Here is a 72,089-nt window from a genome sequence, read left to right on the forward strand (position 1 = left end):
CAGATAGGCCTACACAGAAAAAATAGTGAAATAGTGCAATAAGAGTCTACAAGTGATTGGAATATGATATATTAGATAAATAATTTCTAAGTAGCAGCCAGATGAATGTTATTTCTAAGTTCAGGTGTTTAATAGTCTTCTGGCCTGTGGGATGAAGCTGTCCCTGGGTCTGGTGGTTTTAGTCTGGATGCTGCGGTTCCGCCTGCCAGACGGCAGCAGACAGAACAGTTTGTGGCTGGGGTGATGGGGGTCTTTTATAATCCTGAGGTCTTTCTTTAAGGTTAACCTGGTATTTTTACTCCACTACATTTATTTTAGTTGCTTTACAGATTTGGATTAATGATGTGAAATATAAATAACCCTTAAAGCAGACTTTAGTTACACCTGAGTGAAATTCAGTGAAGGTGATTGTCAAGTGCCAACAATCAGGAGAGATATTTGATAGTTGGTGCTTGAGAAGACTAAATATTTATCTGCAGATCCGTTTAAAGCATATTCATTACTCGTTATTCTCTAATAGTTAATTAAAGACTGTATATAATTGCTATTTTGCACATCCCTTTAAAGATTTCAAGATTTTCTAAGGTTTATTGACATATCATATACACAATAGTGTAGTTATGCAATGAATGAAAAACTTGGGCCACAGGTTCCTCAACAGTGACAAGACATCTATCAATATGTGTGTGTATACTTCCACCATTACACTGTCGTATTCTGCACATTTCTTATACCATCTACATACATAAGATTATAATTAATGTGTATAATATCAGTTAAAATAAGTGCTTCAACATAGTTAACATTGCAGGAAAGTTGATTGTCAAGTTCCAAAACAAACCATGCAATTTAGACTTTGTCAGGCTTAATATTTATCTGTAGATAGATACCCCCAAAGCTTTTTTGCTATTTAAAAGAAGACCTTAACCTAAAGTATTCTTTAATGTTTAAATAAAGCCTTATTAGTTAGCACATCCTCCTATCAGACACTAAACTGTTTTATTCTAGATTATCTTCTTGATATATTCTAGAGTATCTTCTTGATATTTTCTATTCTATATTTATATCATTGACCTTCTACTTTCCCACTATTTTGTATGTAATCTTAATATTTAAATGTTTTCATAAAATATAACACATTCAAAAGTGCTTTACAAAAATGAAAGACATTAAGAAAAAGGCATTTTAAACAGTCGTTAAAAAGCAACACAATCTTCCTGCATTGCAATTACTCTAAACGTGCAATAACGTGCTTTAACCAGTAGGTGGTTTGGGTTAAAAAGCTGTAAAGTTTACAGTGTTAACAAAATAAAATATACTGCTGTTTCTGGTTTAGTTTACGACGAATATTATTTTGTTATTGTTTTGATATTTGTAACACAAAAGCGATGGAAAAACCCCACAGCAACACAGAAAAGATGGTCTTAACATGACCCAGTGGTCTAGTAGTTAATAAAAAACAATAATATCAAAACAAAATATGACTACTAACTTTATTGTGAAATTAAAACAGAACGGTAAAATAATAGTATCCGGTCTATTCTGAGCCCGATCTCTGTAGATAAATAAAGAACTACGACAGATGTGTAATAATTAATGCAGCCACACCATTTATTACAATGCATTCATGTGATGACTTTGAAAGAGTAAAGCAAGCACTGCTGAATAAAGTATGATTTTCTCTTTTACGAAACCTTTTTTTCATATGGAATGCAGTTGGAGGTCAACCAATCAAAGAGCTTGAGGACTGATCACGGGGTTTGTCAAGCTAAGCACATGGTGTAGTCCCAAACGATAGCTGAGGATTCTGGGTATTGTAGTGTCTTCTGCCATCCAAAAACTCCGAAAAAATATTTGTTTCTCCGAATTGAAGGGGGGAAATGCAAAAGCATTGTACACAATTCCAACCAATCAATGTTGTGTAATTAACAAGGATAATCTGGTGTTTTTTAGTCGATGAGTAGTGCAGATATCACTGTAAAATCAATCGAGAGTAAGGGGAATACTTACTTCCGGGTGTAACATTCTCCGTTATCCAATGGGAATGGACGCTCGTAATACAATACAGGGGACATGATCATTATCTTTTAAATAACGTTAACTGAAGGGAACAATCTATTTGACACAGCTGAAGCTCTGGCCTTCCTTAAAAACTAACTAATTTAATAAAAATCACAGTTGTATTACACACAATGCACTGTTTTTTGAGAACACAAATTCGTAACTAATGTAATGTTTACATTCTGACGAAAAATAAAAATTATTATGAATACAAATAAAATAAAAGAAGCCTCCCATGAGTTACTACAAGCTATAAAGTAGATTTAAAAAAACGTTTTATAGAATAAAAGCTCACTGCGGGACGTTGTAGAAATGCGTGTGTGCACCACGACAAAGGAGCCTCATTCACTTTACATTGGGGTTGTTTGCGTGGTGCCGACACGTAAATGTAACAAAGTGCGTGACTCCACCACGCATTGTGGTGTTAAGGAGTCGTGGTGGAGTCACGCATTCTGGTGAGATCAGGTTGCAGTATATGCTGTGATGTGGTTTGCGGCCTGCCAGTAAACCCAAAGCAGAAGAAGAAGTGACGTCAGCGACTTCATTTGCCTAATCCACCCCCAGGGACTTTTTCCGGTGTGAACGCGATCTGTACTTAGTTCATGCAAACTAAAGAGTTTGCATGAACTAAGTTCGCATGAACCTTTGTGGGAAAAGTACCGCAGTGTGAATGCGCCTATTGTTTTCACACTGGCACAGACCCTTAAATTATCTTCTCACTCACTCTCCTGTTTCCAGCAAACAAATGGCTCTTGGATTGCTGTGACAGCTGATCTGACAGTTAATAAATTCAGCGTATATTCAGCATCTCAGAAAATGTTCTCCTTGGTTTGTCTGAACTCTTTGCCAGACTGCCTTCGACGCAGATGATGGAAATCAATATGAAGCTATTCTCTTTTGTGAGCAACTGACTCTGCAGGGCTACCTGAGGCTGCGGCTCACTCGCTGCTGTGGACCTTATCTGAACCATTTCCCCTAGAACTAATCACTGCTGGTATCATAATACTCTCTCACACACACAAGTTAAAGTGGACTGGTAAGAGCACATAGTCTGCCAGTATGTAATATTGTTGCAATCAGAGCATGATGTAGCAAACCCTTGTTTGTGCTAACCCCTTTGGAAATGGAGGTCATTAAGGGGAATGAAATACAATTAAAGTGAGTCAGTGAAAGTAGAGAAACTTGAAGTCAAGCCTTTTCGAAGCACATGTGCATGCAATCTGTAGTGAACAGTAGTTTGTGCAATCCATTCAGGTCTCTAAGATAACCCCCCAAAAAGTCTAATAAGGATCATTATTAATCTAGAACTGCAGCATTTAGTTTGTACAACAATAAGTGATTAAGCATTAACCATTTTGAAATCAGGAAAAGTTTTAAGTGCTTTACAAGGTGAAAGAAGGAGGAAGAGATCAATAAAGGACTGGAAATGATTATTATTAAGGCTATAAATAAAAAAACAAGACAAAAGAACAACAAACCAAAGGTCTTTTGAAGGTGTACCACTGTGTCGAACTAAGATCTGAGTTGTGCTTGTCTAAACAGTGCACATCAGCCAGCAGAATTTTCTCACCTCTTCTCTGTAATACTGCTGAACTGTCAAAGAAATTTGAGCAGATTTAGCAGGTTTGAGTCAATGATATCGTGTATGGTTTTGTTTCCGGTGCGGGTGCTCACTTTAGCAAAAGAGGACACACTGAAGGACACACTTTCAAATTAATAACTGCAAAGTCACATCAAACAAACAAAAAACACCATGAAAACATATTTCAAGGGCTGAGTGTAACGAAGGTAACTTCGTTACTATGGACTGACGGCTTTGGGGCCTGGGGTTTGCACTTTATGAAACAACTTCCCTTTGAACAGAAATAATGTCACTCGGCAATTTAGTAGTGAACAGTTTGCACTTTATTAGCGTGATTTGCACAGTACATTTTTATATAATTTATACTATTTATTGATGTAGTATTTATTAAATGATTAAACCGTATTAATTGGAATGTCGTCTGGCAAGATGCTGGTCGGGTACTCCTGAAAAGAGAGGGGTGTTAGCGGGAGCTCCGAAAGTGTTTATGCTTGTAAGGATGACAGCGGTTGAGAATAATCATTGTGTGCAATAATATTTTTGAGCGTGTATACATCATGACGTTAAAGTTGCGTCTGTGTAAAAGTGAACACTGTGTAAAGTGTACATTCATCACTTACCCATGCTGTCTCTTCGGCCCATTAATTTACATTTTTTGTCTGATATAAAATACAAAAAAATACAGTGGTCTTTTGCTAAATTGGAAAAAAAAATTAAAAGTGATAACACAAGATTGCAGACGTTTCTCAACCGGAAGCCATGATAGGTTTACTTTCTATCATGGTTTCTATGCATAACTCCAATATGAGTGCGCTTCGAACAGTGGAGAGCTAGTCTGGCAGCCTTGTTTTGAGCTATTTGTAATTTCTGTATATATTTTTTTGCTGCTGATGACCATATGACCGGACAGTACTCAAGATGTGACAAAACCAGAGACTGAATGACTTGTTTCAAAATGGTTGGTGTTACATACTTCGTACATTTTCTCGTCACAGCTATGCTCCTTCCCATTTTAGTTACGATACTGTTAATTTGCTTTGTCCACTGTAAACCAGAATCAAGAACAATGCCAAGTAACTTAGTCTCGTTTACCTGTTCCACTGGCTGACCAGCCAGTGTCAGGCTTAATTGAGGATTGCTGCTTAACATATGTCTGGATCCGAACACCATTGCTTTTGTTTTTGCAATGTTGAGTACCAGTTTGTTATTGTTGACCCAGTCTGCTATGGCTTTAATCTCTATTTTAAGTAGATTGTTTAACTCACTGCATGTTGATGCTGTACTGTACATTGTGGAATCATTAGCATTAGGGATGCACGATAATTATCGGTCCGATATTAGGAATTATGACGTCATCCCGATAAACCCGAAACAAGTATTAATAGCCCTGATAATATACAATATATCTTTTGGGTAAAAAAAAAGAAAAAAATACTGCGGTGTGGGTGGATTGGGATGAGGGGCGCTTGTTTTTCACTCGGCTCCTCCCGTTTAGGAAGAGGGGAATTCTTCACAAATCCAGCGCTCCCTAACTCATGCCTGGCTGTGACGTAAATGGTGTGCGGCCGTGAAGCCAGGACAGTAAACAAACATGTTGTCGGTGGTATGGGACTATTTCAAAGTTTCAGAGTTGGAAAGTTCGCTTGCTATTTGTAACAAATGTAATGCAGAAGTTTCACGAGGAGGGAAAAAGGCAACGAGCTACAATACTTCGAACCTGATCAGTCACCTGAAACATCGCCATCGCTACGATGGTGTGTTAAAAGCGTACGAAGACGCCTGCGCTGCTAAACTAGCGGCAAATCCAAAGCGAGCTGCAAAGGCACCGGGGCTTTTATCTATCGACGAGGCTTTTGAAAAAGGCAAGAAGTTTGCCAGTTTTGCAACTCAAGGCATATGCTCGAACTGGAGCTGCCTGGTCGCTGCAATCATGTTGCGCACTATCCGTGCTGAGTGTGCTGACTTTTTGTACAATGTCCCGCTGTCTGCTTCCTGCATAAAGTCAAGTGCTCGGCACAGTTGTGGCGAAATGTCGCTCCTCTGTTTTCATTGAAATAGCTCCTTATATCCGTTAGCGCAGCTAGCTAGCACCAGATGCTAACAACAACAATGCACGTAAGGTCTCTCCCTCGCTCGCTCGGGCCACACATACACACACCCTCCCGGTCCTCCAGATGGCCAGTCGGTGCCTGCCGGTGAGCGTGGAAGTGTGGTCTGCCACAAGCGGGCGGCAGCATCAGCTTGTAGATGGTATTTTAAACTCGATGCGCTCTGAAACTACGGGGCGGCCAAGGAAAAAAAATACACATGCGTTAATCGCGTTAAAATAATTAGTGGCGTACAACTTTTTTTTATTATCGGTTATCGGTATCGGTCTTGAGAAGCAGGAAGTTATCGGTATCGGTATCGGTTTCAAAAAACCAATATCGTGCATCCCTAATCAGCATACATTATTACACTGGACTTATTTAATACGTAAGGAAGGTCATTTGTGAATATAGAATACAACAAAGGCTCAAGCGAACTCCCCTGTGGGACCCCACACTGCAACACCTTACTTTCAGAAAAGCTCCTATTGAAAAAGACTCGCTGCCTTCTCCTAGTCAGGTAGCTCTCCATCCAACACATAGCAACAGAACCAAAGCCATAGCATTTCAGTTTGTTCAGCAGCAGACTATGATCGATTACATCGAAAGCTGCGCTAAAGTCTAACATGACAGCTCCTACAAGCCTCCTATCAACCATGCTCTTGAACCAGTCGTCTTATAGTACAAAGCACGAATAAAAAGGCAGTATTAGTAGTGTTCTCTACTCCTCATTGACATGGATGTGATGTTTGAATTATATTGAAGTGCCTCTGAAGCGCACAGGTTCACTGAATATCATTCGATATTTTCACATCATTTATTTAAACTTCACCTGCAGCAGCAGACATAGTTGACATCCACTGAATGACCAATGAGCATATAAAGTGTGTGGTGCCTCAGTAACATTATCAGAGGGCTTCAAAGTAAAAAATTAGCACAATAGGAGGTTAAACGGTCAATAAAAGGAAGAATGCTACTCCAATGGCAAACATATGTAGATGTATGCAAAAGGTGCAGAGTTTAGACAAGCATTGAATTAGGAACCAACAACGAAGAACACACTCACTGTCAATGTCATTAACAAGGTCAAAGTGAGAACATCCAGTTCTACTTAAATCCCCTCAGCTTTTAAAAAAAACAACTACATTTTGTTGCCACTATAGAATGACCTGAAACAGAAAGTCAGAGTCTAAAGCTAAGGAAGCCATCATAGTTCATTAGCTGGGTAAGGTTGCACTATCCACCTATTGTACACTGCCCGTCCAAAATAAAGAGTCACCAACTGGATTTAACTAAGCCAATCTGTAAGAGCCTCCCACTGGATGATTACTGCAGTGATTAATATGTTTGTCATTTCTTAAACAACCTTCTTTCCGGACGGCATATCCTGTGGTCGTGGAAAGGATGTTAATCAGTTTCAGAAGCAACGTTCGGAGTAAGAATGAGTCCAGCTGACTACCTGAGTGTATTTAATGACCAGGTATTTTCATCAATGAAGTTTTTTGTTCCCCTGATGTCACGGGCATATTCCAAGATGACAATGCCAGAATTCCTCGGGATCACATTGTGAATGATTGGTTCAGGGAGCATGAGACATCCTTTACAGCAAACGATGCCATGGTGACCGCATGCCTTTTAGCTAAAAGATCCATTAAACCGAAATATTAGAGTGTGCAACTTTTTTTTGTTGGAAGGGCAATGTATAACCCCACTCTGTCTTAGCAACTGTTGGCAGACAGTATAGGAGTCAAAAGCACAATGCATCTCTTGAATACACTTGTGTTAAGTTATCTTCCAGTTAGAAACATCTAGATAAATGACGAGCACTTGCATTCCTGGCTGTTAGATATTAGTTACATTAATTATCAAACTTGTAAAGAAAAATCCTGGGGGTGCTTTTCTGAATGCTCCAATAGAGCAGTACGGTGATAATTAAATAAACATACATACTTTAACTGTCAATAGTTGTGTTTCTCATCATTCATGCCCATCATATATAACGTGAACACATTATTTGCCTGTGCTCATCACTGAGGGAAGACAATGTACATTTTCAAACAAAAAATGTAAAACATCATTACATCAACTCAGCTGTGTTAAGCCTTGCGTATTTCAAGCTCCATGAAGGAAATAAGTAAAAAGAAGAAAAGTAAAATAGTAAGAACAGACAAATATGTCAATTCCAAACAATGACACGTCTATTTTTCTTTCTATCAGTCTATCTGCACTCTCACCTAAAATGTATTTTCCACCTCTCCAGATTGGCCATGTTCCTTCATCTTGTCACAGAGAGATTGAGTCTTAACTGGCTCCTGTGTTTTCGAATGCTTTCATAGAGTTGTGTGTTTTTATTACCTCCACAAACCACCACTTTGTGCAAACTCTGTCAGTTCCAGCTCATATAGATCAACGTAGCCTTGTCTCTCTCTTTCAATCACAGTTCAGACGCAATCACAACAATCTCAAGTCTGCCGAATGTTGTTTTTTATACAAGCATCTCATTTCAAATGAATACTGAGGAAATCGAAAGTTTATTGTTTTCAGTTTGGCTTTAATGGCCATATCTCTCTGCTTCACTGATGGAGAATACTTCATTATATAAAATGCTGTTTCATACAGAAATAAAATGTCTTGGTAGATATCGGTTTTTTCTCTTCCACATGTCCATTGAAGTTGGAGTTGTGCCATGTGGAATTACAATGAATGACCATTGCTATTTGTAGGTACACTTCCAGTGATTTGTCTATACCATTTAAGTATAACCCTAAAGAATTATAAAAGCATGCACACACACAGGCACACAGAACTGCCTGCATATAAGTCACAATTTATCAGGCAGCTATGCGGCATATGTAATCTTATTCTCCTGTGGACTACAGGTCTGCATTCAAGTGAACTCAATTTAAATCAAGACCAGTGACTTAAACCAAGGTGACAGATGTTCCTTTCACCCTCTGTGTAATTCTCTTCAGCAGGAGATGTATAGATATTAACTAGGCACCAGCTGATAGTTAATCGACCTGCCAGTCCTTGAAAAAAAAAAGAAAAACACTATCTACTTTACTGAGATATCCAAACTCAATCTCATGAACAAATGCTTAATGGATGCACACAGCGATAACTGCTTAGAGCAGCAGCAGCAACACCACACACGGCCATGAAAGAAATAAAAACATTGCTGTCGAGTTGCTCTGCACAAAGCTGAGGTTATGTGAACCGACCTGTGTGAACACTCTGAGGCTAAGAGACAGCGACCACAGAGGCTTTCTTCTTCCTCTGTGCCTGAGGTTGGAGTGGATAATTAGTGTGTTTGTTATTGCAAATGTTACACAGCAGATAAAAGCAAACTGCTGTAGGGAACGAAAATAAAGGGGCAGTGATTTCCCAAACTGCAACTGGAAAGTGGGGATAGACACAGCTAACCAACAAGAATACAATATCATTTATGAGAAATACCTCCCTGTGGACCGATCCACAGCACATGCATCTGTTATTAGAACATATCAAACACGATGGTTGAATAAACTTGTCGCTGACATTTTTAAACTGTTCGGGTCAACATTGTAAACAAGATCAGCATATATGCTAGATGGAGTTTATGGTGAAAAAAAAGACACAAACAGAATCCCATCAGTTGCCCAGCATGTGTATAATGGAAGTAATAATATTTGGTGAAGGATAAAACTGATGATCATAAAACTGATGATCATAAATGAGTCACACCGTTAAAATGCCTAACCCTATTATGATGAGCATGGCAACAGTGGCAACATACACCATCTTGCTGCTATAAATATAAATACTTACGAGATAAACAAATGTGTATCAGTCATTATTATTTTATACTAAACTTTCATAAAAATGAAAACACATATTATAGGTGCTGTGTAAAAATGTACGTTTTTATAAGAAACAAACAAGACAAAAGGGGCTTAGCCAAAACAGTCTAATGAGGTTGGAAAGTGTTGGTTTAAGAGATGAGATTATTATTTTCATGAGATTTGTTGAAAAGAAAAAAAATGAAAAACACCAGCCATGTCCTGTGAAATGTAACTCGTACACAATTTTAGATCCTTCATCAAAAAAATGAACCCACAACATCCATAAAGTAATTTAAATGAAGACATAAATGTGTGTGGATTAGCATGATGACAATACCCCACATTTGTATTTTCAGTACAAGCACGAGTTTTTACAAAAAAGGTTATCCTAAATGTGGCTCCCAGTGTGTTTAACATATGTAGTCTGAGCATGCACCTCAGTTTGGGGTAACATGTGAGCTCTAACTTGACAGCAAATGGTAGATTAAGTAGTTTAGTGGACACACTTCAAATCACATAAATGCTTCTCACATCTGTCAGTCTTCCCAAGTCTGCCTTGAGAGTGAAAATTATTTCCGGTAATTGCCACAAATCACCAGAACCAAATAGGCAATCTCAGCGACTGTGGAGAAATATAATCATCTAATTAAACCTTCACCTGTCAGCCAACATGTTTAAAAAGGCACATTTGGCACTCAAATTAAGATAGTTAAATCAATCTTTCCACTCTACACAGAAGGCATATTATAGTTTATGAGTCCCCAGTCACTTTGGGGACCTAATAAATAATGACACAGGTCTGTCAGTCGTTAAGAGTTTCCAGAGGAGCAAACATTATTGAGCAACATCTGTCCACCTCCCCCCCTAAAGACTAAGTAATGACCAATTAGAAATGTTCTTCCTCTAATTACGCTGACATCTCATAATACTAATAAGAATTAATTGCATTTATTTTAGCACTTTTACGAGTGCTTTACATTACATATATTAGACATGTAATACATTAAAACTGTGGACAATACCCACAGGAGCAATTTAGGGTGAAGTGGGTTGCCTTCATCTTGACTGCAGTGGGGGTCAAGGAGGGATTGAACTGGTGATCCCCAGCTCCTCTGATGTGAGGATTCAACTACACTAAATGTTGGTTAATGACTTAATGCATATTTTGTAATGTCTGTTGTCTTTCCCCTTATTTGATCTTAGAACAGCAACCTCAATTGGAATTTGTTTAAGTAAATTAAAGACCAGATATTTTTAATTTGGCTTATAATTTGGGGTAATTGTAATTTGTTAGTAGTATCGCTGTTCATGTTTTATTGTTTTATGGTTCAGTGACATAACTTTCTGTTTGTTACCTTGTTTTTAATTATATTCCTCATTTGTTATTGTCATTTTCTGTCATGCACTTTGGGCTGCGTCAAGCATGAAAGGTGCTTTATAGATAAAGTGTATTATGATGTTAATTATTAATATCCAACATGGAATGAAAAGAAAATATCTGCTACAGACAAACTAAAAAAACGTTACATATTGATTTTGCCTTCTTTTGCCCTAAGTCCCCCCTTTAGTAACTCTCCAGTATCATTGTGACTGTCCAGTTGAGTTCGTTTTCCATCTGACCCATGATGCCATGACAAGCAACACAGTGGTGCACAAAAGGTATCCCACAGAAAAGAAAAACAGAAAACAAATGTCCTATTAACATTCAGTGAAGCAGAAGTTTTTTTAATTGTAAATATTGAATTACTGTCATGTTGACTCTTAAGCCGTCTGTTGTCCCAGACAGTGAAAATAGATTAATATTCAGTATGTTGCTATATATGCATCCTGCATCTCTGATGAATTAAAATCCCAAAACACACGGATGCTCATAAAATATTTATGAAACGTGTGAAAATCTCTCAGTCGAAGCATTATGCAACGTCATAAAATATAAACTGTAGATTATATTTGTATCTGTAAAGCATTGGACAGAAGACCAAGTTATTTGTTTGGTATTTTCAGTTTCTTATCAGACAGCTACTATAATCGGTTATTACTTTACTGCTCTCAGAGTTACAAACACCTACTTTGCTCAAATATTTGGTTTGAAAGTTTTCTCTCTACTTTGTATCACCAGAAACACCCTCCTTCCTGTGCTCTCTATTGTAAATTATGTATGATATTTATGTTTTCCTGAGGCACAATAAAGAGAGGATGGTTTTTTGGAGACCATCATAGACTGCACGTGATAAGCCTCTAAAGACATGGCTGGCTTTTGCAATATAAAAAACCAATATGCAACTTAACCCAATGGTAATATTTTTATGAAACACTTTTGTTGGCTTACAAATATGTAATCCTCCTTTCAGTGTTTAGGATATTTTTAAGCAATTATTTGGTTAAAGCTTATCCTTCATACAGCATCACTGTGAAAAAAACAACTAGATTGTTGGTTGGACCTTCAAAGATCTCAACTTTTCTTCTGATAAATTGCACTGGGGATTTTCTTGGTTCCCAATCTTTTTTGTCAGTGGTTCCCAACCTTTGGTCTCCATTCTAAAAGTACCCCCTCAGTCATCTGTGATGATTCGCCTACATTTGTTCATGTATTAAACCCTTTGAAATGGTATTTTACCCAACTGCTCATTAAATGAAAATCACTTTTATAACTCGTCCCATGTCATGCTTTTCTGGTTATTACCGTCCCCTTGTGTGTTATGTAGCTTTTTATGCATGTAAACGGTCTGCAAAGTCACAAACCCTCAAAGTACACCCTGTAGCGAGTAAAACTCTAACACAGAAAATACCTGTCTATGCTGCCCCAGAACGCCTCTTTGGAGATTTCTCTTTTTCCATTTTTTGTTCCTGGGTCGTAGTGACGTAAGGGGCTAAGTGACGTAATGGCTACGCGGATTGGTCCTATGGACCAATCTGTGGACTTCCTCACAAACACACTCACTCAGCCTTGTCTTTTCTCAGCTCCGCGGATTTCTCAGCCTGAACTCAGCCTGAAATCAGCCTGAGACAGTGAGCAGTGGCGATAAGATATTCAACAACAACAAAAATTGAAAACATAAAAAAAAAAGAAAACTTTATTTAATTGTATTTAAAATAACATTTCCAAAGAAATAAATCTTTTGCATCTGCCTGTTCAGTTTCTGTTTGAATGTGAAGGGTTAAATGAAAGAAACTCCTTTGGTCGTCTCTGCGAGTTACTGTGAAGACAGGAGCTGATTGGTGGTCCTGCTGTAGATTCACAGAGGGCCAGCTACAGTAACTCAACGAGAGAGTAATGTCAAATGACAGTACAATTGACCAATCATATCTTCCCTCTAAATCGATGGGCTTTATTTTCGCGGACTTTATGACAAGTTCCGCCCACTGTGAAGTTTATGCATGTGTATAAAGTGGTGCAGTGACGCGTCCAAAAACGCGGAAGTAAGCTGCGCATGGGTTCCCTTGACAAAAAAAGAAATGGGATTTCTCCATAGGATTTTGGAAAATAGCTTGAAATAAGGTCTGTGGAAAACTAACCTGTTAGATAAATGCACGTTTTGCTCAGCCGGATAATATCCACATGTCTACCCTACTTTAATAATTTTCTAATCATAAATCTAATCGATAGATTAAATCAATAGATTTATGATTAGCATAAGTTTGTTCATGATGGCTCACTTCAGTGATAGTGACGACATCGTTGCGAAATTATTAACCGAGTCATTTTCAAGATTGAGTTGCAATGATAAACTGGAGTGGCAAAGGATCAGCTGCATGACCCCGCCATCAAGTGCTTCATCCAAAAGGACAGGAGGATGGACTTTGTGTTTAAGTGATTTGATCATCAAAGGTAGGCCTGAGTAATTTCAATGTGGGCCGCCGTGCCGACTTAATTCATTTGTAATTGTTACTTGGCTGTGGGAGTCCTGTCATGATAGGTGTTTATATAAATGGTGTTGTTTTGTGTGGTAGAGGGTCACTGTCATTGATGCGTTTTGCACCCGGGCCGCTGTTTTGATATTCCGCTGAAGTATACGGTGTGATGTAATAACTCTTATTTTATTTATTTTTACGAGGGAAGAGGGGGGTCAGAGGGCCTAGGTATAAAAGTCATGGCTCGCCTCTCGTAGCCTGGCTGTGAGTTTGTGTGTGTCCTCAGGCTGAGTTTCGCTGTGTCTCGCTGACTCGCAGACCTCACGCAGCAACCAGGAAATGACACCAGCAATCCAGCTCACACTGTCCGCTCCTCGCACCGCAGCGAGCCCCGCAACGTCCCGCCAACACGGCACCCAGACCCCACGCAGCATTCTCATCTGTTTGTCATTACTGTGTCATTTTCTGGTTGCTAACGCCATTGTAACACATAATCACTGATGTTCCGCTGTAACTGTGGTGGACTCATCAGAACAGAGTGGGCGAGCTGACCAATCAGAGCACACTGGGCTCATAGGGAGGGGGTTGGCAGGAGCTCCAACAAGCCGTTTAGGACAGAGAGTGAATACACATACTGATACAGAGATGCTGTATAAGAAGCCAATTTGATTTTGGAGCATTGAACAATGTAAATCTATTCTAGTAGACCTCAACAATGGAATTATGATCAGTAGAAATGGCCATGACATGGGACCTTTAATGCAAATGCATTTAAACTTGAAATTAACACTTATTGTGAGTGAAAATATAATATTAAGACTCACTTCTAGATCTTTCAACATATTTTAATAAGTCAGGGCTCACCAACCATTTTGAGACTGAGAGCTACCTGAAGGATAACGAGGAATATGGAGGGCTAGTTGTTTAATATAATCTTTCTGAAAAATATACATTTGCAGTTGAATATTATGCATTCAACAGGCTACATATAAGATTTTAACTTTTTACTGTTTTTTTTTCAATATAATTGGAATATCATTTGGTCTTTTACTCTAAATAGGCTACACTGGTTGTAACATAATGAAAAGTTGAAATCAAGATTTGCCTGCCTGCTAGGGAACTGGAATAAAGGGAAAAGGATAAAAAACAATTTAAATAATTTGTTGATTCCAACGACAGCCAGTGTTGAGACAGAAATGTTGAGGTCAGTGATGTTGCAAAAATGACGTGCTCTTTAAAGTAATACATTTTGTCAAACCAATACTGCAGCCAACTATGATGCGGACACAGATGCCAGGCAAACATTTCCAAACGTTTTCTTATTGCAAAGCTCGCTGACGTCCAAATTGCTGATCATCTCAGAATTGATGACTCAAACGTTTTTCGGTGCTCATCCTGGTTCACTCAAATGGCAAAATCTGTGTGCATCATTTACCGTAGACAAAGCAAGGGTAAGCTATTTTTAATCTAGAGTAATGGAAGAATGACAACCATAGTGTCCCAGAAGAGGGGTAATGTTGGCTTAAAATGTAATGGACAATGTCAATTGATTGATGGAAAAATGTCCAAGCCAAAGGGTCTTTAAGGAATTAAATAATGCACTAAGAAGAGAGTGTAACCGCAGGCAACACTTTCATTTATAATTACTATAGGTAGGAAGCACACATTTTAATTATGGAGGAAGTGATTAAATCATCAGACAGAAGTGTAAAGGATATAAATAGGAGATGGTGTTGGAAAGAATTTGGATAATTTGACTGTTGATCTCATCTTCAACAAGCACTCTCCCTCTCTCTCTCATATACACACACACAAACAAATGCACGATGAAAAGTTGTCATTATAAATCTGTCCATGGTGAGTAATCAAGTGAGATTTATACCACACTAATACAGGCCAAGAGGATATGAGTGTGTGTGTTGTGTTGAACAGTATTCTAGAGGAGATCAGTGTGTCACACACACACACACACACACACACACACACACACACACACACACACACACACACACACACACACACACACACACACACACACACACACACACACACACACACGTGTACTGTATGTAGCGTGAGAAAGGCGCTGCAGGGTCTCAGTGTTTTGGAGGACACTCAGTGCACAGATCAGATCTCAGGAGAGTCGTCTCAGTAAACTCAGTAATTGAGGGGGATTTAGGCTATAGTGTCGGACAGAGGCCATCAGAACAACATGAGGATGAAAAGTGTTGAGGGTTTTGTTTTAAGTAACAGTAAATTCATGCCTGTGCATTTCATACCAATGGGCAGAGATGTACCATTCAAATGTGCTAGTTTCAGCCATCTTTGACATTTCTATTTAACATTCTTGAATTTGAGTCTCATACACAGCGAGTCTCTTTAGACATTGTAATGCTTGTTATTAACGATCTAAAAATGCATGAAAATATGTTTTTCTTACAGAAATTAAACGATTATTATTAACAACAATTTGTTGTTATTTTTTTTTTTTAATAACAAATGTATTTTGTATGTCAGATGTAAAAAGATAGTCTTTTATATTTGTCTTATCAAATTTGACATACATCGTATTGTAGTAATAATGATATAATAGGCGTAGGGAGGCGTGTGGTGCAGTGGGCTAGTGCGTTGGTGTTCGGATCAGGGGGTCACAGGTTCAAACCCCACTGCAGTCAGCATGTCGTTGTGTCCCTGGGCAAGACACCACACTCCAAATTGCTCCTGTGGGGATTGCCCACAGTATTGAGTATGTAAGTTGCTTTGGATAAAAGCGTCTAACAAGTGACATGTAATGTAAGAATCTATTTATCAATTTGATACTGCTTACGTTTCTACAATCATAATTCTCTTGTTTCATTTCATTATTATTATTTCTTGTATTACATGTTCGAAATAAATCAAATGAAATTTGTCTTTGAAGAGGTGCTTGATTACTCAAAAACAAAAACAACTGTTAGTGTGTTTATGCATATGGCTGCAAAAGATAAACATGCAGTTTGACCAAGAGATATTACAGTGCAGAATCAATTTTTATTTATTTAGAAGACGGGCACAATTTCCTTAACACGGAAAAGGAATTACCTCTGGAGTCCAGCATTTATTTGAGTACCTCTGACCCTTCCTCTGAAAGTGGAAAGGACATCAATTAGGCTTAATTGTTAGATTCTGACACGACAGATTCGGATAAGGCCGACATAATAACTGACTAAAACACCTCATGCAATATTACAAAACATGTCAAAATGATGAGACTGTCTGATAAACAGTACACAGGCAGTGAGCACATCAGTTAAGATTATTTACAATGAATTCAAATAGTAATACAATGAATATTAAAGAAGCATTTACACTGAAGACAGAACTTAGGCTACTGCTGATTTAATGTAGCGGACAGACAGATCATATTGACATGCTTTTGTCATCCTTTGAAGTTTACTTTTGAAATGTAGTAGGTTACAGATGACTAATTACCCTGTTAAAAATGTAAGACGTAATGCAACTGACTGTGTAACTATTTGTATTGATATTGTAATGTTAATTATGGTTATTTTATGTTATTTGGGAGTCACTTTGGATAAAAGCCTCTGCTAAATAACATAACCATAACATACGGTTTCATTAAACAAATAGGCTAACAGTTGGTTTTGCAGCGAGTCATCATAGGCTAACAGATGACTGTTTCCCTGTAAGACTCACATTTGACACGTGTTGCTGGTATTGCTGTCCAATTCAATACACCAGAATAGTTGTTAACTTTAAACAAACAACACGATTTACATTACTCACACTCTTACTGTAATTAGCGATTAAATCAACAATTAATGTAGGACATCTAGTTGGGCTTGCCAAAATCACGCTACAGTTTCATTAAACAAATAATCAAATATGCTAACAGTTTTTTTTGTCGAAAGCTATAGCTAACCGATAATTGTTTTTAGTGCCTTTAATACGGTTAGAAGCTATCATAAGCTAACAGATGATTGTTTGTATTGCCTTAAGACTATCATAGTTAACGTTAGCTAATTTTTAATGTTAAACAAATACAACTTTAAAAGCACTTCACATTACTCACACTCTGATTGTCGTTCATATTCATGTCTCCTACTCGCTAGGTGGCAGTGTCACGAAAAGCTATGGTCCTAGTGCGGTCCCAGGACTGCGGTCCTAAAACTGCAGTCTCCGGGGCTGCAGCTACATGCTACTCCTTCCATCTCGTGCACAAACTTATCTCGTGCCCTCATTGGTCATGTGCGCATTCGTGTGTGTTGGAGGAGGGGCTCTGTAATGAAGTCTGAAGGAAGCAAGCCCCCAGGAAGTGCGCCGGACTCTGAGGAAAATACGGGTTCTTCTCAAGCCCCAGGAATTGCGCCGGACTCGGAGGAAAATATTTGTTGTGGCCAAACGGCGGTACTACACTTCCGTATCAGTCGCAAGGCCCGGAAATACTTTTTCCCATTGACTTACATTGGGAAAGAGACGTCTGTAGATCGTTGGATACTTGTTTTTAAACTAAATAAACTACCCAGTATGAACATTTGTATAGCCCTTATTAAAAACATTCAGTCCTCAAGTTGTAAAATGTGCTAATAACGTTATTCTGAGAGTTATTTTCCTCGGTATTATGAACGCGGATCTCACCCACGGGACCACGCCGCCCGGCACGTTCATGTGACGTGTTCAGTACTACATGAGTTTTACCTTTACCCATGGATGCACAATAAGAACGGATTATATGATTACTTTCGTGACGTTTCGCTCTCTCAAAAGTTGGGCCATTTTGTCTTCATGCTCATGAGCAACTCTCATAGGAATGGACGAGGCCCCGCCTCCCACGCTGTATCCAGTTCTTATTATACATCCATGGTTCTTCTGCTCTGACAGCCAAGCATGACAGGTAATCTGTGACGTTTTGCTCTCTCAAAAGTTGGGCCATTTTGTCCTGATGCGCCAATGAGCAGCTCTCCTAGGAAAGAACGAGACCCCGCCTCCGACGCTGTATCCAGTTCTCATTCATAACACTCCGTTCGATGTCTCACTATGGGATGTGCCTCATCGCGGAGCAAACAGAAGCATCAATCTCATTACGCCAATCCTGATTGGCTGGTGATCTTGACGTCAACATCAGGGGAAATCACCCCCTATAAGTAGCTTTCGCCACAACGCATGCGTCATTCAAACACCTCTTCTCGCTTGAGAGCACATCTCGAACGGTAGCCGGGCTATTATTATTATTATTATTATTAACAGTCCACAGACTGAACCCAAAGCTAATTTTCGGTCGACGGGCGTTAGCCGGCTACCCTATTCTCTCACAGAGGAATATTATAGTCAACCTCGCCGTTCTTCCTCTGGAGTAAGGTAAGGTTTTGACTTCAAGTTAGCAACACACCAGTTGCTAACTTGTGTTTTTTTCCCTCACTACCGACACCACGGTAGGGAGGACACTTTTTTCTTCTCTCTTCCACGGAGGAGAAAAGGATTACAGGAATATTACCATACCAGGTAATATCCTTGAGAGAAAAAGACCCACGCTGTCCTTTTTTCCCCCGGATTAAAGACAGATCGGTAAATACTTTTTTCTCGAACGTACCTGTCATGAGCGGACCCTCTCCACGCCTCACGGCGAACGAGATGGATGCCTCTCCCCCTCACACCAGAGGAGTCAGGAACTCGGAGGCTCGGCGCTGCGGTTGCGGGTTGAAAGTGTCAGGCACAGACTCACACCAGATCTGTTCGTCCTGCCTCGGGCTGGAACACGCCCAGGAGGCCATCGACAACCCCGGCTCGTGCGGACATTGTGCCCGCTTCACCGTGAAGAGCCTCCACCGGTTAGCGCAACAAGCTAACCTGTCGGGACGGGACCCCCCTCATGTCCACTGATCTGCCGACCGGCAATCAAGACACGGGGGCGTCTGCCGCAGAGATGGAGCCCCTCACTGCGGTCTGGGGCTCACCGACAGCGGCACCCGCAGAACCGGAATCCCGCGCCATATCAGGCCGAGATCCGATGGCGGCAAGAAACGCGGGAACGGGGCCCCACGCTATACCAAGCTGGGGCTCCCGACTGGACCTCACCATGGTTTCACCCGCGGAAGATGTCCTGGAGTTAGACTACATGGAGGACGAAGAGTACACCTCTGAGTTCCTCCTGTCTGACTCGGATGAGCAAGAAGACGACGTCTTCGTGTCACCAGCTCAGGCTGCAAAGCCGGGAGCGATGGCTGCTCTCTCGGCGATAGCACACCAGCTTCGCCCTGTCTCAGTATGGACCTACAAGTCGTGTGTCAGCGCGCTGCGGCCAGACTAGACAAGTTGGCCGAGAAAATCTCCGGTTCCGGCTGCAGCTCAGGCTCAGCCAACCCAGAATTTCGGCCAGCAGTCGAGGAAGAAGAAGCGAGCGGCCTGACAGCCCCTCCTTCTCCCCTCCGTGAATGTGTTCCCACCGCCTCGAGAGATGCCTAAACGCCATCCTCAAGTCCGCACAAACACATGTCACACGTTAGTTGATTCCTCTGTCATTAAACATTTGCCGCTGACGCATCCAGGCCGAGGGCCGAGGGCGCAGCTCAAAAAAAATGAATAGAAAATCAATAAAACCAATTTTCTCCCCTTTTGAGAGCAGCAACGGCATCTCTCAAAAGGCGGATTATTGACGGGTCTGTGAAGGCACCACCGCCACGCGCAGTGCCGGCTGGAGCTGTAAGCGTGACATCTCAGCTGGCTCTAAGGAGCATGCAGCAGGAGATACTCACGACACCCAAGCTGCATCGAACTCTGCTCGGTTTAAAACACCGAAGACGCAGAGGTCGCAGCCCATCCCGAGTCCCCAGCCCAGGCTGGAGACGAGGGCAAGTTGGCCGAGAAAATCTCCGGTTCCGACTGCAGCTCAGGCTCAGCCAACCCAGGATTTCGGCCAGCAGTCGAGGAAGAAGAAGCGAGCGGCGTGACAGCCCCTCCTTCTCCCCTCCGTGAATGTGTTCCCGCCACCTCGAGAGATGCCTCAACGTCATATTCAAGTCCGCATAAAACACATGTCACATCTTTCTGTCTGAATAAACCATTTTCCGCTGACGCATCCAGGCTCCGGCCAAGGGCGCAGCTCAAAAAAATGAAAAGAAAGACAATAAACAGTCCGTTAACTATAAATCCCCTTCTGAGAGCAGCTACGGCCTCTCTCAAAAGGCGGATAATAAACGGGTCTGTGAAGGCACCATCGTCACGCACATGCGCAGTGCCGGCTAGAGCTGTAATGGACAGCCCGCCAATTCTTCCCCTTTGGAGAGCAGCTACGGCACCTCTCAAAGGACGGATTATTGACGGGTCCGTGAAGCCACCGCCACACACATGCGCAGTGCCGGCCGGGGCTTTAAGGGCACCATCGGCACGCGCAGGCGCAGTGCCGGCCGGGGCTTTAAGGGCACCACCGGCACACACATGCGCAGTACCGGCTGGAGCTGTAAAGGCACCTCCGTCACGCACATGCGCAGTGCCGGTCGGAGCCGTAAGAGTGACATCCCAGCTGGCTCTGAGGAGCATACAGCAGGAGATACTCACGATGTCTGCCTGGGCTTCTCAAAACAGTTATAATTTATCTGTTTTCACAAACCCAGAGAGAGTCAACCCATATTCTGGAGAGAGAGGTTCTCTCTCTCCTAGAAAGAAGGGTTTTATCTATAAAGCCCACCGAGCGGAGTCAGATTACGGAGGAAAATGTCCTCGTAAAGCACCCGCTCAACATGGGCCTCATAATAAACCCCGAACGCCACGGCTTACGGAGTGTTTTGGTGATTATGAAATGCTTAGTGGCACTACACCCGACTTTTCCAGTGCGGGACGCGCCTACGGGTGCAGTCCTTTCACGGAAGGTGGTCACCATGGACGCAGGTCAGACGGGCTGACAGGGGACTTACGAAGGTCGCCCGGTGAGAGGTCTCTAGAACAGAGACTTCCAGCGGGCACGCGTAAATTACCCGGAGCTTTTAGCGGTGTTCCCCACCCAAAAATGCTTCCTGCCTTCTCTCAGAGGACTTCATGTCCCCGTGAGGACAGACAACACAATATCGTGTATGAACCGCCAGGGGAGATTGCGTCGTCTCCAGTCACACTGGCACACAAACTGATCCCTTGGAGCGGCAGACGTCTCCTCTCTCTGAGAACGACACAAGTACCGGGTGTTATGCACCTAGGGACAGAATTACTGTCAAAGGTGCACCACTCTATGCAGACTGGACTCCTCATCCAAGGATCGGGAGTCCACTGTGGGTGCGTTACGGCGGAGCCGCGTTAAGTCTGTTCGCAAAGGGAGAAAATGCTCAATGACAGCTGTTCTCTTTAATGCACGATTTAAACGCACCGTTAGGCGGGGACGCACTCGTACACCATTGACCTCCGGGTCCTCTGTACACGTTCCCACCCCTGGTTCTGTTACCCTTAACTCCGGCCAGAGTGAAAGAGCAACGCCACACACTTACTCTGATGTTTCCACCCTAGCCCGCAATATACGGGCTGGCGGAGATATATCAGCTGTTGTGCGGGCAGCCGTGGCAGCCCCCACCACGCAGGGACAGATTGTCTCAGGCCGGGAGGGCGATCCTTCACCCACACCCAGAGCGCGGGGCACTATGGGCCTGACCCGTGAGTGTGGTGGTTGCATTCTCCAGCCACCTTCCTTGTGTGTGTGTTTTCCCTTTCCCTGTCTGTGTGGGCGTGGTGCCTGTCACTCCTGGCTCCCGGCTCAAATCTCCACCAGCTGCAAACAGTTGAGCACTCTCCTCTGCAACACACCTGATTCCCATCAGCCATTACAGATGGTATATCAGCGGAGGCTCCACAACCTGTCAGCGCCAGATCGTTGTTAAACCCCAGTGGTAAAACTCTTAGCCTTCTCAGCCTTCTTATAGTAGAGTGACTATTTTCGCTACACCTGAATTTATTCTTACCTGTTCTTCTTGTGCTCCAGGATTACGCTTCAGTGGATTACGTTCCAGTGGATTAAAACTCCGGAGGATACTCTTCAATGGATTACGCTCCAGTGGATACTCTCCAGCCGGATTATCTCCTCCAAATAAAACCTTTATAACACACTGCCGTGTCCTGCGTTTGGGTTCTCTCAGATAACCGTAACAGAACGATCTGGCCAGTATGGAGCCAGCGGACACCGGCTACCAGGCCAAAACTACGGACGAACTCTGCCAAGCCCTGGCCAGTCAAGGCGCTCTCGTGGGGCATCATGATACAGTTCTCCGTGAGGCATTGGAGACTCTCCGGAACCTCTCCGTTAATGTGCAAAGAATCGGCACGCAGGTAGAACTGCTCACTTCACAGGCTTTTCCTCCGCAGCACGCTGCACAGCCGACAGCCCCTCCCCCCCCTCCTGCCGCACTCCTCCATCAGCTACGAGAGGCTGTCATTCCCACACCTGAACGATACGCTGGAGATTTGGGTAATTGTAGAGCCTTTTTGTTCCAGTGTACGTTAGTTTTTGAGCAGCAGCCTAGTACTTATCACACAGATGGGGCTAGGGTAGCATATGTAATGAGCCTGTTGAGGGGGAGGGCTTTAGATTGGGCTACAGCTGTTAGGGAGAGCCAGCCACACATTTGCTGGTCATATGATACTTTCATTTCCGAAATGAAAAAAGTTTTTGATCACCCGGTACGGGGGAGGGATGCTGCTAGGCGCCTTCTTTCTCTCCGGCAGGGCTCCCGTAGTGTAGCCGAATTTGTGGAGTGGAGTTTAGAACAGTGGCTTCCGACTCACGCTGGAATAACGAGTCACTACAGGATGCTTTTCTTCAGGGGCTGAACGAAGCAATTAAAGACGAGCTAGCGGCTAGGGATGATCCAGGTATCTTGGATAATTTAATAGCCACAGCCATTAAGATTGATAATCGCCTCAGAGAGAGACGTAGGAATAGGACTAGCCGTCACTCCAATCCCAGCGACTTCTCACTTGATCCCCAAATTGGAACCGCCACTACCCCTATTCCCCGATCTTTCCCAACTCCTTACTCAGCCTCATCCCATGGAGATGAGCCCATGCAAGTGGGAAGGGCCCGCCTCTCACCATCTGAGCGTGCTAGAAGGATCCATGCTGGGGAATGTGTTTATTGCAGCCAAACCAGTCATCTCGTTTCCTCCTGTCCTAGTCTGCCAAAAGGTCAGGCTCGTCAGTAGCTGTGGGGATTCTGGCGAGCCCTTCCTCCTCTCTCAACCCCCGACCCAGAACGCAGCTAGAAGCCATGCTTTGCTGCAACCAACAGTCCCTACCCCTGCTCGCCTTAGTGGACTCGGGGGCGGATGAGAATTTTTTGGACATTGACATTGCAGCTCAGGCAGGAATTTCCTGTGAAGTGTTAGATTCACCTCTTAGTGCTAATGCTCTAAATGGAAAATTCCTGGCCCAAGTCACTCACCGCACCAAGCCAGTAAACCTCATTCTGTCTGGAAACCATCGTGAGTTTATTCAGTTTCACCTAATTTCCTCACCTCAGGCCCCCATAGTGTTGGGCCATCCCTGGTTAAGAACTCACAACCCCCAGATTGATTGGGTAACTGGCAAGATCATTAGTTGGAGTTCTTTTTGCTTATCCTCATGCCTGCAGTCTGCCCTACCGCCAGCAGAGGCCGCCTCTCCACCACTCAAGATCGAGCCGCCTGACCTGTCATCTGTCCCCACTGAATATCATAACCTAGGAGTGTTAGGATTTGTCTGTTGGTATTTTTCGTGTCCTTTTCTATCTTTGGGTTTCCTATTTTATTTTGTAAAGTATTCACCCCCGTTTCCTGCCTGTTTCCTTTCTGTCGGTTTCCCTATCTGATTACCCAATTGTGTTCACCTGGTACCTATGTGTTTTCTCCTCCCTCCTCACCTGTCTCGTGTTTATGTGATTAGTCCTGGGTGTATTTAAGTTCTGGGTTTTCTGTCTCTCTTTGTCGGGTTGTCTTGTGTATTGGCTTGTCCACGGTGAGTGTTCTGTTCTGTCATTGTCCTTATAGCCTTGAAATAAAGGAATTTCACGTACATCTGCATTTGGGTCCTACCTGCTTCACACATCGTAACATTACAACCCGACCACAAATGGACCCAGCAGATGATCCATGGGAGGTTGAATTGCAGCATTTAACCTTCTATCTGGCTTGCTGCTTCGATTGGTGGAAGGGAGCGTCCAGTGTTCGGCAGAAGAGGGCCGCTCTGGTAGAGGCGCTCCGGTTGGCAGCAGAGAAACCATGTTTCGTTGAGTTCTTACCTGACTGGATTTTGGACTTCCTTCAAGCATGTGATTCCCGGCCTGCTAGCCCTAGGCATGCTAGCTCCATGTCTCCCAATTCCCAATCTGGCACCATACGCCTTGGTGGGTTCCGCCTGAAGTCAACCCGTGCTTCTGCCCCAGTTCCTGCTCCTGTCCAGGAGTCGTATTCCGGAACTCGTCTGGCTTATGGAGGTCCACGGAGTATTCAGGCGGCTGCTAAGAGGAGTCGTCGCAAGGCCAGGCTAGCAGCCCGAGCCCCAACAGCCATGGTTCCGGCTCCAGTGCCGGCCCCTGCAGCCATGGTTCCAGCCTCAGTCCTGGCCCCAACAGCCATGGTTTCGACTCCAGCCCCTCGTCTCCGGCCGACGCCAGCTCCCCGTGTCCTGTCGGCGTACCGGCCGACTCCAGCACCTCGTCTCCTGCTGGCTCTCCAGCCGACGCCAGCTCCCCGAGTCCTGTCAGCATCCCGGCCGACTCCAGCACCTCGTCTCCTGCTGGCTCTGCAGCCGACGCCAGCTCCCCGAGTCCAGTCAGCATACCGGCCGACTCCAGCCCCCCGTGTTCTGTTGGCGAACCAACTCTCTCAAGTCACCACTCCAGTTCCCTCTCAAGTCCCCTCTCGAGTCCCCTCTCGAGTCCCCTCTCGAGTCCCCTCTCGAGTCCCCTCTCGAGTCCCCTCTCAAGTTCCTACCCAAGTCCCCTCTCAAGTTTCCTCTCAGGTCCCCTTTCGAGTCTCCTCTCAAGTTCCCTCTCAAGTCTCCTCTCGAGTTCCCTCTCAGGTCTCTTCTCAAGTCCCATCTCGAGTCCCCTCTCGAGTCTCCTTACAGGTCCTCTCTCGAGTCCCCTCTCAAGTCTCCTCTCGAGTTCCCTCTCAGGTCCCCTCTCGAGTCTCCTCTCGAGTTCCCTCTCAGGTCCCCTCTCGAGTCTCCTCTCGAGTTCCCTCTCAGGTCCCCTCTCGAGTCTCCTTTCGAGTTCCCTCTCAAGTCACCTCTCGAGTCTCCTCTCGAGTTCCCTCTCAAGTCACCTCTCGAGTTCCCTCTCGAGTCTCCTCTCAAGTTCCTACCCGAGTCTCCTCTCGAGTTCCCTCTCAAGTCCCCTCTCGAGTTCCCTCTCGAGTTCCCTCCTCTGGTCCCTCCTTTAGTCCCTCCTCGAGTCCCCTCTCTAGTTCGCCTCTCGAGTCCCGTCTCAAGTTCCCTTCTCTAGTCCCTCCTCTAGTCCCTCCTCTAGTCCCCTCTGGAGTCCCCTCTCCAGTTCCCTCCTTTAGTCCCTCCACTGGTCCCTCTAGTCCCTCCTCGAGTCCCCTCTCTAGTTCTCCTCTCGAGTCCCCTCTCAAGTTCCCTTCTCTAGTCCCTCCTCTAGTCTCTCCTCTAGTCCCCTCTGGAGTCCCCTCTCCAGTTCCCTCCTTTAGTCCCTCCTTTAGTCCCTCCTCAAGTCCCCTCTCTAGTTCCCCTCTCGCGTCTCCTCTCGAGTTTCGTTCTCTAGTTCCTCCTATGGTCCCTTCTCTAGTCCCCTCTGTAGTCCCTTCTCTAGTCCCTTCCCTAGTCCCTCCTCAGGTCACTTTCCTAGTCCCTTCTCTAGTTCCTTCTCTAGTCCCATCTAAAGTCCCTACTGAAGTGCTGTTGGAGGTCCCGCAGACTACTCTTCTGCCGGGGGTCTTACCAACCCCAGGTCCTGTGCCGTTGGAGGTCCCGCAGACTACTCTTCTGCCGGGGGTCCTGCCAACCCCATGTCCTGTGCCGTTGGAGGTCCCGCCGACTGCTCTCCTGCCGGGGGTCCTGCCAACCCTGTGTCCTGTCCCGTTGGAGGTCCCGCCGCCTACTCTCCTGCCGGGGGTCCTGCCAACTCTTAGTCCTGGGCCGTTGGAGGCCCCGCCGACTACTCTCCTGTCGGGGGTCCTGCCAACCCTTTGTCCTGTCCCGTTGGGGGTCCCGCCATCTACTCTCCTGCCGGGGGTCCTGCCAGCTCCTTGTCCTGTGCTGTTGGAGGCCCCGCCGACTGCTCTCCTGCCGGGGGTCCTGCCAATCCCGTGTCCTGGTGCTATTCCGTGGGGGATCCTGCCGAGGCTTGTCCCACCAGCTCCGACACCGGGTCATGCCCGGCCTCCGGCGCTGTCCCGTCAGCGCCTTCCTGCCCGGCCTGCGGAGCTGTCTGGTCTTCACCCTCGGGCCCGGCCCCCTGACTCTTCCTGCCGCTGCCTTCGCCCCTCCATGGTCCCCACCTTGGACTCTGTCTTGCCCCTGGGCCGTCCGCCCGAGTCCCCCTTTTTGGACTTCGCCTTACCCCCGGGCCGTCCGCCCGAGACCCCTTCCTGGTCCACTGCCTTGCCCCCGGGCCGTCCACCCGAGTCCCCCTTTTTGGACTCTGCCTTGCCCCCGGGCCGCCCGCCCGAGACCCCTTCCTGGTCCTCTGCCTTGCCCCCGGGCCGTCCGCCCGAGACCCCTTCCTGGTCCTCTGCCGTGCCCCTGGGCGGTCAGTTCAGTCCCGTCCTCCTGACCCCCTCCTCCCACCCTGGTGGCTTAGTGACATCCATGACTCCCTGGCTGCTGGTGTCATTCGGCCATCCTCCTCCCCGGTCGTTGCTGGGTTTTTCTTCGTCTCCAAGAAGGACCGCTCACTGCGGCCCTGCATTGATTACAGGGGTCTCAATGCCATTACTGTAAAAAACAAATACCCACTACCCCTCATTAACTCCGCCTTTGAACCCCTCCAGGAAGCCACCATTTTTTCCAAACTGGACCTCCGCAATGCCTACCACCTCGTCAGAATCCGAGAAGGGGACGAGAGGAAGACGGCCTTTAACATACCACTCGGTCACTTCGAGTATCTGGTGATGCCTTTTGGACTAACGAATGCCCCTGCAGTCTTTCAGTCAATGGTGAACGATGTGCTCCGTGACCTCCTCAACCGATCAGTCTTTGTCTACCTGGATGACATCCTCATATTCTCTCGTAACAAGGAGGAGCACATTATCCATGTCAGGCAGGTGCTGCAGAGACTCCGGGAGAACAGACTCTTTGTAAAGGCGGAGAAATGCGGATTCCATGTCAACACAGTCTCATTCCTGGGCTACATCGTTGAGGAAGGAAAGCTTAGGTCCGACCCTGAGAAGATCCAAGCAGTGGTGGGGTGGCCCAAACCAACCTCAGTCAAACTGCTTCAACAGTTTCTTGGTTTCGCCAATTTCTATCGGCGCTTCATCAGGGACTACAGCAGAGTGGCGGGTCCTTTAACCAGACTCACTTCCCCCACAACTGGCTTTTCCTGGACCCCAGAGTGCGATGCAGCCTTTTCAGAGCTAAAGAGACTCTTCACCACTGCCCCTGTGCTCATCCACCCTGATTCCTCTCGCCAGTTCGTTGTGGAGGTCGATGCCTCCAACACCGGGGTAGGAGCAGTTCTTTCCCAGCGCTCGGAACGAGACCAAAAATTGCGTCCTTGTGCATTTTTCTCTCGCCGCCTCACCCCAGCTGAGAAGAACTATGACGTGGGTAACAGAGAGCTGCTGGCTGTCAAACTTGCTCTAGAGGAGTGGAGGCACTGGCTGGAGGGAGCTGAACTCCCTTTTATTGTATGGACGGACCACAAGAACCTGGCGTACATCCAATCTGCCAAGCGCCTTAACTCCCGTCAGGCTCGATGGGCCCTGTATTTCGGCCGCTTCTCATTCACCCTCACCTACCGTCCAGGGTCACGGAACCTCAAGCCTGACGCCCTCTCTCGCCAGTTCGCTTCCGATGGACCAGCTGCCAGTCCAGACACTATCCTGCCTGCCTCCTGCGTGGTAGGGGCTGTTACCTTGGAGATTGAGTCATTGGTCAGGGAGGCCCAGCGAGCGCAGCCTAGCCCAGGTAACTGCCCAGCTAATTGTCTTTTTGTGCCTACCCCTGTTCGCTCCAAGGTCCTGCAGTGGGCACACACCTCTCGTTTCTCATGTCATCCTGGTGTCCATCGCACACTGTTCGTTCTCAAACAACGCTTCTGGTGGCCTTCCATGGCTCAAGACACCAGGGCCTTTGTTGCTGCCTGTACAGTGTGTGCCCGCGCCAAGTCCTCCCACCAGCCTCCCGCTGGCCTGCTTCGCCCACTGCCAGTACCTAGTCGCCCTTGGTCGCATGTGGCATTGGATTTTGTTACTGGACTTCCACTTTCACAAGGAAATACCATCATCCTAACTATTGTGGACAGATTCTCAAAGATGGTACACTTTGTGGCTCTTTCCAAACTTCCCACTGCCCGAGAGACTGCAGATCTTGTGGTCAACCATGTAGTTCGACTTCATGGGATCCCCACCGACATCGTCTCTGACCGGGGCCCCCAGTTCATTTCCCACGTTTGGAAGGCCTTCTGTCAGGCTCTGGGAGCATCGGTGAGCCTGTCATCTGGCTATCATCCTCAGACGAACGGGCAAACAGAACGGGCCAACCAGGATCTGGGGTCGGCCCTTCATTGTGTGGCTTTCAAGAACCCTTCGTCATGGGTCCCACATCTGCCATGGATCCCACATCTGCCATGGATCGAGTATTCCCACAACTCCCTGCCAAGTGCAGCCACAGGTATTTTCATTGTGCCATGGGTTTCCAACCACCTCTGTTTCCAGCCCAGGAAGAGGAAGTTGCTGTTCCCTCCGTTCAGACCCACCTTCGTCGCTGTCGTAAGGTGTGGAGGGACACCCGAGCAGCCCTGCTCCGCTCCGCTGCCCGCAACCGCCTCATCGCAGACCGCCACAGGACCCAGGCCCCCAACTACTTACCAGGTCAGAGTGTTTGGCTTTCATCCAAAGATCTCCCACTCAAGACAGAGTCAAAAAAACTTACCCCACGGTATGTCGGTCCCTTCATCATCGACTCCATTATTAATCCATCTGCAGTCAAACTCAAACTTCCCTCACACATGAAGGTTCATCCAACATTTCATGTATCTCTGTTGAAACCTGTTGCCAGCAGTCCTTTGTCTCCTCCAGTGAGTGTTCCCCCACCCCCCCGCATCATCAATAATCATCCAACGTACACCGTCAGGCGATTGTTGGACGTTCGTCGCCGTGGAAGGGGATTCCAATATCTGGTGGATTGGGAGGGCTATGGTCTAGAGGAGAGGTGTTGGGTTCCCCGGCGAGGACATCGTGGGCGCATCTCTGATACGGGACTTCCACCGGGATAACCCTGGAAGACCTGGTAAACCTGGTAGACCGCCTGGAGGCGTCCCTTTAAAGGGGGGGGGTACTGTGGTGGATGCATTCTCCAGCCACCTTCCTTGTGTGTGTGTTTTCCCTTTCCCTGTCTGTGTGGGCGTGGTGGCCTGTCACTCCTGGCTCCCGGCTCAAATCTCCACCAGTTGAGCACTCTCCACTGCAACACACCTGATTCCCATCAGCCATTACAGATGGTATATCAGCGGAGGCTCCACAACCTGTCAGCGCCAGATCGTTGTAAAACTCTTAGCCTTCTCAGCCTTCTTATAGTATAGTGACTATTTTCGCTACACCTGAATTTATTCTTACCTGTTCTTCTTGTGCTCCAGGATTACGCTTCAGTGGATTACGTTCCAGTGGATTAAAACTCCGGAGGATACTCTTCAATGGATTACGCTCCAGTGGATACTCTCCAGCCGGATTATCTCCTCCAAATAAAACCTTTATAACACACTGCCGTGTCCTGCGTTTGGGTTCTCTCAGATAACCGTAACAGTGAGTGGTACAATCTGAATACAGTGGGACTCCCTCAGAAGGTGATAAACACTATTCAGAGTGCGAGAGCTCCTCCACCAGGTCTCTTACGACTGTAAGTGGAGGGTGTGTTTGAGAGTGTGTGCCTTCAAGAAGGCACATCTCTTTTCAATGTCCTGTCGGGGTGATTTTATCATTCCTACAGGACTTGATCGATAAACACAGAGCTTTCTCCACGATCAAGGTGTACCTGGCTGCTATTGATGCATGCCATGTGGGCTTTGAGGGTAAGACGGCTAGCCAACATCCTTTGGTTTGCCGTTTTATGAAGGGAGCGCGCAGGCTCCTCCCTGTCTCCAGGTCGCTGGTGCCCTTATGGGACCTGGCAGTGGTTTTAAATGGGCTCAAAATGACCCCATTTGAACCCCTGGAAGGAGCTGACATGAAACTTCTGTCACTCAAGACAGTGCTGTTACTGGCCCATGGCATCCGCCTAAACGGGTCAGCCGATATCCATGCACTGTCTGTACATCCCTCATGCACTCAGTTCGCCCCAGGGCAAACGAGAGGTGTTGTTGAAACCCAACCCTGCCTTTACACCAAAGGTGGTTGGTTCGTGTACCCCAATTGACATTGAGGCATTTCCTCCGCAACTGGTTTCCTCCGGGGAGCAGCAGCAGGATCTATTGTGTCCAGTCCGGACTTTACACACATATATGGACAGATCAAAAGAGCTTCGTCTTAATGACCAACTCTTCGTGTCCTGGGCTAAACCTCACAAGGGTAAGCCTGTTACTAAGCAACGACTATCCACTGGATCGTGGAGGCGATTGCTTTGGCCTATACGAGTCAGAATCTGCAAGCACCTTCGGGTCTGCGGGCTCACTCGACTCGGGGCTGGCTACATCCTGGGCTTGTTCAAGGGGTGTTCTCCATCCAGGATATCTGTGCAGCGGCAAGCTGGTCTTCGCCGCTCACTTTTGTCCGCTTTTTACAGGCTGGACGTCTCCGCTCCAAGCGTGGCCCGAGCAGTGCTGGGCACCTTGTTGAGTCGGGACTCCACCTGTTAAATTCTGGTTGATCGTGATCTTCGAGATAAGCTCGTCTGGCAATACGGGAGCTACAATTTCCCATAGTGAGACATCGAACGGAGTGTTATGAATGAGAACTATAGGTTACTTACGTAACCCCAGCACTCAGAGTAACATGAAGTGAGATGTCTCACCAGACGGCCCTCCTTGCTATGGTGAAGCGAGAAGAGGTGCTTATTTTGAATGACGCATGCGTCGTGGCGCAGGCTACTTATAGGGGGTGATTTCCCCTGACGTTGACGTCAAGATCACCAGCCAATCAGGATTGGCGTAATGAGATTGATGCTTCTGTTTGCTCCGCGATGAGGCGCATCCCATAGTGAGACATCTCACTTCATGTTACTCTGAGGTCTGGGGTTACGTAAGTAACCTATAGTTCTCATTATACATCCATGAAAGGAAGGGGCAGATTTTTTTCGGCTGCGTACTTTCAATTTCTAGCGTACTCAAGCTGGTTTCTCCATTCTTACTTACCCTACCTTTCAAGTATCATACTGTTCGACTTCCTCAATGAAATATTACAAAAGAATGTCATCAACAAGTCAGCTTAGTGGAACATCATGTCTAAACCACATAACATAAACATAAATGAATAACAAGGAGTTTAGCATTCTCAATGTATATACACCATATGAGTCACAGCATAATGAAGATGAATACCTGAACAGACTTGCTTTTATACATTCTTTTATTGTTGATAATCATTCCTCCAGTGTTTATGTAGTGGGTGATATGAATGCTGACATATCAGACAAAAGGTCCTTGTTTGCTAAGCATATGCTACAGTTTTGTGATGATAACAATCTTATATTATCAAGCCAAATACTTCTGCCTACAGATAGCTATTCATATATAAGCGAGACCTGGCATACAACTTCATGGCTTGACCATTGCATAAGCACTGCTAATGCCCATGACATTGTAAGATCAATTGAGATTGTGTATGAGGCATCAATGTCAGATCACATTCCTTTTATAATGTCACTAGATTGTGATAGTCTCCCTGAGATGTCTCAGGAGGCTAAACATGCCTGTACCACTAAAGTGGACTGGTCCAAGCTCACAAATGAGGATAGGCTATTGTACTATGGGAGAACTGATGTCCTATTAAGTGATGTATATCTACCCAAAGTGGCAACTCTGTGTGTTGATGTGGGTTGTAATGAAAGCTCTCACCGTGAAGACCTCTGTAACATGTATGATTGTATTTGTGGGAGCTGTATGGGAGGCCAGTATACCGTGCTGTACCTACTCTAGGAAGAGGACACAACGTCAAGCCAGGGTGGAATACACATGTGGCTGATCAATACGCTGAAGCCAAGAATGCTTTTGGGGCCTGGGTCCAGGCAGGAAGGCCCAGAGAGGGGCCTGTCCTGGATCTCAAAAAGCGTACACATGCTAGATATAAATATGCAGTTCGTTATGTCAACAAACACACAGAAACATTGAGAGCGGACTCGATGGCTGAAAAGCTCCTTCATAATGATGTGACTGGCTTCTGGACGGAGGTGAGAGCTCTTGAACAGGGCCAGTACGTCATTACCGTGTACCATAGAGGGAGTATCTGGAGCCGATAACATAGCCGAGTTGTGGAGGCAACATTACTCTACTATACTTAATTGTGTTAAAAGTGACCCCTACAAGTTGGTAGTGTTGTGAAAAGTGACACAGTGGGAATCACAGCTAAAGAGGTTTATCGAGCAATTGAACAGCTAACTGATAACAAAGCATGCGGCTCTGACCGAATCACTGCAGAGCACCTTAAACTGGCAAGCCCGAAGGTTGCAGTTCTTCTTGCCATTTGTTTTACCGGCCTCATGGACTCATGGTATGTTGCCAGACTCCATGTTGACGGTTACCTTGGTCCCTGTCATTAGGACAAAGCGGGCAAGGTAGGGAGCTTGGATAACTATAGGACCAATTGCTCTGGCCAGTGTGTTATCCAAAGTCCTGGAAAGAATTGTTGTTGGATAGACTATGTTCTTATTTATGTACCTCAGATAACCAGTTTGGCTTCAAGGCTAAGCATGGTACTGAGCTATGCATCTATGCTTTGAAGGAAATGGTAGAAACATATAGAAGACAGAATTCCACTGTTCTGATTGGTTTCATTGATGCCTCTAAGGCTTTTGACCGAGTTAACCATCATAAACTGTTTTTAAAATTGAGACAAAGAGGTGTGCCTAACAGTATAATTAGGATCCTGGCTTATTGGTATGCCAACCAGAGCATGCGGATAAAATGGGGGAATGCAGTCTCGGCGCTATTTGGTGTTGGTAATGGAGTCCGCCAGGGGGGGCTCCTCTCACCGAGCCTTTTTAATATCTATATGAATGATCTATCAGATGATTTAAGTGTCTGTAAAACAGGGTGTGTGATTGGTAATGTGATTGTAAACCATCTTATGTATGCCGATGATCTGGCAATTGTTTCTCCTAGCAGTGCTGGTTTTCAACAGTTGCTAAATGTTTGTTCTGATTACGGAGTCAAAATTTTGACGTTAAATACAATGCTAAGAAGAGCGCTGTAATGATCTGTAGAGCAAAAGGGGATAAGAACCTTTGTTTTCCAACATTCTATCTGTCAGGACAGGTGGTGTCTGTTTGCTGTAACACGAAGTATCTGGGACACATCATCACAGATGAAATTGGCTGATGATGATGACATGTATAGACAGCGGCGTGTCTATATATACAAGCCAACATGTTGCTAGAAAATTCTCTTGGTGTTCAGATAAGGTTAAGGTGAACCTCTTTAGAGCGTATTGCACTCCTCTCTATACTGCCCCCTTGTGGGTCAAGTATAAGAAGGCGAGCCTCCGGAAGCTCCAGGTTGCATATAAATGACTGTTTGCGTATACTGCTTAGAAAACCAAGGGTGGTGCAGTGCAAGTGAAATGTTCTGTAATGCACGAGTCAACACGTTCCATGCTCTTTTGAGAGGTCTGATGTACAAATTCATCTGTCGATTGAATGTTTCTCATAACTCTGTCATATGCTGCTTTCAAATCCGTGTCTCAGTGCTGTACGATACCAGTCACCTCTGTGGAAACATTGGTATGGCTGCCTTTTTTTAGTTGTATTTGAGTGTGTATGTTTTGTAATAATGGACCAAGAGTCTCTTAAATAAAGATGATGATGATGATAAATTCAATCTTCATTTGAAATGTTGCAGCCTGTGCACAAATCACAAATAACCGGTTATAAATGTAACTGCCAAACTACACAAAAAACAAAGAAAAATACATCACTATGAGCTAGCACACTGCGGCAGGTGCAAAAAAGTTTTTTTCACATTCATGTAAAGACATATCAACATGATCATAAAAAGATTTAGAAAAGGCCGACCACACATGAAGGCCCTAAAGTATATTAAACAGACAGCAGCAAACATATTAGCAGAGATGTTCACAAGTCTTTTTTGCAAGTCCAAGTCAAGTCTCAGTCTTTGGTCACGAGTCCAAGTCAAGTCTCAAGTCTTTGTGGGGTGAGACTTGATCAAGTCTCAAGTCTTTGGTCACGAGTCCAAGTCAAGTCTCAAGTCTTTGTGGGGTGAGACTTGATCAAGTCTCAAGTCTTTGGTCACGAGTCCAAGTCAAGTCTCAAGTCTCTAAAAATATAAAAGTCTCATGTCTCTTCTGGTTGTAATAAGCCTTCTATTGTCTGCTGCTATCCAGTCTGTTAAGAATACTGCACAGCTATATCTAAGAAATTCAAAGCATTTACTGTGTTATTATCACTCCTATATCTATTAGCATACAGTATGAGTACTGATTAGTTGTTTGTTATATGATCACTTTAAACAGGCTATTGCAATGCAATATGAGAAAAAACATCACACTTTAGCTAAATGCAAACAACTTATAAGCAAAACACTTCAGAATCAGAAATCAGTATCACAAATACTTTAGTAATCCCCCGCAGGGAAAATGATTAACGTTACCGACCTTTTTTATGTCATGTCAAGAGTTGGATGTCAACGCCACTCAACTCAAACAACTGTGACAAGCAATTCACTAATCGTTTCAAATATTCAGTTACAAAGCTAGTAGCAAGCTAGTTAACATTACATAGCTGATGCTGAGCTAAACATGTTTGCTAACCGTCCATGCGTTAATGTGACTGACCTCTCCGGGTGAGTTTTCAAGTGCCTGATGAAATTTGACGTTGTTGCGCCAGCATCCTTGATTTTGATATTGCAGACTTTGCAGTGTGCGCTCCTTTTGTTGGTGCCGCCGGCGTTTTGTTCGAAGTTTTTGTAGTTGAACCTAATTACAAGCGGTACAGCTGCAGGTGTGCCGCCGGTCGCCATGGTGTTACTACGAGGTAGTAACAGAGGCGCGCACGTCTGCGTAATGAGCCTGGCTAAAATAACTGGATGGCCTACCTGCCTGTCAGCCTTCCATCTGGGCACAAACTTATCTCGTGCCCTCATTGGTCATGTGCGCGTTTGTGTGTGTTGGAGGAGGCGGGCTCTATAAGGATGTAGCAGCCTCTAGCAGATTATCTCCGGTTGTGTATTTTCAAATTCTAGTGATCTCGAGCCGGTTTCTCTCAAATGTACCTACCCCACCTTTAATACGCCAACAATAGAAAACACAATGATTGTTCACGAGTCCCAACCAAGCGGCAAACTCTGGGGAACAGCCGGGAAGCCAATACGGAAGTGCCACACACTGCAGTTCATATATTGGCCGATAGGCAATGACTGCAGAAAGGAGCAATTTCCATAGACCCCCATGTTAAAATGCCCAACTTTACAGCAGAAAAAAACATGTTTCTGTCCCTGGCTCCATACATTTGTATTATCGATATAGTTAGATTCCACCTTCATGATTATGGATCTGTGAGTGAATTGTTTTTCTAACACGACCCTTTTATTTATATTAGGTCTCAACGTTTTTGCATTAATTAGGGCGTGGTCACGTTGATAGACACGTACATGACCTCGCTGTCAGCTAACAGCAACTTGTCCACTCTGCTAGGCTACAACCATAGAGGCTACAACGTTAGTTAATCATGTACTGTACTTGACCCTTTAGCTTTAGCCGTGTTCGTGTTGATATACTAGACAATTACGATGTCGTGCTGTGCGCTTGAATGTACTAACAGAACTTCTAAGAAGTCTACTCTCAGCTTTTTTCGGTGAGTAAATGATAATATTATACATGTAACCCCCGTTAGCAGGTGTGTGTGTGTGTGCTTGTTAGCTTAGCTTGTTATGTAGCTTATTAGCCAGCAAAGGACGTAACCCTTTATACATGTGTATATATACAGTTTAGTTTATGATTCAGCCCTTGGGTAAGACTTTTATAGGTCTATGGCTATGACGCCCATAATGCTAAATGGGAGCATATGGTAAAAGGGGACCCAATTATCCCAGTGGTGGCCGCCGGAGTCCGCCGCCGAAGCTAACCGGAGCCGTAGCTAGCCCTTTGCGGCTCCGTTAGCTTCGGCCAGCGGCGGAGCCCGGCGTTATAACTGGAGATCAAGGAATTGCAGCGAAACGCGGAATTGGTTCCCCTGCAGCCCGCTATAGTATTAGCTAAAGAAATGATGTTGAACAAGGCTTATAAGCTGAACATCGCCACAATTGTTCTGCTATGTATCGGTACTTATTTTATTTTCTTAACGTGTGAATGACAAGCATTAAGAATAACAACAAATAGCTATTTATCTTGCATATTATCTCGTTGATTATGAATGTAACGCTTATATAGTGGAACTACACTGTTTTATCAAAACCAAAGTGCCACGCAGTAACTTGGTAGGCATGTATTTCAGCAGGAAATGTGCAACCCAGATTACATTTACCAAACACAGACTATATAGAAATATTTGTAAAAGTTGTTCATGCGTTATTAAGTGAATATGTCATTAAACCTCCTGTTGTCTTTGGGTCGGTTTTATTATATTTACGTTGTATATAGATTTCTGCCTGCACTAATTTATTATTCTTAATTTAATTTGAATTTATTTTATTGTTTTATGTCTTATATAACTATGTTGCATTGTTGGAGGAGCTCGGGACAGATGATTTGCATTGCCATTCCTACACTGTAGCCTATGTGCTATGACATAAATCCTTTGAATCTGAATCTTGGAAACACGTAATTGTTGAATAGATTAACTGCATAGTTAACATGTTGGCCCTCTATTGTCTTTTATAATTGCACTCTTACATTTAAAACAACATTATTCAAAGAAAGTTGAATACCTCAAAAGTTATTTTATGTGTTTTTTGTTTATTATTTTTATTAGGGAAGGAGATGCCTGAAAAACACTGCGAGTGCCCACCATTTTGTATTTCACCAAAGAACAACAGCCTGGAAGGAGAAGCAGGTGAGTAGCAATGACGAGGTAAGTGACACTCCTAGTTCGACTGTTAACAGCAATGAGTAGGTTGCAGATGGAGACCATGGTAGTGGTGAAAAACAGTCTTGCTGCTGATCAGAGCAATATCATTATGATACAAGGCACGCCTGAAGAAGCCTTTGTTGTTCCACATGTGGAGCGTAATGACATTCCAACAGTCAATGCTTGTGAGGAGGATGTTGGTTTGGGTAGCAGCAGCCAAACAAACAGACTCCGCCTCTGTTCACTCTCACACTTGGGCTTTAAACCAAGTACCTGAATAGTTTGTGCACACATTTCTAACATGTGATCTTGCTTTCATGTAGGACGCTTGAGGGAAGTTGCAACGCCTCGGCCAATGGGATGTCTTCTCCACGTGAAAGACATTGAAGGCATCATTTATAACTTGAGACAATTTTCCAAGTGATGACTTGTATTGGCTTAGGCAGTAATGGATTACATCTAACACGAATCAAGATCGTATAGAAAAAAAGGGAAGTGTAATCCTTAGTTACATAGGAAGAGATGTAATCGCATTAGTTTGACTTTTCTAATAATAGGGAAACTCAGGATTACAATCTTATTCAAAACCTAAAAAGAGCATATAGTGCTTGTTGTAAAATTATCAAATGGTATCTCTTCTCTGGAAGCGGTACTGTTCTGTAGGCTAATACTTTCATTGTGAATATGTACACCTACTGCCTGAATCTGCTTTATGGTATTATATTATACATTTAAGTAAACAAATCATATTCATATTTCTTCTCTCCTGTGTTTATTTGCATTGCATTTGATATTGAGGTAATCCAAAAGAAAAATAAAGTTATCAGATTACATTACTTTTATATCTTGATACTCACATTAAGTTACTGGTTGTGTTTTTGGCAAGTAGCCCTCCCAACTCTGTACATAAGTTATATCATTTGAATTACTGATACAGGGTGTTGCACATCTTTTAATTATTTTCTAGTGTACTTAAAGACCCCGTGAAGTGTGCGCCTGTGCATGATCTGTTATGCTAATACATATAGGTAATGACCAAAATTGTCCCATGAAACCCATATCAAAAGATGTTGGAATAGCAACTAATTTGATGAGTTTTGAATTTGCTGCCGTGAAATCCGCAGTTGACCTCCGCCTTCGTGGGCGTGGGCTTGCGAGCTACTGCGTGACGTCACAAGATGGTCGCCTCCGAAGTGTTTACATTCATCACAGTGTATTGTTTCTCTGTTTCAAAGTCGAATTTATCAAAGTTTTTGAGCGAGTATTTTACTGGAAGTGTGTCGGAGTCGACTGGAAGTGATTGCCAATCGAGAAAACCTGACAATGGAGGCGACAGTGAAGAAAAAGGGAGGAGGAAAACACACGGGAAGCGATGCATTGCCGCTGGCTGTAGTAATGTCAAGTCTGCCGAAGTGGCGATGTTTCTGTTCCCAAAAGATGAAGGTGAGTCTGGCTGGTGTCATTGTTTCGTAGATTCGTTGATTGTTCATGACAAATAAAGGCCACTGGTCGATTCGAGAGAGAGAGAAAGAGAGACTGAGAGAGTTACAGGGTTGTTGTTAGCATCTAGTGCTAGCTCGGAGCTAACGGAGATTAGCTGTTTCAAGAGGGAGAGTCCTCTCCTGTTGGACTGAGAGAGATAATGTCAGCTCAGGGAGGTAAAGGACTCTGAGTGATTAGATTGTAAACTGTAGCCTAAGTTATCTCAGTTGGTTTGGTCATCTATGTAAACAAATATTTCCATCTATGTTAGTTGTATAAAATAGGTTAAGAAATCCTTCCAATGTTTTTTGATTATTGAAATATATGTTTGATATGAGTGTTGAGAGCTGTATCCATACATCTCTTAATGTTGCCCTCAAAGTGCACCAGATTGATGCCTTTAACTTCAATTTAAAGAAAAACATCTTCCCGGGTGAGGGTGTGAGGTCATCACAAATAAAACAGGTTCACATGGATAGGATACTAGATAAGTGTGCACACTCATTATGTACATTACACATTTTTCTTGGATTTGTTAACACTATAGTCCCTAATATATTTGTAGAAAGGCAGGAAATGGAATTAAATCGAGAAAACTGTCAAAATCAATCATTCTCTCACACTTGTATCACTTTCCAAAGTCTCCGCCATGTTTACAATCACAACTGGGCCCATCTTGTGACGTCACCGCGCTATCGTCTGCAACTTCCGGTAGGCTCAGACGGCCGTTATTATTAAAAAATATTTTTTTAATTTTTCATAATGAATTAATCAATAATTAAAATTATTTTAGCCATGAACAGGCACAATGATATGTAAGGAATGAAACTGCCATTTCATTTTGGCGCAAAAAAATGCACTTCACTGGCACTTTAAGTCATACAATGATTCGAAACCTTTACTTTTCATAAAATGCAAGATGTAACTTTCAATGTGAAATAGATCTAATTAAATAAAGAGTAAAAGCACAATCTTAAATGTTGACATTTATCATTTTCCTATGCTTATTGTTAATGTAGTGGTGTTATAAACAAAATGTTGTCGTAAAGGAAATTAAGATGTTTTTTATTTGTTGACAAAAGATTTAAAGTTGATGCTCAGAAAAAAATGTTTCTATTGTAAAACAAATATTTATCTGCATACTGAACAAAACTCTCTAAAAGGTATTATCTTCTGTGACGTTACGACCCTGTAGGGATTGTGGGTGTTGCACTTCGTAATTACATTCTATGGTATGCTTATGACATATTTTATGCCAAAATACATGGGACTAGGGGAGACCTTCTTGTTATTTGCATTGTCACTGATAAATGACTGCGTAGTATTCATTGTCAAGATGTTGTGTTTTCCAAGATTCAGATTCAAAGGATTTATGTCATAGCACATAGGCTACAGTGTAGGAATGGCAATGCAAATCATCTGTCCCGAGCTCCTCCAACAATGCAACATAGTTATATAAGACATAAAACAATAAAATAAATTCAAAATTAAATTAAGAATAATAAATTAGTGCAGGCAGAAATCTATATACACGTACATATAATAAAACATATGCAAGAACAGAATGTAAAGATAAATATTGTATAGTAAAATTAAATTAAATCATTTTTTTTTTTACAGTGATAGCTGTTAAGATAAATAAGTTATGAGATGACAACAGATGAATGAATGTTGCTATTAAAATAATGTAAAAAAAGGTAATATAATTCATCTGTTTTTAACAGAGTATGTGGGGGGAAATGGCAATTCTCTATCTATGATAAAGAGTCTTTGCATAAATTGAATAGAAATGTGATGGTTTGCAAAAAAATCGATTTCTATGTTTCTTTACTTAACTGGCAAATTCTTAATTTGGCCTTTAATCAAAAGAACATTACTCATCACTGATGTGCAAGCTGTGCCATAACAATTATTTAGCATTGTATGATGTATAACATGTATTTAATTAGTAACAACAATTTACACTCACAAATGGAACCAAGTTATTATTATTTTTAAAAAGGATCTGTACCCAGGAGTCCGTGCTGAAGGGATGACTCTCAAAGTGTGCACTGCACAGGCGAGAAGAAACGTTGGGGGTCCATTTATTCCTCCGGATGTTCAGCACCCACTGGTCCAGCCTGTCTGGATCACCTAAAGGAAACCTTTATTCAAAAATACATGAAAACCGACATCTTGGGACTCTTTTCAGACTGCTCCGGCTTGGGAAAATATTTGAGCCTTAATGTGTAATGTTTTCTGTATTGTATGGTAAGCTTAGCCTTTCATTTGATAGTCCCATTTGGATGTGATAGCTAACATGTTCAGTAAGCAGTAGACAAAATAAGTGAAAATATGAATGTAATTTATTTTCAATATTTACATAAATACATAATTATTTTAACAAATAAAATAACAAAAAACATCATAACAAATACAAAATAAAAGGTTTGAAAGACAGCCATGCCCAGCATGGGCCTGGAGAGCTGCAGAGTCCATTGGGGGAAGAGGGGGGGTGGGATGTGGGGAAGAGGAAGAGCAGCCATGTTAACAGTGTTATGGCTACAGATGTAATATCTAACTCAACATTAGCCATGACAGTCTGGGCTTAGCAAGGGCCTTAGAATACATACTCTAAAGGCCAAATCCAAAGACAGTGATACTGACATTTTAGCAGTTCACAGTCTTTGGAGGTGGTCTTTCAGGCAATTGGCTAGTGACTTTAAAAAAATATCATTTCCCCTAGGGGTGAAATGAACTCCATCTCTCAAAAACAGCCCAGGACTGTCATGTCTAATGTTGGAGTGGTCAACAATGGCACCATTTAGGCTATGAACAAAAGAAGCCATCACACTGTTAACAAACTTCCGGGCCTTGTCAATTTTGACAGGATTTGCACCAGCCCTCCACCGGCGCCTCTGGGAGAGCATGATCTTCAAGCCAGGGTGCCGATGGTGAAGCTGGTGCAGGTCCTCCTTCATCTGGTTCAGCAACTGAACACTGGGCACATCCCCCAAGTCATTGTCGCCACAGTGGATGAGGAGGACATCCAGGACTGCTCTTCCTCGCAGGGAGTAGGAAAAGAAAGGGAGGACACCTCTCCAGCGCAGTCCACCCCAACCGAACCAGCACACCCTCAGGTCGAGGCCAAGGTTGCTGCTGATGGTCTCTGTAGCTCTCTGGGCTCCACGCCGGACATAGCTGTCTCCGATTATCCATACAGTCACTATGGGAGGAAAATAAATGAGAGTAACAAATGCTTCAGATCATGAGGAATATCAAATTAAGTATAAAGGGTTGCTCATTTTGTTCCTTTGACAATAACATACAAAATAACTATGATATCACACCTGTATGGTTAAAAGTAACAAGAGAGCAAAACCTCAAAAAACAGATTAACAGCACACAGTTTATATATATATATATATTTATATACTGTGTGCTGTTTATCTACAATTGTGCACACATGTATATGTATAGTATGTTTGTGTGTAATGTCAACCATCTGAAGTCATGTAAAGTAAGCCAGGACCATCAACTTACAGGTTGTGCAGTTTGGCGTGGAGGAGGTTGCAATCTTCTTTTTTCTTAATGCTGAAATAAAAAAAATCAATATAAAAGCACCTTTCTTTTTCTACAGTCATATTTCATTAATCACATTTAATTCACGCAACACTGGCCATATCTCTGCTAGTTTACAAAGTTTAGTTAAATGAGATTTATATTTGAAAAACGGTGAAGCACTTAAAAAACAATTGTATAGTGTAGGTTCAAGAACATTTAAATCAAAAGGACACGTTTTGTAAAGTTACAGGGTATCTTACCTTCAGAATATGCCGGGAACGAGGAGCAGTGACCGCAAGCTGGGTTGTTAGCATAGGTTGTTAGCTTAATACTGAGAGCATGTTAGCTTAGCTTCTTAGCCTGAGCTAGGTCTGGAACGTCACGCTCGGTGGCAGCAGGTCCCGCCCTGTCCCGCCTCGGCTCCGCCTCAGCACCGCCTCTTTGCCCTTATTTGGAGCAGGCTGGAGAAGGCGGGAGATAGACTCTGACGTCACTGTCGAGCCGTTAGTGGCCGACTCCGCCTACTAAGGGCTTCACGGCAACTCTGCAGAATCCTATGGGTGACGTCACGGACCCTACGTCCATTTATATATACAGTCTATGGTCCCAACACACGAGTCCAAATCGAGTCTGAAGTCTTTTGGTCACGAGTCCAAGTCAAGTCTGAAGTCTCTGTGTGTGCGACTTAAGTGCGACTCGAGTCCCCATCTCTGCATATTAGTAATTAAAAGGAATTACGTTTTGACCACAGGCAGAGTTGGGAAAAGTACTCAGATCTACCAGAGTGTAGGAATACTCTGTTACAAGTAAAAGTCCTGCACTCAAAATGTTACTCAAGTAAAAGTACAAAAGTATTGGCATCAAAATATACTTAAAGTAACAAAAGTAAAAGTACTCATTATGCAGATTGGTCCATTTAAGAATAATATATATTATATGTTTTGATTATAATTATTGATGCATTAAAGTATTATCAAAGCTGGTAAAGGTGCAGCTAGTTTTAACGACTTTGTATACTGCACTGCAGGGTAGCTTGTGAATTTACTCCAGGTGTAACTAAAGTCTGATTTAAGGGTTCATTTTATTTCACATCATAAATCCAAATCTGCAAAGTAACTGGAGTAAAAGTACACAATTTACCTCTGAATTGTAGTAGAAGTACAAAGTAGAAGAAATGGAAATACTAAAGTAAAGGTCTTACAATTGTACTTATTTATTTACTTGAGTAAGTGTAGGATACTTAGTTACTTTCCACCTCTGCATACAGTTGATGCTGTTTACACACTGCAACACATACAACGCTAAGTTTCTAGGCAACAAAGCTGTTGTAAACATCCTCTTCTGTACAGTTTGTTGTGTGTTGAACTCACCGTTTAAACTTCATTCTGTGAGCTCTGTGCACCGCGAAGTCCTCTAGTATTCAAATCCGAAACGGCAGAAAGGCCTCACACACCTAACTGAAGGTAGAAGCACATGTCACCTGAAGCATCATCCGCCGTTAGCATTAAGGACTCCAGCTGCACCCAGCATGCACCTGTTGTTTCATTGTGGGTGCGTTTGATTTGGGTCACATTGCGTCCTCTGCGGGGGTGATATGGCCTTTATGTTCATCTCTCATCATGTTTTTTGCATGTGACTTTATACGAATAATACGATTTATTATTGCATGTATGAAAAAATACTTGAGTAAGCCTATACAGTAAAATATCCTGGTTTATAAAAAGAAACACAAATATAGCACACAAAAAAGCAACTTGATGTCAGTAATTCGAGTTGATGTAATCCACTTACCTCCACACCTGCCTGGTCCACCAGCTCACCTCTTTGACAGATGAGCATTCCAGCCTTTGGTTGTGCCTGCAGGCACCTGTGTGTCATAACCCCTGCCCTCTTTTTAACTACTATGAATGTCTATGTCCATCTCACTTGTTGCCTGAACTGTCTGCAAAACCTTATATGCCTTGTCATCCCCCCCCCCCCTCCAACATAATTAATATCTCAGTAAACACAAAAAACATATGAGGTTTCAAATAGCACTAATCCAGTGTACATTGTACCTAAATCCCAACTCAGAGGAGATATAGGAAACATTTTTCCCTTATATTATTTGTTTTCTATTAAGCTTTTCCCCCAGGCATTGGAACTGTAACCTTTTCATGTTGCACATCAATGCTAAGTGTCTGCCTCTGTGTCTGCCATGAAACAGGTACCTCTTGCAGAAGATGACAAATGAAAACTGCAACTCAACATTTGGGAATGAGGAACCAGATAAAGGATTGGTTGGACTAAATCCTGACTTCTGAAGCATTTGGGAAATCATGTCCAGACAGGAGGAACAGTGGCAAACAGATTATGTGTAGAATACTGAGTTATAGGAGTGATGGAAAAAGTTTGCATCCAATAGTATCCACACTTCCTGCTGCTAATTTGAGCACTGCTGGTTGTTATTTTCACACATTGTTTAAGAATGTATTGAACTTATGTTAAATGTTAACTCCTACGTGGTGTATATTTACATATGTCTTTTATTTTTGGGCTAACAATAAATGATGGATTCAAATAAAGGCTGTCAGATGTGATCTTATAGAGTTTAACAACGACTATGATACATTTGCTGAGTATGCTATGAGTGTCAAATATATATATAATATATATATATATATATATAGTGATCGCTAGGCAGTGTGACATAGAGATGTTCTTTTGAGTTACTTTATTACACACTCAATATGAATTCACACACTGAATTTGAATTTGTTTTGATTGTGTTAATTAAACTTGACACTGCTTTTTGCTTACACCTATACATACTTTTTCATTGCAATTAATGTGCTGTTGGTAGCTAGAGCTATTTATAACTTGTGTTCCCTGTTTCTTTAAAGGTTTTGGGCTGCACTGAATCACAAACACATTCCCTGCACTGTAATACACAGTGACAGATTCACTGCGTGTCTCCAAATACCAACATTCAAGGACTATTTAACTTGTGCTGCTTTGGGCACTGGTCTTATCTAGATGGAAAATCTCAGCGTATCTGAGAGAACTCAATAGTGCTTTTTTATCGTTTTATAGTAGAGTTATATAAGCAGGGAAAAAAACAGGTTCACTTTAAAAATGAGGTTGAATGTCCAAGAGAGGGCTAAGTTATGTCTCTGATGTTAGACCACAAATGCTTCTTTGCTTTTATCTCTGTAATCACATGATATGTCATTTTATGTTAGTGTTTTCATCTTGTCAGATTTCAGCCCCATTTGCTTTTCCTCCTTTTCATTATTTGTATTGTAGTACAAAGAGAAAGGGCAAACAAGGATGTTAGACGTTCAACTTTTTGCTATGTCTCTTAACAAAATGTTTCATATTTGAGCACTCAAACAGAGTAAACATATCATGCCCTTCAACTGTTGAACACAGTAGAATCATTTAAGAACAGCCTGCCAAAGGGCATGGGAGTGGCCTTTCATTCTACCTTTATCTGTTTTCCCCTTGTGTCATCATTTCCAAGTGGATAGCCACTTGAAATAGGAATACACCATGCACTTTCAAACAACATAACAAATGTGTCTTGACCTTCAAAAGTAATGGCATGCTACTGTTGAGAGTATAGTCTTTTAGCAATACTGAATCAAGTTTAACAAAAGCAAAATGAGAAAAACATTGAAATGCCAAGAGAACTCACATTGCCGTTGGTGCTTCGTGCTGTCAACAAGACAAAAAGTAAACCTTAATAAGATAGAATAAATAAACATTTAAAATGACTATCTGCCAACCAGTGCCTGACAGCCCCCCTCCCGCTACTCAGTTTGTAATCCTTAAAAACAATCGGAAGGAAAATATTTTTGGGTGCTTGTGTTTGCTGCTCATGACATTTAGTTGTTAAAGTTGTTGCAATCTTTCTTCACTACTTCATTTTAATTCTATATTGTTTGAGTCATTACATTTATGTTACTTGGTCAGTTTTCAGTAAACAGATGGTGTCCCACCTGTGCATCTCCAGCAGCTGTCCAGACCTGAATCTATTCTTCAGGAAAAATATAGCTTTGATGGTAGCTATGTGCATGTGTGTGTCTGTGCATCATGGCCGATAATGATTATCTGAGAAGTACAACAAATGCCTGTTGGATTGGCACGTAGTATAGGTCGTGTGCTTTCCAGTTCTAGTAGGGCAAAGCATTTTTCAGGACTAATCCCTTATTTGCTTTGACGAAATCTGTTATTCCTCAAAAATATTATTTCAAATGAATCCTATACATATTTCGTGCATCTTAACAGTCTATAGATCTCTATTTTCCCGAACATTGTAACATACAAAACCCTGAATTTGACCGGTAAATTATCACATCTGTAATGTGAATTTCCAGAGAATATGTGAAAGAGTGTAGCTCATTGCTAATTCTTAAAGCTTATCATTCCCAGTGATTAAAGTGTGCATGTTGGTACTCTGGCAAATCTCAGGTCCAGCAGTGCCATGGCCTCCAGAACTCTTGGACAAACAGAATCATCTCGTAACATGCCAATCCAAACTGACAATCATAACATGATTCACATTCCACAGCTGCCATAATAAGGCCTCATGTGATGCTTTGATAAGTTAATGTTTTCCAACATATTAATTCAAGATCTCAGGGTCACAACATCCTTTTCCTGTCTTGCCTTGTCAAAATTCACAAAATCATTAAGAGTATCCAGACATTTTATAATTGTTCTTAGAAATCTTAACAAATCAAAACAAGTATATATCAGAAGAATAACCTGATAGCTAAGTTTGATGCTGTCATCATTCAAATAAAAATGCAAGACTTTACCTGCAAGGATGCAAAGATGTTGTTGAAATCACTGTCAAAGCCAGAGAGGACAGCATTCTTATGATAAGTGGCTAATGGCATGCTGTTATTTCTATTTATACGCTCTCTTTTATTTCCACCCTACTCCACCAGGAGATAGGTGCCTTTTTGTAATGGTATTAATTAAGCACTGGCAAGTGTGATAAATACTTCACAATACATTTCAATACTGTTAAAAAAGGAGTGAATGTGACTAATGTCCCCTGTCTGATTAAAGTGCTCTTTGATGCACACTTACCAGCTGTAAATCAACACTTTTGAATGCAGAGAGGGTGAGAGGCAAATTATGCTCCTGCTGGTTTAACCTGAAACTTTAGTTTGACATTGAAGCAAAGTGGTTTAAATTCACAGCAAAAAGGAGCTTGCTTATGCCATGTTGGAAAGCCCGCAGAATCTTCCCTAAAAACAGATCCTGGTCAATTGTTTTCCTGACCACTTTTAACAAATCAATCAAGAAGCAGTGTGAGAAACCTGTAGCAATTTGACCTTCTTTGTTTTAAGCATTAGAACAGTCATGTATGAAGTGATGTCAAAACAAGACATGGCTGAATCCCAGCGCTCTGCTGAAGACCGATAAGATGAACGGAGTCAATGTCTCGGGCAGATTAGCATATTGAGAATCCCAGGGGGAAAGAAAGAATGTGTTTAAGTGCGTGTGTGATGTGTGGAAAAAATCAGAAATGGAAACTGAAAAAAAAGCGTAGGCAAGAAAAGCCCCCCCCCCCTTCTCCTTACGTCAGCCGGCAACATATTTTCAAATATTTAAAAACACACATACAGTAACAGCAAAATCTTTAAAAGATGTTTTGCTTATGACATTTTGCTGACAGCTGTTTAGACAAACAATCTAATGATAAACATATAGGCAGACAGGCTGAAAATATTCTTTGTTTCTGTAATATGAAAGTACATTATCACAGGAAATACATGGAATTTGCACAGAGGTCAAAGTGCAGCCAAAGAGCAGGTATGTACAGTGTGCAATCCCCCCATTTTACAGGACCAAAATGTACAGAACAACGCAATGTAAACCTGTTTTGAATGTAAAACATTGTGATCAATGTCAACCTGCAGTCATAGACATAAGCAGACATGTGGTGTCTTCTAAAAGACTTGTACTGAAGCCAACTCCTGCTTGTTTTGGAGGTTATTCTGCCTTTATTCTGGTCTTTAGCCTCTGAAGCACACACTCATCATTCCACTGTTTGTCCAAAAAACGAATTGGTTGCTTTAGTTTTATGTTTAGGATCATTTACCTGGTGCACTGTCCTTAAAGTAGGGTACTATAAATAGTACCCTAAATAGAAGGGGCATGTCCTACAAAATAAACACAGTATGGATTTCAACACCCTCAAACACCCCTAAATCAGAGAGTGATCATTTAAAGAGGCACCATTTACAATAAGTCAGGAGCAAAAGGATTCGTTGGAATATGAAATGCTCTTAAAACAACATTTTTATTTCAACATTGTACCAAACATGTAAACTGCATTTAATCCTAAACATCATTACTTGAAACATCCTGATTTTGACAGGCTCATGCCCTGACTCCTCTAATGACCTGAAGTTAGCTCTGCGTGACGGTAGATTTAGCCTTCTCATACGGGGAGCAGGTGGGCTGGATGAGGCTGTTTTTCTGAATCCAATAAAGAGAGTGTGCTCGGACAGCTGAGCAGACTCACTGTGACTACTCACATGGAAAGAGCACTGTCTGAATATCAGAACCTAGTTTGCTAACATAAACTGTCAAAGGATAACCAAACTGGAGAGCAGAGGATAGCTGTATCACATTCAATCTGCCATTCAATAAAAAGCATGAATTAAAAAAATGCCCACATTAGCCCAGGCTAAATACATTTTTGAATCCAATGCTTTTTGAACTGCTCAGAAACACACATCATCCAACATGCCCGCTATGACTACAAACGTTTAGCCTTATTTGAAGCTGTAAAAATAAAAAGAAGACGGGGGAAACAAAAGGGTGATGCAATATTCTTCAGCTTTTGTATACTGTCAGGTGTAATCACTTAATTGTGTTCTTTGGTGCCTGGCTTTTTTTGCAATGAAATGCACACCAGTAAAGTTTGACTTGAAAAAAACATATCTCTCCACTAATTAGCTTATTCCTGCAAAAACTGATTTTACATGTTGAATAGTTTGGAGATTAATTTGCAAGAAACTGCAATGTGTATGCTTAGATCTTCTAATCCTTCAAAACTAAAGAATTGTACATGATGTGTACAACAAGAGGGGATAATCAGCTAAAGGTTAACTGTGAAATCTGGATTTGGATTCACCTCTTAGATAAGTCAACATGGCGATATAAGATATTTGATTACTTTTCACGATTACATGTTTGAGTTACGATACGATAATACTTTAATGGTCAGATAAAGTCTGAAATTTGACTTGCATCACAGCAGCTCCATGTGTAACATCAACATAGACAGATATCAATACACAATACATGAAAAACAAACATTTAACATATAGCACAATCACTGAGTTCCAACACATAATAAAAGATGGAGTTGCATATCACAGCACACTGGGCTGATGTTTTCCCATGGCAGGGATTGGTTGTCCGCTCTCTGACCCTGCCTCTTGACCTGTCCTCTCCTGCAGGCTCCCTGGTGGCCTGTCCTGCTTATGAGCTGTTCACACAAGCCCTGAAGATGTCAGCTGCAGTGTCACTGGGAAACTTCACAGCTTTTCAAGAAGGAACTCTCATTTGTTGTACTCTGGTGGTAAGAACTGGGTTGTTGGTGCCTGCCTGGTGGCTGTTTATATTATCTGTCAGATGCTGCTTTGTCTTATCTTTGCATGATGGATGAGAGGTTGTGTCGGGCAGTTTTCCGGGAGGGCATTATATGACTATGGTAAACATAAACATGTATCCACTGTTAATGAAAATAGTCCACTTAAGGACATGAATAGTGTCAATAGGTGTGTCATGTAACATACGTGGCTAGCTTTTAGGTGACGCTCTTTTGTGGAGACTTTGAACGCAACAGTAAATTATGTGACTTGTGGGTGGAGCTGTAGGTTCAGACCTGCTGTACCAGCTCTGACTCAGTGATCGGGGAGTTGTTGCAAAGGATGCCGCCAGTCAGAGGAAAACCATCACAAGTAAGAAATGCGTAGAAATACAGCAAGATTTATCAGATATTTTCGTTCTTATTTTAATTGTATCTTGTGGTGGAACATTACGGGACATAATTCACTGTGTTATAGAAAGTGTGTTGCGCCACGTAACTGTTAAGTAGCGCACCTGTGGTTTGTTATCATTCTATAGCTTGAGTAGCAATGCTAATAGCATGTAATGAAATTGTTCCTACCTTTCTGTGTAAACTAATGGCAAATAAAGTGTGGAGTTCCATACTCAACACGCCGCCTCTGACTCCCATTCATCGGCTTTACAATCTAAATAATATGCCTTGTGTTTCTTTCAGAATCAAAACCTTTCAGATGTTTTATTTATCGATTGGACAAACAACAGCTTCGTAACCATGCATGCAATAGCATGTGATTATGTTGACTTTTCTCTGATGATTTCATTTGCGAAATATATTTTCAAATATAATTCGCTCTACCCGGAGGACGACCGTTTGACTGGAAAGAGAGACTGAAAACCCTAAGGTGAAATGCTCTTTTAAAGATAACTTACTATAAAGTTCTCTTTATGGCGTTTCAAGATGACAGAGCATAACTTGAGGAACGAAAGCAACTATGGGATCTATTTTGCTGAAACTTTCAATGGATCTCTTGTGGACCAAAACGACAGCATCACGCCATGTGCGAACTTCACAATGGACTCAAAGGTAGTCGGGGTTGGCGTCTTTCTCGCCGTCTTTATTTCGGTGGCAATTGTTGGCAACATTTTGGTTATCCTGTCTGTTGTCTGCAATAAACATTTGCAGACTGTCACAAACTTCTTCATTGTCAACTTAGCCATCGCGGACTTGCTTCTGAGCATTATTGTGCTGCCTTTCTCTGCATCTCTGGAGGTTCTGGGATGCTGGGTGTTTGGCCGTGTTTTCTGTAACATCTGGGCAGCGGTGGATGTGCTCTGCTGCACCGCATCCATCCTCAGCCTCTGCGTAATCTCCATCGACCGGTACATAGGTGTTAAACACTGCCTGAAATACCCAACTATAATGACAGAGAAGAAGGCAGTGGCTATTTTAGTGTTAGTTTGGGTATCATCCACTGTTATCTCTGTTGGACCGCTCCTCGGATGGAAGGAACCGCCGCCTGTGGACGAGAGAATCTGCAAAATCACAGAGGAGCCGGGCTACGCGCTCTTCTCCTCTCTCTTCTCCTTCTACCTCCCGCTTATGGTCATTCTCATCATGTATTTTCGGGTCTACGTGGTGGTCCGCAGGACTACTAAGAGTCTAGAAGCGGGCGTCAAACGAGAGAGAAATAAGTCGATCGAAGTGGTCCTCCGGATACACTGTCGCAGCGTGCTGGAGGACGCGCGCCCAAGCAGCTCAAAAAACCACCCGTTCCGGAGTTCGCTCTCAGTGCGACTGATGAAGTTCTCCAGGGAGAAGAAGGCTGCTAAAACCCTCGCTATAGTGGTGGGGATGTTCATCCTATGTTGGATGCCCTTTTTCTTCTTCCTGTCGATGGGTATGTTTATAACTTTAAAATATATTTCTATTTCCAGTGGTCCACGATCAAATCTGCCCCATGTGTGTCTTTTTCACCTATATATGTATAACTTTATATGCTCAATGTTAAATGTAGGCTACTATTCTAAAGGACAGCAAAGCCATTGTGATACGCACTTGAATTTATGATCCCACCGGCTGATATTGTGGGCAATTGTCTGCAGTTATATTTTGTTAGCTAATGTAAGAAATCATTGCATTTGCGTAATTTGAAGTGATTTAACTTGTTCAGCCTGCTATGGCTGCCGGTGTTTTATCAATGAACTAAAGAAAACGTACATCAACTACGTCTAGGTACATACACAATAATATGTTAACACAAGAGCAAACTATAAATCTAATTTAATTTAATTGCTGTTTATTTTAAGAAATAGGCCAGGAATTGATCCACAAGATTACAATTGTTATGAAAACACATATTTTGGTCAGAAAAGGTCAAATCTGCAACATGATCAGGATGTGGATTGTTTTCCTGTCTGAGAGCCTATTTTCATTCAGATGTCCTATATCAAATGTTTGAAAGAGCAGTCATAATAGACTGACATTCTTCAGTAATGAGCACTCTAAAACTGAATTCTGTCCGAATTGCAGCCATCACAGCTGAATATGTTACATTTAATGACATGTAGCATATTCAGTGAGCTACCTATTTTAGTAATGCTCTCACATAGTAACACAACAAAATAAAGCGAGTTTTACAGGGTCTTGTTTCAGTGTCTATATTTGTAGCAGAGCTTGGACTGCTCAATGTTAACAACACATTAGACCTGCAAGACTTGAGAATATGGGATTAAACTGAAGACTGCATCAAACATCAAACATGCAAACATTTGCATGTTTGATGTTAAGAGCTTTTAAACTGACCACAGTATTGACAGGATGAGATATGGAAAAAAGCATGAGACATACTCGAGTATGCATCATGCGTACAGTGACACTTACAGAAAATAATAGTATTGACAACATCCACACTTTCGGCTGCCCCTAGAATTTTTATTTAGAATATATTTCACATAATTGATTGTAAAAGCTGAGCAAATGGCCAGTATATTATCAATAGCACTTACAGCACTCTCTTTCTTGCTCCACCTCCAGATTTATTGAAATTAAATATTAAAGCAAAGCCTGCAGGGAGAGACAATGTGCCATAAATGAAGTAGGAGCTGTTAATCACTTTATTGAGTTAATAGGAGAGAAAGGCCAAGTTTATTTGTATCCATTATATGGATACTTCAACTCATCATATGATTAAAAATGTGTCAAGAGAGAAGTTAGTTTTTATGAAAGTGTATTGTGTTGTACGAATACATCACTCACTACAATGGGACATTGAACACATTATATCGCCATTACACATTTTTACAGTAAGATTAGGCACAATACATATTGAGACCATTCTGAAACATGTTGATTTGGATTTCTGTTTGTATTGTAGCTAATGTATGAACAGAGAATCAGTGTCCTTAAGAAAGAACGTTCATAATACAATTACATTAACTTTGCTTTTTTGATCATAATAAACAGCCTGGATTTAGAATTCGTCGCCCAGGATCTCACGTCTGAAAGAGTCCATGATTGAGTGTGGCACTCCTTGGGATCAGTATTCAAAAGAGAAAACAAAAGGGTGAACATAAATGATTATCATTAGAGGAATAGTTATGATCAGACCACCAAGTACCCCTAAATTATCCAAACATAATCATAGCTGTTGCTGTATCATAATGGATGTAAAAGCCTAATAAATGTAAGAATTCTTGGTAATTTAAAGTCTTTGCTTGAAACCATCTGTCCTACACACAATCCTCTCTGACAAGATGGAAAACAATCAGGGGCGGGATGGTGCTGATGAGAGTGGGAGACACACAAGGATAGGGAGTCAAGGAACCTGGAATGAAACAGGTGAGTGTCAAAATAAAACAGGAAGTGGGAGACAAGACAAAAAATGACTAAACAAATACATGAAACATGACTAGACTCAACAATTTTGACGATACACAACAGCAATATGACTCAGAATTCGGAAGAAGTTGTTTAAAACACAAAGTCCTCATAGGGATGGGTTGATCCCTATGAGGGCAGGCTGTTTGTTTCCTAAAGGACTGATTGACAGCGTGGAATAGACACAACCTATAATTTCTAGCCCAGCTTACTTGGTGATTCAGACAGATTGATGCTGGTACGCTGCTGAGGCACATCATTAATGAGTAACCTTTTGCTGGGAGGCAGACCTGCACTCTTAGCACCTCTTGGGTCAATCAGGCCTTTTCTCTGCGATGATGCAAACCTAGACTGAGTAGTCTGACTCATCTGAAGCTGCAGAGAGTGCCCTAACAAGATTTGTTTTATTAGTGCACCAATCCCATGAATACCAGAAACTGATGGTAAAAAGAGAAATAGCCTTTGAGAATCACTTCTCACTCAATGATTAGAGTTCATTTTTTTGTATGCATCATTCAAAAGTGTTGAAATGGGCTGATTTTCCTTTATTTGTAGCTGAAATAAGCCCAATCAGTATAAAAGACACACAGTCATACTTTTTTCAAGCCTCCAATTATTAAGATTTATAGTTGACTTTGTTTTGAAAAAGGTATTGTGCATCCTACACTTACTGTGTAATAGTAATGCACTAGGTTGGATGAAAATGACTGTTTGCAATAAATGTATGCATAGAGAATTTGTTTCAATACAAAACATGTGTATTGATATTGGGGACAATTCTAAAGTCACTACAGGATTACTAAGATAAATTGAAACCATTACCTTAAGACTTATGTTCTCTTCAAGCCATAACACTTAAGAATTCAAGTAAATTGCATGCTTTTTACTTTAACAATATTCCACCTACTGTAATATGTTCAGTTTCTGGTAACATAAGTAGCACGCTGGCTATTATTATCATTCCAATGTGTCATTTGATCAACATGGGCATGGCTTACTATAAATCCATACCAGTGATCATGCAAAGTGTAGCTGAACTAAAGCTTGCTCTTTTGTGGCGCTATGTCGAGGGCAAGTTTCAAAGAGCCATCAAAGGTTGACACAGAACATTTCATGTCAATAGGATAAAACTGTAGGTTCTATAACTCAGAACGGACAGATCAGGAATTCCTCTAATCACACAGACTTTTTTTTTTTATTGGACAGGTCCCCACACTCCTTTATCAGCTTTAATGTGTATTCAAAGCATTTAATGATTTAACATGTATGTATAAGAATGAACTTTAACAAAAATCCCATCCACAAAAATATCAAAATTATAAATCATCTTGCAAACATCGGATATAAAAGTTGTGGTGTCGGAGTTGTATTTCAGAGTGGTAAATCAATGGCTGACTGCTTTAACCCTCCTGTTATCCATGGGGTCAATTTGACCACATTCAATGTTTTACGTATCTAAAAAAATTGTTCACATTATTTTCTTTGCTTAGTATTTCATGACTTTTCCTAATTTAGTGCGGACTAATGAGTAAACATAAAATGAACATGAAGATCTTTTTTATATGTCCTCTACGCACTTTGTACGCATCGGTGTCCCTTGGGGTCAATTTGACCCCAGGCTGTTTTAGTAGTACAAAACATATAGAAATGTCAACATTTTACACATATTTGTGTTGATTGTGTGGGATGATATCGAGGTGACTATTACATGCAAATGTATCATTGTAAAAAGAAACTAACCTCTGCTTTAGTTATTGGTCCTTTAACAACATCAAAAAGATCTTACTTTAACATTTTATTTCAGTCAGTGAGATGTTATGGTGATTTATATATTTTTCGATAGTCACATAATAGGAATTCTGGATGTATAAATGGGTCTGTGGGGGGGAAGGTTGCAGTAATGTTTTATTTAAATGGTTATTTAGGTAGTCAACTAAGATACCTAAAGCACCAGAGACATACATTTTGGTTAAGATTTGAAATATGATCATTGTCTTGAGTTTTAAACTACTGGGGTCAAATTTACCCCAGAGGTTAAAGGGTGTAAAGTAAATCTGAGGATAACAGGAGGGTTAAGGTGAGATCATTTCAGTGGGAAGAATCAATAGAGAGCGTCACCTTATTTAACCACTGTATGTATCTTATTGTTTTACCGGGTTGAGCCTTGTTTACAGATGAGGTCTCACAGGAATAGAAGTAAAGTGGCAGGCAGCCGATGCTACACACATAATACTGTTCATGCAGATAATGTTACTAGTAAAAGTGAGAACTCAGAGTTATTATACCGTTTTTGTGTCTGAGTTAATGGCACAATCAAGTACACAGTATGCTGTGCATAGCTGATGTCAAAGCAGCATGAAACCATTACTTGGAAAATCACATACAAGCCATTTTTGTTTATTTCCACATTATCCTACCAACATAACTGAAATGAAAATGGACTACTTGGCACAGGCAGTGCAGACCAATGAGACGTGTTGCGTTAGTGTCCAGGGTCAACAATTGTGTTAAATCCAAGCCATGGGAGTCTACAAAGCAATAGGAAAAGGCAGCATTAATATCATAAATACATTTCCATAGCGAGTATTATTAATTGAACCAAACAACTAGGGCAGAAAACATGACCTTTTAACCCCACACTATTACTTTATAATTATTGTAATATTCTTTATTGTAAAGATATATGAAATCTTGTTAACAGCCAAAAGTTATCATATTGTCTTGAGTCAACTAGTCCCTGAACTAGACTAAGCTCTTAAATTGTAATGCTCCATCATCTCAGAGAAAGCTGATCAGGAATATTTAAAATAGTCTAAGGCTGGATTCTCCATCATTTTGACACTAGTGACACACACATGGTTTGAATAAACGTCTGCACAAGTCAGGGCAGCATACATGCATTACATTAAATCAGGTACTACTACTCTGCATTTGTGCTGTCTCATTTTAACACCTATCAAGACAAGGTGTATATACTGCCTTATGCCCTCAGAAAAAGCATACACCTCAGGAAATTATATAAATTCCCTCCATGTTGTCAGCTGTCAAGTTAATGATGGTCAAATGTACATACATTACAATCATTCAAAAATATAATGTACTTAGCACTTTACAAATCCATCTTATTATCACATGAGCTTCATAAATAGTTTTTTGCATTAGGGCTTGTGGTGGAAGCATGCACTGTTAATATCTTTCCCCATTAATCAAAGTCTACACAATGTCAACTCTCGTTATTGCTGCACTATAAATCATCATAAAAAAGTGCTGTGAACACCCAAGTGTCAGAAGGATGACAAATGTATAAATGTAGCATAATAATAATACAGCTGTAAATACACATTGTTTAATTGTACAATGCTTTTGTATATTGTTTCTTACAAACCTTATCCCATTTTAAAATGGATTATATGTTTATTTTTAAATAATGTAAACTTATAAGTCCAAATAAAAAAAATGCCATACAGCATACTATTGCAAAAATCATGATTGATGATGATCTATTTACATTGTTCTGTAACTGTTCTTGGTGTATAGTTTAAGATACTTTGTGAAAATGCAGCAGTAGACAGTACTTGCAGTTTGCATTTACTCACTAATATTTGTTATGGTTTCTTCTTCTATAGGTGCCTTTTTCTCAGCACTGAAGCCATCGGAAACGCTTTTCAAGGTGATCTTCTGGCTGGGCTACTTCAACAGCTGCATCAACCCCATGATCTACCCTTGCTCCAGCAAAGAGTTCCAGCGGGCATTCACTCGGATCCTCAGGTGCCAGTGTCACCAAAGAAAGAGGGTCCTGCGTCGCTTCTATGACCAGAAGTGGCGGACGGCTGTTAAGGGAATGACGAGAGATCAGAGGGGAGAGCGTAAGGTTGGCTTCCCTGTGAACGAATCCTGTGGCAGCTCTTTGTTATACAAGGGGAAAGGGCGCTCGCCAGCTTTCAAAAGATGGAGTCTGTTTCCACCACTGCAAAAATCCTCCTTCCAGCTCAAAGAGAAAGTGAACAACCTGTCAAAAAAAATCAAGGGAGGGCCGGGAAAAGGAAGCTCACCTGCAGTGGGTCGGATTGACATAGTGGACACCGTCTCTATGGGGATTTACAACTCCTGTGAGCAGAGCAGTTATCAGTTATATGATCTTGCAGACTGCTACGGCCTGAAAGAGACTGACATTTAGAGGGCCACCAGAGAATATTTGAATAACTTAAAAGGCCATCAACGTGTATGAAAGACTGTGATGGGTCTTACTTTTTGTGTTTACAAAACGTTTGAGAATCAAAGTTGTGGACTGAGAATGATGGCTTAAACCCAGCACAAATAGGACTTAAACTTTATCTCAATCCTTTTTGTTAAATCAGATGAAACGATTGTTGTAAACTCCTAAAAGCCACTTTTATAAGAGGCAAGGTGTAGCCAACGTTTTGGACTAACTTTGACTGCTGTCACTTGGAAACTCTGTTCATCGACATTGTACAGCCCACAGGTTAACTCACTTTTGACAAGATATTTAACATTAGCCTCATTATTACTGCTTATTCCTTCAACGTTCACATGTTTATATCAGTCTCCATGTCTTCAACTATAAAACATTTGATTTGACACTATTTGATGACTGCTTTGTTTGATATTCAGCTGATTATAAATAGATAAATAAAATACAATTGTAGAGGATAAAATAAGATATTTTTAAACGAAACGGAATGAAATAAGAGCAGTGCAATTGTTATGTTGTCAGGATGTCTGGATTTAATCAATAAAATGTATTGTGATATTTGATCTGCGATTTTTCTTTTTGACAAGGCATTGTGAATGATAAAAGTCCATCAAACAATAAAAATGCTGCGCAGTATTCATTCCAAGTGGTTGATTTATAAGTTGACTTGGCATTAATATGTACACTTGTGTGAATATAAGCCCATGTATCTCCTTGTCCCTTCTGTCATATGCATCAACAAGTGAATGTGAAATGAACATGCTTTTTTTGTATTTTCTTTATGTAATGTTTGTAAATAAAAAAAGAGGACACAGACTTTGTCTGTCTGTTAAATTACTGTAAGGAATCCTTGATTAGTGGTAAAAATAATAATAATAATAACCCCATCCAGCAGAGGTCACCATTGCGTTGAATGTTTTACCTCCTAATTCCTTTCCCCTTAAAGGTGGGGTAGGTACATTTGAGAAACCGGCTCGAGATACACTTGTTGTTATATTCCATGGAATGCTCTTAACATCCCGATAGCAATGAATATCTGAAGTGCTTTGACAAAAAATCCATACAAAAATGTCATCCGTGGAAGCCGTAGTAGGCTACTGTAAAAAGCACAACCAATCATTTTAGCCGGGCCAGCTAAAATAACTGGATGTCCTCCCTGCCTGTCAGCCTTTCATCTGTGTACAAGCTTATCTCGTGCCCTCATTGGTCATGTGCGCGTTCGTGTGTGTTGGAGGAGGGGCTCTGTGAGGAAGTGGCAGATTTTTTCCGGCTGTGTATTTTCAAATTCGAGCTGGTTTCTCTAAAATTACCTACCCCAAAATTACCTACCCCAGGTAAGGTAAGGTAATTACCTTACCTTACGTATTTGGCAGGTACAAATTGTGTAGTATTAGATAATAGACACATCAAGTGGATTAACAGAAATCAATATCTGCATGTGTTAACAAAGACAAACAGGTAAATGAGTAGTGATGTTACGTATTGCGCCGAGGCTTCGGAGCGTGTGTTGAGTAATCCCCGAAGCTTTTTGTGAAGCATGTACCGAGGCTTGTATCGTTTTGGGCCAGTGACGTCACCGATGACAAACGAAGCCTCGCTGCCTGTCGATACCACGTGACTGCTTCAGGAAGCGATTCAGATCGGTTGAATCACAACGCTCATATAATACCCATGGATGTATAATAAGAACCATATTACCCCTCCTGTACCCGGGCCCGGTGACACGATGGAATCAAGAGAGCTCAGACCCTCACTGATAGAGGTCGGAACATGTCATAAGTATAAATAGATACAAGCATAAATAAATGTAGGAATAAAAACATCAATAAATACAGGAATACATATCTTACAGTGTTTTCATTAAACTGTAATAAATACAATATTGTTAACATGAAAATATGATTTAATGTTCGTTGTTTAGAGTTATTCTAAGGCTTTACTCATTGGGAACTCGGTATGAGATGATGGAGCACACTGTTGAGATGTCCAATCTGCCTGTTTGACACACTTTGACCAACAGGGGGGATTTTGTTCAAATGAAGCCCATGATGAAGCCTCATGAGATGAACCCTTTTGCAAACCAATTGGCTGGAAAGCTTCAAAGCTTCATAAGGCTTCATCTCGCCATCACTATAAATGAGCATCTGATGTCTGAAAAAAAATGCAAATTGAGTGATTCAAAGGGAGTAACAGACTAACATGAGGCTGTAGCTGCAAGCAACATACAGAAACAAATTGAAAAAGCTAGAGACTCTATCAACACTATTTAACCTTAATTCACCATCTACTGTAGCTTCATTCCACAATGACATTTACTCAGGGTTGCAAACTTTGGGTACCTGGCTGGAGTGAGATTTTGATATCATGGGTTTAATTACACATATCATATGCGCACGAAATGACTGCTATCGTGTCAGCGGGACCTTAGCATATATATAGGATATACAATATATACAAATACACAATATTGGACACAGACTATAAAGGGCACACAGTTCTCATTCATAACACTCCGTTCGATGTCTCACTATGGGATGCGCCTCATCGCGGAGCAAACAGAAGCATCAATCTCATTACGCCAATCCTGATTGGCTGGTGATCTTGACGTCAGCATCAGGGGAATCACCCCCTATAAGTAGCTTGCGCCACAACGCATGCGTCATTCAAACACCTCTTCTCGCTTCAGAGCACATCTCACAGTAGCCGGGCAAGCTTCACTGTCCACAGACTGAACCCAAATACCCATTTCGGTCGACGGGCGCTCGCCGGCTACTCCTTCTACTTCGCAGGAAGACGGTAGTACTAACGCCGTTAGTATTTAAAATCGACCTCGCCCTTCTCTACACGAGAAAGTAAAGTAGGTCCGATTTTTTCAAGCTAGCAGCACACCTGTTGCTAGCTCGCTCCCTCTCTACCGACACCACGGTAGCGAGGAAGTTTTTCTTTTCTCTTCCCCACGGAGGGGAAAAGGATTAAAAAAGGAGCATACTGCCACACCAGTCAGTATTCTCCGGGAATAAAAGACCCACACCGTCCTTTTTTCTCCGGATTAAGGACAAGGTGGTAATACCTTTTTTCCCGTCCCACCTGTCGAGAGCGGGCCCTCTCCACGCCACGAGGCGACAAAGATGGACGCCCCTCTCCCTCACACCAGAGGAGTCAGGGACTCGGTGGCTCGACTCTGCGGCTGCAGGTTGAAGATCTCGGGCACAGACACACACCAGGTCTGTTCGTCCTGCCTCGGGCTGGAACACGCCCGAGGCGCTATCGACAACCCCGGCTCATGCGGACATTGTGTCCGCTTCACCGTCAAGAGCCTCCGCCGACGGTTAGCACGACAAGCTAGCCTGTCGGAACAGGACCCCCCCATGTCCATGGACCCGCCGGCCGGCAGTAAAGACACGGGGGCGTCCGCCACAGAGAGCGAACCCCTCTCCGTGTCGGTCTGGGGCTCATTAGCCGCGATGGCCTCAGAACCGGAATCCCGCGCCCTGGCAGGCTGGGACCCGGTGACGACAAGACACGCGGGAACGGATTCCCGCGCTTTACCAAGCGGGGGCTCCCGGTTAGACCTCACCATGGTCTCACCTGCGGAGGATGTCCTCGAGTTGGATTATGAGGAGGACGAAGAGGAGGACGCCCTGGCGTTCCTCCTGTCCGAGTCAGATGAACAAGAAGGGCTGCTCTCCCGGGCGACAGCACACCAGCTTCGCCCGGTCTGAGCATGGACCTGCAGACCGTGTGCAAACGCGCTGCGGTCAGACTCAACGTTCCGTGGCCTGAAATGGCCAAGTAGACCTCCAGGTCCCGCTACGAGGGGAAACACCTTCCCCAAGCAGCGGGCAAAAAGAGGCAACTCCTCTCGGTCTTCCCGGAAATGTTGGATGAAGTGTCGGTCTCGTGGAGAGACCGGCCCTTCAGCAACAAGGTCCCAATCCAGGGTGCCTCCTCCCTAGACTGTGACGGGATGGAGAGGCTCGGCCTGCTCCGCATACCGCCCATGGAACCGCTGGTAGTGGGCCCACCTTCTACCGAAGGTGGGCTCGTCACCAAGCAGGAACCCCACGCTGCCAGCTAAGTCGGACCGCTTTCAGTCTACAATGACTGAAAAGTCCTACAAAGCGGCAGCGTTGTCCGCCAGGGCCCTGAACGTGTCCTCGCTGCTAACCGCCTACCAAGCGGAGCTCTGCGAGGACCTGTCGGGTAGCCCGGGAGCAGCCACTCTGGACGAGATGGCAGCGGTCACGGACATTTGCCTACGTGTCCAGCGCTGCGCCGTCCAGGCCACGGGCAAGGTAATGGGGATCATGGTGGTGCAGGAAAGAGCGAGATGGCTCAACCTCACCAACCTCCCTGACCGAGAAAATGAAGATGTGCTGGATATGCCCATCGTTCCCGAGGGAATTTTCGGCTCCGCTCTCGCCTCCATGCAAAGGAGGTGTGAGACGAAGAAGAAGGAGGACGAGGCACTCCACCTCTGCCTCCCTCGAAGGGTCCAGCAGCAGTCCTTCGCAGCAGCAGTCCTTCGCAGCAGCAGTCCTTCACCCAAGCTGTCTCGAACTCTGCTCGGTTTAAAGCACCGGACAAGCAGAGGTCGCAGCCCACCCCGAGTCCCCAGCCCAGGCTGGAGACAAGGGCAAGTTGGCCGAGAAAATCTCCGGTTCCGGCTGCAGCTCAGGCTCAGCCAACCCAGAATTTCGGCCAGCAGTCGAGGAAGAAGAAGCGAGCGGCGTGACAGCCCCTCCTCCCCCCCCCCCCGATCGAGAGATCCCTAAACACCATCCTCAAGTCCGCACAAACACATGTCACACGCTGATTGATTATTTTGTTATAAAACAATTTGCCGTTGACACATCCAGGCTTCAGGCCGAGGGCGCAGCTCAAAAAAATTAAAAGAAAATCAATAAAACCAATAAACAGCCCGCCAATGTGTCCCCCTTTGAGAGCAGCAACGGCATCTCTCAAAGGGCGGATTATTGACGGGTCTGTGAAGGCACCACTGCCACTGGGGCTTTAAGGGCACCACCGTCACACGCATGCGCAGTGCCGGCTGGAGCTGTAAGCGTGACATCTCAGCTGGCTCTAAGGAGCATACAGCAGGAGATACTCACGACATCTGCCTGGGCTTCTCAAAACAGTTACACATTATCTGTTTTCACAAGCCCAGAGAGAGTCAACCCACATTCTGGAGAGAGAGGTTCTCTCTCTCCTAGAAAGAAGGGTTTTATCTATAATGCCCGCCGAGCAGAGTCAGATTACGCAGACAAATGTCCTCATAAAGCACCCGCTCAACATGGGTCTCATAATAAAACTAAACCCCGCGCGCCACGGCGTGCGGAGAATATTGGTTATTATGTAATGCGTAGTGGCACTACACCCAACTTTTCTAGTACGGGACGCACCTACGGGTGCTGTCCTTTCACGGAAGGTGGTCACCACGGACGCATGTCAGACAGGCTGATAGGGTATTTACGAAGGTCGCCCGGTGAGAGGTCTCTAGAGCAGAGACCTCCAGCGGGCGCTCGTAAATTACCCGGAGCTTTTAGTGGTGTTCCCCACCCTAAAATGCTTCCTGCCTTCTCTCAGAGGACACCATGTCCTCGTGAGGATAGACAACACGATATCGTGTATGAACCGCCAAGGGAGGTTGCGTTGTCTCCAGTCACACACACTGGCACACAAACTGATCCCTTGGAGCGGCAGACGTCTCCTCTCTCTGAGAGCGACACAGGTACCGGGAGTGATGCACCATACTATCAAATTGAATATTATCAAATTGAATAATTCAATGTTATTCAATTAAATGTGTTAGTTGACGTCTAAAGGTGTGTTTTGCTCCGCTCACTGGTCCCTCACAGCGGGCAGAGCTGCAGGTGCTGATCTCTCTCTCTCGCGTCCGGTTATACTTCACTCGTGTTTATGTCCAAATCCATCAGATCTAGCTAGTTCTAGCCAATGATATGGCTTCTGCCCCTCCCTACTCCTTTCTCCCTACTCCCTCTTTTCCCTAGATCACGCAGACTCAAACCTCATCTTAGGCCCAAATGTGGCGCAAATGCGCTCCGCAGCCGTTGCGAGGACATAATTTGTGCTGATAACCCGCCGAGGGTGGGAGACCAACCAGCATAAAGATAATTAGTATACTCCTAAAACAACATGCATGTTATGGATGTTCAGATACTCCTTTCATTGCTCTTGACCTCATAATTGGAACCACTAATATTTAGGGTCAAATGCAGAGGACAATTAGTGCAAAATCTTTTTTTCACTTTAATTTAAAGGGGGGGAGGGGATACAAAATGTGGTTATAATGGGAGTCTATGGTACAAATCTTGTAGGTTAACAGTCCCTCATTTATTATTCAGATGGATCAACTGATTATACTAATAATAAAGTCAAAATAGTTTTTAGAATATTGAATTATAGTGTATTTTTTCAAAAAAGCAGTTACTGGTATACGATCAAAACTGGTATCTAAAGGGTTACATTTGTATCGTAATTAATTAAATCATTATGTAAATTATTCATGAAAAATTTGAGGAAAAAAATTAGAAAAATATTGATCCGTCATCATTTTATTGCAGTTCAAATACAAATATTTTATGTTAACATTTCCAATGTTACTTTTTTTAACAGGGCATTAAGTGCAAATTGAAATTGTTTACAAAATATGAAAATATATTAAAAAAGTATACAGATAATACAAAATAGGATCAATGTTGTCAATGGCTGCCTACTCCACTCTCCCCCATCTCATAGAAGTTTCCAAAGATTTTCATAATCATGCTTTTTGGTCTCAATTTATCTGGCTCTTGCTTTCGGATTGTTAGCTAAGCAATGGCTTTGAAGCCAAGTCTTGACATATACCTCTGGTCTGAACTTGTTCAGTGGAGGGCCAACACTTGATGAAAATCAAGGCTGACATCCTCTAGGGAGCTTCTAGTTGGTTAAAATGTGCATCTGACTAAACCCACGTTCACACTCAGCTGTGGAAATGACCAGAGTGTTCACTGCTTGAAGGAGGGGTTTCAGCTCTTCTGGTGCTGGTGGTATCATTTCATCAACAGTTTTGAGTCTTACCAGCTAGCTAACACGAGAGAAAAACGTATAACTCCAAACTAAGTTGTTATACATGCTTATGTCCATAGATTCCACCTTTGGTGACTAAAGTAATGAGTAATGACTAAGATTACTGACTCTTGACTTACCTGAAATGTTATTTTTAGTATTTTTAAATATGAAGTCCCTCAGATCGCGTTGTCCTCCTGGTTGCTTTGCCATTGTGATGACCGTTACCTGCGCTTCTGGCATCGATCAAACAGGCGCATCACGGCGCTCTGGCGCCCTCTAGGGCACTCGCATAGTATAGTGTCAGTGACTTGGTAAAAATGTCATTGATGTTGAAATAGCAGTAATAATAGTATGGAAGCCCATTTCCGCCACTTGAAAAAAAATAAAATCCCCATGAAAAGTCATAATTATGAGATAAAAAAGTCGATATTATGAGATAAAAAGTCATAATAATGAGAAAAAAAGTCATAATTATGAGATAAGAAAGTCGAAATAATGAGATAGAAAGTCATAATTATGAGATAAGAAAGTCGAAATAATGAGATAAAAAGTCATAATTATGAGATAAGAAGTGCGCATGCGCTGTAGTGGCGCTGTCTTTAAAGGTCCCTTCATCACCTTGCTGCTCTCCACCATGCAAACAGCATCTAGTCATGGGCGGCGCCAGGATTTTTTTGCTGCAGTAGCTTTGCAGTTGCTATATGACAGCACGGCGTTGCTAGTTAATTTTCAAAATAAATAAACAAACAATACCAGTGGGCCAAGCACGAGCCTGTTCATATTGTAGCGTTCACCGCTATTCAAGATCACAGATCACGAGCCTTCAATGTCGAAAACGTTCTCTTTATTTTCTGGTATTGACGGCCACAGCCACGCCTATCGCCTATACAGAACCAATCAATAGTTTTTCCTTCGTCATTCTCTGGCCTTGACTGTGATTTCAGCTGCATTCCTCTTTGGTGATCCGTTTTTCTCATTCTCATTTCTCAGTATGACTTTTCCCCACACTCAAACACAACTCCTACCGTCTCGTACTCCCTCCACACACACCGGAAAACGCACACACACACACACGCACCTGGAAGGGGCGGTCTCTCCCTAACTCCCACCAACAACATTGCCTAAATAACTTTACAAATGTACTAAAACTGTGCACATCTGATAACTGAAATAACTATAACTTGGACACGCTACAATATTATCCTTAATATTTACATTAAAAAAACATTCCTTTGACACTTATAACATTACTTTGCAAGGTAAGCACAACCAAAATAAGTTCACGACACTAATGACAATAGTATAGGCATACTGCTGCTGTGAGTTGCTCTAACTCTAACCCGTGAACGTTACCACAAAACCATAGGCATATATATTATAGTTCATAACAGGTAATGTCAAAGCTATAAACTGCATTGTTGTAGTTTAGCTGCAATATAGGCTATATGAAAACATCTAACATTTACAAAAGTCACCTGTAATAGTTACCGTATTTAGGACTAGATGCCGTTTGCATGGTGGAGAGCAGCAAGGTGATGAAGACCTTTGAAGACAGTGCCACTGCAGCGCATTCGCACAGCTTATCTCATAATTATGACTTTTTATCTCATAATTATGACTTTTTATCTCATAATTTCGACTTTCTTATCTCATAATTATGACTTTTTATCTCATTATTATGATTTTTTATGGGGATTTTATTTTTTTCAAGTGGCGGAAATGGGCTTCCATATAATAGTGCCACGTTCATTGATACATTTACATAAGGGATGGAAAGGGGGAATGGCAGTTTTAGAAGGGGGATGATTTTGACCGTTTTTATTTCAGGGGGGATGCCATCCCCCCTCAACTCGAGTACTGCCTATAGCTGTCAAACTGTGATCACCAGTTCAATACATTTGACAAATTCGACTTGGTTTCTACACTTATTTGAACATGTATGTATTTGTTTCCAAAAAGTATTGAAAAAAAATTGGGTAAAAAAAAATAGCATATGTACATTACGGTTAACCGGTTAACCGTTTTTTGAGGGGGTCGAATATTCGAATATACATTTGCTTTCAAATTCCCATCCCTAGTTGTAATAGGATGTATGGTCTCGCCAGTTTCGGCAAATTAGTTATTATTTGCACACTTATCTTTACTCTGTTCATCCAGAACATCTGTTCTAACCCACTGTACAGCAGACAAGACCTTCTGGACATTGGGTTACATGTCGGACCACTGGATATCCCCATTAACGCTCCCGACGACATCATCAGGCTAGCAACGGGTTCACCGGGTTTGTTTACATTGCCTCCCCGGACAAGGAGGCTCCGTAGACGGCGAAGAGATCGCAGGCAAAAGCGAGGCTGTAGAGGAGGCGCTCGTGAGAAGCTAACCCAGGCTCCGCACCGCGCCCCTCTCCCCAGCCTTCTCCTTGCAAATGTGCGGTCTCTGGTGAACAAAATGGACTATCTACGACTGTGGATTATAAACAATAAACGGATTACGGACACAAACATTCTGATCTTCACAGAGTCATGGCTACATGAGGGCGTTCCTGATAGCGCGATCGCGTTACTAGGCCTTCACTGCACCCGTTCGGACAGAACAGCTGACTGTGGTAAGATGCGCGGAGGAGGACTGTGCATTTATGTCAACAACTCCTGGTGTACAGACAACAGCACCATTACCAGGCACTGTTCTGCCGACATAGAATTTCTCATGGTTAAATCCAGACCCTTTTATCTGCCCAGAGAATTCACTTCCATCATTACAATTGCAGCCTATATACCACCCGATGCTAATGCTAAGCTAGCTATGAAGGAACTGCATGCAGCCATTAGCACACAACAGACATTACACCCGGAGTCTGTCTTCATCATTGCTGGAGATTTCAATCACTCCAACCTAAAGACTGTTCTCCCCAAATTCCACCAACATGTCACATGCCCCACAAGAGGAGATAAGACCCTGGATCATGTATATACTAATATCAAAGATGCATATAAGGCCCTCCCTCTCCCCCATCTGGGTCAGTCAGACCATATTTCACTGTTCCTTCTACCCAAATACCACCCCCTTATCAGACGAGTCAAGCCCTCGGTCAAGACCGTGAAAGTCTGGCCCGAGGGAGCAGAGTCCAATTTACAGCATCAGCTTCACATAACCAACTGGAACAACTTCGCTTTAACTACCACTATGGATTCCCAAGTAGACATTGACGCATACACCTCTTCTGTTTTGGATTGTATCAACACCTACATCAGTGATGCCACCACCACCAAACAGATCAAAATATTCCCTAATCAGAAGCCATGGATGGATGGGCAGGTCCTCCAACTGCTGAAGGCACGTGACACCGCCTTCAGGTCAGGAGACGCGCAGGACTACCGTCTAGCCAGGGCTGAGCTGAAACGGGGCATCAAAAGGGCGAAGCACTGCCACAAGCTAAAGATTGAGGAGCACTTTAACACCTCTGACCCCCGACGCATGTGGCAGGGGTTACAGACCATCACAGACTTCAAACCCACCCGGGCCTCCCCCCCGTCCACTGACCCCTCTCTTCCAGATGAGCTTAATTATTTTTATGCTCGTTTTGACAGGGTCAATCATGAGGTAGCCACTAGGGCCACTCTCCCTGCAGACCATCTGCCCCTCACACTCTCCACCACAGATGTGCATGCTGAACTGAGCAGGACAAACACACGTAAGGCCGCTGGCCCCGATGGCATCCCCGGACGTGTACTCAGCTCTTGTGCTGAGCAGCTGACCAGGGTCCTGACTGACATCTTTAACCTGTCCTTGGCCCAAGGAAAAGTCCCCACGTGCTTCAAATACACCTCCATTGTGCCTGTTCCCAAGCACGCCTCTCCAACAAGCCTTAATGACTACCGACCCGTGGCACTTACATCGACCATCATGAAGTGTTTCGAGAGGCTGGTCCTGGCTCGGCTTAAATCATGCCTCCCACCCACACTTGACCCCTACCAGTTTGCCTATCGTCGGAACAGGAGTACGGATGACGCCATCTCCACAGCACTACACCCTGCCCTCTACCATCTGGATCAGAGCAACACATACGTACGATTCCTGTTCATTGACTTTAGCTCGGCATTCAACACCATCATTCCTTCAAAACTGATTACCAAGCTCAGTGACCTTGGCATCGACCCCTCCCTCTGCAACTGGATACTGGACTTTCTCACAAACAGACCCCAGCATGTTAGAATAGGCAAGCTCACATCCTCGAATCTCATCCTTAGCACTGGTCTCCCACAGGGCTGTGTGTTAAGTCCCCTCCTATATTCCCTCTTCACACATGACTGCAAACCTGTACATGGCTCAAACACCATCGTTAAGTTTGCAGACGACACTACAATGGTCGGGCTTGTCAGCAACAATGACGAGACGGCATACAGGGAAGAGGTTGAGCATCTGGCAGAGTGGTGCGCTAACAACAACCTGGCTCTCAACACCAAGAAGACGAAAGAGGTCATTGTGGACTTCAGAAGGAACAAAGACGGCACGCACTCCCCAGTCCATCTTAGTGGAGAAGAGGTTGAGCGGGTCACCAGCTTCAAGTTCCTGGGAGTCCACATCTCGGAGGACCTCTCCTGGACCACCAACACCTCAGCCCTAGTCAAGAAGGCTCACAAGCGCATCTTCTTCCTGAGGAAACTGGCAAAACTCCGCCTATCCTCCCAGGTGCTAATAAACTTCTACCGTTGCACCATCGCGAGCATCCTCTCTACCTGCATATCTGTATGGTACGGTAACTGCACGGTCAAGGACAAGAAATCACTGCAGAGGGTGGTGAAGATCGCACAACGCATCATCAAGATGCCACTCCCCTCCATAGCCTCAGTCTATGAAAAGCGGTGCCTGCGAAGGGCACGAAACATCATCAGAGACTCTTCCCACCCCAACCATACACTGTTTGTCCCCCTACGTGGCACCCGCTCTGGGACACGCTACCGCAGCCTCCCGGGTAGAACCAACAGGACTACGCACAGCTTCTTCCCTTCAGCAGTCAGACTGCTGACAATGAACCCCACGCTGTCCCATACTGCCTAGTTGTTGTCGTGTGCTGTGCTGAAGCGCAATTCTGTATTCACTGTATTTATTTATTATTATCTGTGTATTTATTCCTATTTATACATTTCCCATCTATTTACCTTTATTTTTGTATCATTCTTTTTTGGTATATACTTCTGATAAATGTGTATGTAACTGACTGTTTTGCGATCTGGTTAGACCATCCTTAAATTTCGTTACACTGTGCTTGCATTTTTGTAATGACAATAAAGTAATCTAATCTAATCTAATCTAATTCATTATCTTTACTTATATACAGTATATATAAGGAAGGCGTGTGGCGTAGTGGGTTGTCCGTAGGTGTTCGGATCAGGGGGTCACAGGTTCAAACCCCGCTGCAGTCAGCATGTCGTTGTGTCCCTGGGCAAGACACTTCACCCCAAATTGCTCCTGTGGGGATTGCCCACAGTACTGAGTATGTAAGTCGCTTTGGATAAAAGCGTCTAACAAGTAACATGTAATGTAATGTATACAGTCTTTTCAGCAGCGCCATCTCTAAAACTAAAACAGTCACTACCCATCATTTAAATTTCACCGTGACATGGACAAAAATGTAACGTCAGCTTACCTCATGGCACGAATCCAGACTCTCCTTTGGAAAACATTGGCCGGGAAACGATAGAACGAGCACGTTTAATGCGAAGACCTGTGGCTGCAACCCGGAGCAAAGCAACAAACCAATGCGTAGCTAACTAGTAGCGCTAACGTTAGCTAACGAAACGAACTGCCGAGTAAAATTGAAAAACACTGGTAATTAATTATTCTATAATTTGTAAAACTACGGTGTTAAAAATGACAATTTCAAAAATACAGATTCTAATGGTCAGATATAGATATACAGATACTAAAGATACTACAGATACTAAAGATAGGCAGGTACTTGCTTTCAAGCAGAACACGGGGAAAACAAACTTAGCGGGAGTGTTTACGTGTTCGGCGTAATGACGTACAACGGCCTGGACAATTTCTGTAGTCCTATTCAGCCACTCAGTAACAACCATCATTTTTCAGACACGTCAACTCTTCAGAAATCACCAGTGGGGTCACTGCTGATGTATTTAATGTCGTAGAATAAAACGTGATTTATCTCTTAAATTTGTGTCAACCACAGACCTTATTTCGAGCTATTTTCCAAAACCCTATGGAGAAAATGCATTGCTTTTTGACGAAGGAACCGGAAGTGCTAAAACTGCTAACTTACTTCTGGGTTTTAGGATGCGTCACTGCGGTTCTCTATACTCACATTTATTAGTGATTCCTCCGCTTGCGGCTGCTTTTAAATCCATTCTGCTGGGGAGACCGCAAGCCATTTCATTTGAAAAAAACTCCCTCTTCCCTGCGCGCATTGCACCCTGGGATATGGTAGGCCACGGAGTGTACATCAGATGTATCCTTCAAATTGGGGAAAAGTAGGCTGCATTCGTGGGCCGCATTCGGAGGAGTCTCGTCTTTTTTTTTAATTGGTGCTAACGGTAGCTACTTT

The 72,089-nt window shown here is 43.0% G+C and overlaps 1 protein-coding gene across 1 annotated transcript; it reads left to right on the forward strand.

The window, feature by feature from the left end:
- Nucleotides 1-50,285: 50,285 nt before the first annotated feature.
- On the forward strand, nucleotides 50,286-59,209 carry adra1d (adrenoceptor alpha 1D). Its single transcript, XM_034087856.2, has 4 exons — nucleotides 50,286-50,376; nucleotides 50,669-50,758; nucleotides 51,082-52,264; nucleotides 57,870-59,209. Exons 3-4 carry the CDS (start codon nucleotides 51,325-51,327, stop codon nucleotides 58,418-58,420), a joined length of 1,491 nt encoding a protein of 496 aa, XP_033943747.1. The 5' UTR covers nucleotides 50,286-50,376; nucleotides 50,669-50,758; nucleotides 51,082-51,324; the 3' UTR covers nucleotides 58,421-59,209.
- The last annotated feature ends 12,880 nt before the right edge of the window (nucleotides 59,210-72,089 follow it).

Source organism: Pseudochaenichthys georgianus, chromosome 1 (assembly GCF_902827115.2).
Source record: "Pseudochaenichthys georgianus chromosome 1, fPseGeo1.2, whole genome shotgun sequence".
NCBI lineage: Eukaryota > Metazoa > Chordata > Actinopteri > Perciformes > Channichthyidae > Pseudochaenichthys > Pseudochaenichthys georgianus.

Excerpts from the sequence above, each read along its gene's own strand:
- adra1d (XM_034087856.2), top strand. The coding sequence starts at position 51,325 with ATGACAGAGCATAACTTGAGGAACGAAAGCAACTATGGGATCTATTTT. Across the intron at positions 52,265-57,869 it reads TTTCTTCTTCCTGTCGATGG|GTGCCTTTTTCTCAGCACTG; the intron begins GTATGTTTATAA and ends CTTCTTCTATAG.